Genomic DNA, 71,568 nt, shown 5'->3' with positions numbered 1-71,568 from the left:
TATCAATCCACATGGAACACGGCTATACATACGTGTGTCATGCAATTCTTGAATTGTTTGCGTTTCTAAGTTTCTAAAATTTTAATTAGTGAATATTGCTTATTATTTATGAGAAATTTTATTGAATATGCGAAATAACTAGTAATATTCTTAGTAACTACTTTTTAAATCAATTTAAAAAATATATATAAATTCAATCAGGAGAGAGAAATTTTAGTTAAAAATATTCTTATTAGGTTAGAGTATTTCATCATTTTTTATATTTATTTTTTTAAGGTGAGCATAAAAAATAATTAATAGGATAACACTAGTTATTTCTTAGACACATAAAATTTTCTCGATCCATTAGTTATTATCTGGGCCTATTTCAAAGAAAATAAATAGATGTAAGTAGGAGAGATAAATCATAAATAAAAATACTCTTATCATACTTTTTTAGTCATGAGTTTCATTTTTTTTTTTGTGTATGTTTTTTTTCTTCTAAGTGACTAATAAGATGTTATTAGATAATTTTTTAGAACTGTAAAATTTTTGTTTTTATTTTTTTAATTTTATTTTGAAATATAATTCTATTTTGTAATATGCTTTTTTAATTTAATGCTGAAAAATATTAAGACGCTTAGCATACACAAGAGTATGGGGAAAAAAACACAAATCTCATCATCGTATAAATCGATGTTAACATAACTTGCTATGATAAAATAACAAAAGAAAATAAAGTTTAATAACTAAAAAAAATGAAACAATGCCGTCCGGCTCGGAAGGGAGGGTACACCAATGAACAATGAAAATGAGTTCTGTTTTAGTTTATAGTTGGAATTGGATTTGGAATTATAAACGACACTAAAATATTTATTTAATTCAAAATGAAAAATACAATTAATTTTTTTTCATATGAAAACAATCATTTCAGTAAACATTTTCTTTCCTGTTCCTATATATAAACAAAAAAAATATGTTTAGTCAAACAGGCTTTTGCTTACCTTATAAGACTAAAATATCTCATAAGAGTATTTGAAAATATGTAATCTGGTCGACCATCTCAAGAAGCAATAAATAATGAAAGCTTTTATCGAGGTGTGTAGCCCAGCAGTACTGATAGGGTTTCTCATCTATGCATCTTGGATTCAATTCTTAATATATATGTGTTATTTTTCATGAATTCGCGGATTAGTCGTGCATGTAAGCTATCCAAATATCCCGGGTTATAAAAAAAATAACAAAATAAATAAATAATGGAAGCCACTTCAGGAGGACAGCGTGAACGTCGCCAAGCGAAGTTGAAGAAATTACTGAACAGGCTGCATCAGGCTCCGAATCAATCAATGGGAGGACTGTGAACAAGAAAGAGTCCTTTTTCCACAAGGAAAAGGGAGGTCAGTTTTAGTTCACCAAGAACAATCCGCCTCTATCCATAGACTTCCATGAATATCATGGCAGCCTCCCGAGGGACCAAGAGTGTGATTGTTTTTACCGTTAAATGATAATTTTTATTTTTTCTTCAATTTATTTTTTTGAAATAAATAATAATAATATTATTAATACTAACCCAGAAATAATGTATAACTTTAGTTCAAGATAATAATATAAAATACTTGAACATGATTCTGCACTAGTGATCGAAATAGTTGAGTGAGAAAGAAGCATCTTGTTGTCTTATTAATCTAATATCCAAGGGTTTTGCTAACAAGTTGCGTTGAAAATCACTAGCTTAATTCCACTTTCACACTCACACCTACAGTTAGTTTCTTTAATGATTGCATTTCTTGATTAACTAAATAAGTGCAACTATTTAATAAAAAAATCAAACTCAATCATAAAATATAAGTTAAATGATGTCTGGACTAACATTGCCTGGTTTTTTACTAACATGATAGTTGGAAAATTAAGATAAATATTTTTTCGATTCAAAAATTAAATTCTCATCTTATTTTACACTCAAAACACCTAAAAAAATTCTATGCAACTTGATAAACCCATTCTTTAAAAAACATGAAAAACCATCTCCAAATCTAGAATCAATCCAAAATAAAAAATCTTATCAAACTTATATATGTTTCTTTATGCAATTTCAAGAAAAAAAAACATCTAATTTGAAATCCCCTCGTCTTAACCCTAATATTAATTGTTTTTGTGATCAAGATCAATGCAAAGAAAATTTCTCTCTCTAGCATTGGATTGCAACATTTTTTCTCACCTTTCTCATATCACAAATTAAAAAAAATAAAATAAAATAAAATTTGGGACCATAATTGATTCTATACTTAAATTTCAAAAACTAAAGGAATCTAATATCTATACTTTGTAAAGTACAGGGACTATAATAAATATTTTACCTAAAATTTGTTAAAGCCAGTCATTCCTTCCATGTTTTTCACTTTGATCTTCTAGCTTTCAATTCCATCATCCCCCAACAAACTAATATATAATTTGGTCCAATAAAAGCTAAAAAAAAAAGATAAGAAAAGACATTGTAGCACTCTATCTATAATACCATGTAAAGGAATTTAAAGTGTATTTTGCATAGTGAATTCTCTAAGTATTTTACATTAAATTCTAGGGTATTAAGCATAGATGCCAAATGGTTGCTGCCCTAATGCCCAACCAAATTTTTTCTAGTACAAAAAAAATACCCAAACAATGGTAAAGTTATACCATGCCATTAAATTAAATTAACATACATGTTGCTAATACATTTAAAATGATACTTAAAACAAGTTCCATGTAATCAATTACTTATAAAGTAAGTGTTTCTTTACTTGATGAAGCAAATGGATGGATAAAACTATAAAAAGAAAAAAACTAATATAGTTGTCAATGACTAATTCTTAACAGAAAAAACAATATAATCTCCTTAAATTATTATGTGAACCTTGAGGTATTAAGGAGACTATGTGATAAAAAACCAATTTGAAACTTGGGATTTGTTGCTTTATCTATGCTAAATTCAGCTTTAAGTTTCTAGTGATTTACTTTAATGAGTTTAATAAACTTAATTAATTTAATAATATAATTAGAGAAGAAGAAATCAACAACAAACAAATAATAAAATATAAAAAATGATTGAATGTAAAAAATGAATGTTTTCCAGTGTTATAAAAACATACTATTACAATATTTTTAAAATTTCTAAATGATCTTATTTGATAACTATGTAAAAAAATAAGAACAAAATAATTGCATAGAAAGAAAAATAAATAAATAAAATCTAAATAACTAGTAAATAACATGTCGAACGAGAAAATAAAAAATAACATAATTTTTAAAAATAAAAAACAAAATTAACCCGAGTTTGTCTGAGCTAACATACCAAATATATAACCTAGTTATGGAAGTAAGATAACCATGTGGAAAACAGATGAAATAAAATTATGTAGCTAAATTATTAAATAAATCTAATATTAAAGAGAGAAATTAAAAGAAAATATAAAAAAAGGCTTAATTCAACTTTGTTGAATTTGCTGAATCTATGACCCAAAACATGATATTGGGATAAATCCATACTTTTTTTTAAAAAAAATAACGAATATCAATTTTGAACAAATTTAATGTTGATAGATGAAACTAAAAAAATACATATTTAAAATGACCTAAAAAAGAATGAAGTCAACTTGATTTAATCTTCAATACCTGTGGTATAAATCATGAGACTAGATTACAGTATAAACTGCAAATTTGAAAAAAAATAATGTTAAATTCCCAATCAACCAAAATAATTAGGGATAAGATTGAAAAAACAAATTCAATAAAAAATAGATTTGAAAGGAATGAGAACTAAATTTGACACAAAAATAAAATAAAATCAAACAACAAGGAATAAGATTGAAAAACAATTCCACTCAAGAAAATGATAACAAAAAAATAAAAAAAATAATAAAAAGAACAAGAACTAAACTTGATATAAAAGCCAAAAGTCAATGGATGAAACTGAAACAAAAAATAATTAAATAAAAAATTCAAAACTGAATATATTGAAAAAAAATAAGAACCCAATTTGATTAAATAAACTAATAACAAGATTTTTTTGTATTTTTTCAATGTCCACCATGTTTTGTGAGGAGGGAAAAGAGACAACAGGGTGGAAAAACACAATGTTGTAAGCGCTTAACTACCACTTGTTTGGTGACAGTGCTTGACCATTATGATAGAGGTGGCGAGACGCATCAAGCATTACCTTATAAGATGACGTTTGAAGTTTTCTTAACATTGTATTCTAAATTTTTATTTTAACTATATATTTTTTTTATATATACAAAGATTCAATTACCCTTAAACCCACTTATAAAAACAATAAAATCAATGATGAAAGTACCCTTAAATCTAAAGCCAGGAGAGTTTTATTCTAAGGGGCACTCAAGTAACTGCATAATACATAAAACCTGAAAAGTAAAAAAGGTCCCTTAGCCTATCTTAAATGTTTTTTTTTTAAAGGTAATTTAGTAACTATACTATACAATAAAAATTTTAAAATACCGATTAATCCCAATCAAATTTTATAATGGCAAATGGGTTCCATGAAAAAAACCTTTTTACCCCAAGATGAAGCTAAATGAGTTTGCACCGAGTGAAACAATAATTTCAATGTAGAAAACTACAGTGAAATGAAAGTGTGGAAACAGTAAATGAGCTGTTTTACCTTTTGTTACAGTGAGCTCCTCTTTTAGCTTTTGTCATGAAGGTTTAAAAATGAGACCGGGTTGGGCCTTGGGCCGGCCGAGCCGGTGGATATATCTCCTTGTTGGATATCTGCCATGGCTCTGACTGTCCAAGAAAAATACAAAATTTTCTTATACGCGTGGACCCAGCAACATATAGGTAGTGATGTACCTTCTAGTTTTTACCTTGTACTCTCTCTCCTTCTTTCAAACACTGAAAATACCTCCTTCATTTTTATTGAAATAACATATATTTATTTTATTTATAATTTATACCATTATAAATTTAAAATATCCTGAAACATGGTGATTACAGTATTAGCCAGCACAAGCTGCCATATATATCACCACTCTGTTAAATCTCCGCCCTTCCTTCCTTATCATACCATCTCTCCCCTCTATCTCTTCCTCTTCTCACCATTTCTTTCTAAGAGCTTCATTTCAAAACCTCTTCAATGGTTAAGTCCTCCTCAGCATCCAACCTCTGAAAGCCGCCCTTCGTTGCTCGCAGCTCTTTAGCCTTCTTAGAATTGTCTCCCTCGAATACATATGCTTTCCTCTGCTGCAAGTCTTATTGGTTCGAAACATCAATACAGTGCATTAAAAACCACTTTCTCTGTCTTCTTCAATACCTGAAGTTGCAGAACTCAAAAGAGTTCTGCTATTTGGTAATTATTTCTTGAATTCCATATATATATATGTAACAATCCTTGAGCTGGTCCATGCCATTAATGTATACATGTCCTTGTCCAGAAAGCTGCCTTTTTTTTTATCTTTCCCAGTTCTGAAATGCCCTGCTGTTTCAATCTTATGCTGTTCTTGTTCGTTCTTTCGTTTTCAAATTTAAACAGTAATTCCCTTGGTTGGTATCGAATTCTTTCATTCTTTATCTATTTTAGATGCAAGAGGGTGCTGGGATCTTATCCTCTTATCTGGACTTTCTCAACAAGACTTTCTTTCGTCCACGCAGTTATTGCAGTGAAGAATTATTTTATTGCTGTAAAAAGGAACGGACTCATTAATTCATTGAGATTTGTTGAAATACAGGTACACTTGGGAGATTTGTGCTCATTGAAACAAACAAGAGCTGAAAATGGCACCAAGGAACAGTCGTGGCAAGGCTAAAGGAGAGAGGAAGAAGAAGGACGAGAAGGGTATCGATTTATTTTCTAACATAACATTGTTTAATTTAATATAATAAATCGATCATGAAGAACCTCTTGAGTCCATTCTATCAGTCACGAGCTAATGTATTAAATGTTCTAATTGACTTCTTGTGCAGTTCTCCCTGCTGTTGCTGATATCACAATAAACCTTCCCGACGAGACTCATGTTGTTCTGAAGGTTTGGTGCTCCGGAGTCACGGTTCTTAATTATATTAGCAAATTCTTTCCAAGGAATTATCATTTTTGCTGCACTTACATAGCTAGCATCTTCTACTTGTAGCCGTCTCTACATTCCCTATAATTTGGCAGGCATCTTTTGCTTGGTTAGGTTCCGCAGGCTTGATTTTTTGGAAGGTAGCTTGAGTACTTTAGTGCTCCAGCCATGGTTGGGTGCCCGCCATGAGCTCATTGGCTGAATTGGAATCTAATTTAGGCAATAATTCCCTTTTCTGGCCATTATTTTACTCCTCAGAGTTTTTTTAATATTTTTTATTTATATTGACATATCAAAATAATTTCAAAAAACGGATTAGCCCGGGGACATTAATCACTGGTTTTTGAAAGGCATGGAAACAATGGAAAACGTTTTAGATACGCTAGCAAAACTTTCAGAAGGGTATCACTCTTTTCAACAAATGGGTTTGACAATATCTTTATTTCCTCTATAATACGTGATTAGTAAAAAGATGCATAATATGACTTGATTGCAAGCAAAGCCCGTCCTCTTCTTGCTCGTTTTACTTTTCCTAGCATGTGCTCCAGGGAAAATACAGTGACATTTGTTGCTCTTTTGGTATGTATTGACCTGCCCTCCTACTACTAAGCCACGTATCAATCTTGAGCAGGGAATATCAACAGACAGGATCATAGATGTTCGGCGGCTTCTATCGGTGAATACTGGAACGTGCTACATCACAAACTTTTCATTATCACATGAGGTGAAGACAGAGTAAAAATTATTGTATATTGTTTTTTTCCCCCCTTCATATACGGTGTCGTGTGGGTGTTTTAGTGTCGGTCAAGTCCTAATGATCAATTAAGTGTGACAAGATTAATCAATGCGCTTCCCTGTTGATGTCACGTGAGCGGAAAATCTAACGCACAAAATTTGCACTGATTGTCAAGGGCGATCAAAACGTGGGGCTTCCATTTTTCAACGTTTTTTGGGTGTCCACCTCCGAAAAAGAAAGGGGCATTAAAGTACTTTGACCTTTCCATGTCTTATTGACAGGTCAGAGGATCGCGGTTAAAAGACACGGTCGACGTGTCAGCTCTCAAGCCGTGTGTGCTCACTCTGAGCGAAGGTAAGAAGCAACAAACGGCGCCGTTTCATTCTTTAAGCGACAGCGTCTACTTTTGCGTGCTTCATTCTCCATTTATTTTTCTCGTTGCAACAGAGGACTACGATGAGGAGCTTGCAGTGGCGCACGTTAGACGACTCCTCGACATCGTGGCATGCACAACGTGCTTCGGTCCATCGGCGACTGCGCAGGATAAGCTCAAGTCCGATACCGGAAAGAATGCGCCGGCTGCGCAGGATAATAAGACTTCTAAGAAAACCACCACCAAATCTCCATCCACCGCCGCTATCTCCACTAAGAAATCATCGTCACCAAAATCAGCATCGAAAGATGTTCCAGTGGACGCAGAGGGAGAAATGAGCCACTCGTGCCCTAAGCTTGGGAGCTTTTACGAGTTCTTTTCTCTCTCGCATCTCACCCCTCCTCTTCAATGTACTCTCTCTCGCTGATTAAAAATAAAAGAGCGTAATTTTGAGATAATTGAGGGTATAATTGGAAATGATAGAAAATGTGATTGGTGTTGTTGCAGTTATAAGGAAGGCAACGAAAAGAGAGATTGATGAGATTTCCGTGGATGATCATCTTTTCTCGCTTGATGTAAGATTGTTTTATTTATGAATTTGCTTTTATCTTTTGACAAGGCTTTGTTCTTAATTGTTGTTGAAATGATCAGGTGAAGCTATGCAACGGGAAGCTGGTTCAGGTTGAAGCTCGCAGAAAAGGGTTTTATAGCGTTGGAAAGCAGAGGATTTTATGTCACAATCTTGTTGATTTGCTAAGGCAGCTTAGTCGAGCTTTTGATAATGTTAGTTTCACCACCTTGCTCAATTTGTTTGGGCTGATTTTTTTTTTTTTTTTGTATTGGATAATATTCGAATTGGTGCAACCTGTATCATTTTTCGGTTGGAATCCATGAACTTTCTTAAAAGATCATTTATTGTTTGGACAAACAGTTAGTGTCCGTGCACACGACATATGCTTTTCCAATATTTTTCTGAGTATGAAGTTTGGTCTGTAAATGAACTTAGATTCATCTTTTCTTGAGATACTACGTTGCTTTCAGTTTAGACTTTGTTGAAGTGATATGGATGTCATGTCTTATGTGCCAGGCTTACGATGAGCTCATGAAAGCATTTGCTGAGCGTAACAAGGTATCTAACCTTTGTGTCGATTCTTCTCTCACAAAAAACAAGGGAAATAAACTGTTCACTTGTGATTTATGATTTCTTGCTGATGTTGCAGTTGTTGTTTCCAATTTTTAACCTTTTTGTTGCTTCCTGGCCTTTTATAGTTTGGGAATCTTCCGTATGGTTTTAGAGCAAACACATGGCTTATCCCTCCTGTTGCAGCACAGTTGCCGTCAGTTTTCCCTCCTCTCCCAGTTGAGGATGAAACATGGGGAGGAAATGGGGGTGGTCTAGGAAGAGATGGGAAAAAATATTTAATACCTTGGGCTGATGAGTTTTTGTTTGTCGCATCCATGCCTTGCAAGACAGCTGAGGAGAGGCAGATTCGAGACAGGAAAGCCTTCCTTCTTCACAGCCTATTTGTCGATGTTGCTATTTTCAGAGCCATTAAGGCTGTGCAACATGTAAGACTAAAGCCAGATTTATTGGGTTCGGTTGCAAACAGTGATATTCCTTATACAGAGAGAATTGGGGATTTAAGCGTCACAGTTATGAAAGATGCTTCCAATGCAAGCTCTAAGGTAGACACTAAAATTGATGGGATTCAAGCAACTGGAACTGATAAGAAACATTTAGTAGAGAGGAACCTTTTGAAAGGGATCACTGCTGACGAGAATACGGCTGCTCATGTAAGTTCCAGAAAACATGATTGATCAATGATGCTTTTCCAAGGGTTTGGGATTTTAATTTTAGTTTAATTGGTAAACTGGTGAATACTTTTGCATTTTGACTGCAGGACATTGCCACCCTTGGTTTTCTTAATGTAAGATACTGTGGTTTCATCGCCATTGTAAAAGTTGAGGTGAGGGATGAAAAGAAAGCCAGTCCTCCATCCCAAAGTATTGAACTTGAACAGCCTGAAGGTGGTGCAAATGCCCTTAACATCAACAGGTCCTTACCATCTTTTCCTATTGATGAACTAGTATTAAAATGAGCCACTTACCATTGAAGTTGATAGTTATATATGCAATAGAGATCTTAGATGTCATCTGTCAGTGGAGTTGTATACCTGCCAGTGGTCGTGCTAAGAATCATATACGATTGCTGTATTCTAGCTTTGAACAAGCAGTGAAAACTGTGATGGATCATTCGTTAGTTGGGAGCCAATAGTTTTGATGTTTTCTATTTTGATTTGTCCAAAGATATGTATGAGTCCAATATAAGAAATTTAGTCAGCTTTGATTTATTACATTTTTTCAATTTCAGAAGTGGATCTTTTTCTTGAACAATTTTAGAATGCAATGGCGATCCAATTCGATAATGTGATATTGTTTCCATTTCAAATAAATTATGCTGAAGTTAAATTTTAACCCTGCTTTTTCCTTGAATCTCAATGTGGGTGACTGACATAGAATCTTAATTTCTCCTATCTTGGAAAATACCAATCACGTCTTGTGATTTTCAACTCCAAAATTTTCAAAGATAGAAATCTTTGAATGGTGATTTGATTGATTCTCTATCTATATGGCATGTCGGTTCTTACCTGTGAATCTATTTTTTGTTACTAGCATTTAAATCAACGAGGGTTTCATGACATGCATTCCCATGCTACCGTTGTATTATTGTACCAATCTTGATGATTGCAACATCATACCAGAATGGAAGATATTTATACCCAAAAGCTGATACTTCAGATTTTAATATTATGACTTCATGGTGATAGTATATGCTCCATAATTTGGTTCTCTTCTAGTTTTTTGGCTTCATTCATTATACAGAGATCTAACTTTGCCTTCCTTACAGCTTGAGACTACTACTTTACAAAACGATACCTTCTGAGCACACGAAGCAGACACCAAATCTGCAAACTTTGGAATGCGAAGAGCTCTGTGCTTCCGAAGCAATTGTAGAGAGATTGCTGGAAGAAAGTGTTGCTAGGCTTGAAGAAGAGGCACCAGAGCAGGATCATTTGGTGAGATGGGAACTTGGAGCCTGCTGGATGCAACATTTGCAAGACCAGAAAAATACTGAAAAAGATAAGAAACCTTCTACAGAAACAGAAATGAAGGTTGAGGGGCTTGGGACACCTCTTAAGTCCCTTAAGAACAAGAAAAAATCAGATGAAAGCCATGTAAAAATGCAGTCGGAAAACTCAAGACCTGCCTTTGATGGTTTAAGTGGGGCAGTTGAAGATGCTACATTGCCTTACAAGGAGTCTCACCTTGAAATTGATGCCAAAGATAATGAGCTTGCACTGCAGCAGTTGTTGTCTGACGCAGCCTTTGTTCGACTAAAAGGATCAGATACTGGACTTCATCGCAAGGTACTATTTTCTTAACTGATCGTTGCCTTATTGTTTGTATTTTCCCCCCCTCTATTAAGGAGTGAACTAACCTATGAAGTGATTGACAGTCTCTGCGAGAGCTAATCGACTTGTCTCATAGATATTACACAGAAGTTGCTCTTCCTAAACTGGTACTTTACCTTTTTCATTAAATTGTCTCAACCAAACCTGCATTTCTAGAAGTTTACTATAGTTCCTAGATTGAGTACTGATAATGGAACACAGGTAGCAGATTTTGGTTCACTGGAGCTTTCACCCGTCGATGGCCGGACTCTAACTGATTTTATGCACACTAGAGGTCTTCAGATGCGCTCCCTGGGACATGTTGTAAGTTCTTTGTTATCGTGCACCCTTACTTTTTAATCTTCAATACACAGTTTAGTTACATTTATTTGTTCATGAAGAAAATTTTAATTCCATATCTACCTTCTCTTTGGACACAATTATGTTTAACTTTAATGAATGCATCTGTTTTACACTTTTTTAAAACCTTGTTTGTGCTATAACCATCCAGTTTTTCTGAGAATTTGCCAGTCAGATCCTCGTATATTCATGCTTGACAATGAGATCTGTTATCCTGCCATTGTTCTTATGTATAAACATGCATATGTATGTTGTCGTCTGAGCTCGTGCTCATGTTAACTGTATGTGATCCTTATAGTTTTATAAGGCCTTTTCTAGACACTTAAGCGTGCTTGAAACACAGCTGTGATAGATAGCCTTGAGGCATTAATTTTTGAGTGGTAATATTGTGCGGCCTAAGCTTCACAAGATACCGAGCAAACGTCACAAGATAAGGTGCACTCCTTTAAGATCGTCATTTCCAGCTTTTGCTCTTGAGGGCACAGTCAGTTGCTCCTAAATGATTGACTGAAGGCAGGGCCAGCTCTCTTAGTTCCCCGGTTGTAGCATAACTGATAGGGTTGATTACTACGTAGAAAAATTTTGTTTTTTTCATATATAATAAAAATTCTCACCTGTTTTATCTTCATGTGTTGGCATTTACTGCACCATTTAAACTTACTGTTTATTTCAAATTGCACTAAATGTTAAAGTTCTAGCCAATTTTATTATAAAACCAATATTCTTGAGGTTTATGACTCAACCTGTTTGGAGGCTTATGCTGCTCCTCAAAGGAGGTTATGTGCCTCCCCTTATGCTCTCTCGTTTTGAGACAAAAGTTGTCTTTGATCTAGGGTGTTTTTAGTTTACAGGAGTTTTGAATTAACTTCATAAATGGCTGCTATATTTTTGATGTGGCTACTTTCTTTAACTTAGAATTGTCCATGGTTTTTGATTCCAGCAAGTTAATGTGTTAACAACTCTTCTTATAATTGTCAATGTCTACCTTTTAATTTGATTTTTCATTTTAGAGAATTTCTGCTTTTTATATTATCAACCAGGTAAAGCTTTCCGAAAAGCTGTCACATGTGCAGTCACTCTGCATTCATGAGATGATAGTACGAGCCTTTAAGCACATACTTCAGGCTGTGATTGCTGCTGTTATGGACCATGAGAAAATTGCTGTATCAATAGCCGCTGCATTAAATTTGATGCTTGGGGTTCCTGAAAGTAGAGATTCAATCAAGTCTCTGCGTGTCCATCCTCTTGTATGGAGATGGCTGGAGTTATTTTTGAAGAAGCGGTATGAATGGGATCTTAGCAGTTCAAACTTCAAAGATGTGAGGAAATTTGCAATCCTGCGTGGGCTTTGCCACAAGGTATATTTCTGCATGTGCTCTAGAATGCATAACAAGTGGGATATAGGGACTCAAAATTGTTTAATCTACAAAAACCTTGCTTCTTTCCCATTTTTGGTATTCTAACGAGTTGTAGGATGCATCATTTGCAATTAATTCACTGGATCAGTTTGGTAAATATGTCCAAACTTGATTATTTTTGGTGAGGCCCAATTGTAAACCTGTAAAGCATTGGCTTTAAAGCACACGAGTGTATTTCCTCCCTGATTGTGGCATTCCTCCAAATGAAACAATACCTTAAAGGAATTGATTGCATATTCTTGCATACACATTAATCTTTTACTTGATTTGGGAAAATCAAAACAGGTACATGTATAAACTGACACTCTTGTCTTCTCCCATCCTCTCAGGTGGGCATTGAGTTGGTTCCAAGGGATTTTGATATGGATTCTCCACATCCATTCAGAAAATCAGATGTTGTCAGTCTGGTCCCTGTGCATAAGGTGAGTACTAGAGATTAAAGTGGATATGCTTTTCTCCTTATAATCCATATTGACTTGTACCTTTTTATTTTCAGCAAGCAGCATGCTCCTCTGCAGATGGAAGGCAACTCCTGGAATCATCAAAAACAGCTCTAGACAAGGGAAAACTTGAAGATGCAGTCACTTATGGGACAAAGGTTGGTGGGTTCTGAAATTGCACTTCTGATATTCTCTTTGTAAAGGACATAGTTGTCATGGCTTCTGTTTTAATAATCCTTTACCTGTTTTTCCCATGTCAACAAGGTGCTTCACCAACCGTTTAATCAACTTTTTCTATTGGTACTATTGTATTTTAGCTGATTCATATCTGTGGTGTTCCAGGCTCTTGCAAAGCTAGTGGCTGTTTGTGGTCCCTACCATCGAATGACTGCAGGAGCATACAGCCTTCTTGCTGTGGTATTGTATCACACTGGGGACTTCAATCAGGTCTATTTATTGTAGATATTTTTTTTCTTCTCTTTTCCCCCCCTTGATGTAGCTGGAAATTTTCTCCAGTAACACCCAGATTATTTTCACCTTGCTAAATTGCTTATTAGTAGCAGAATGACATGAGTTACAGAGTCGACCCAGAAACTTTGCATTCCGTTATTTTAAGGACTTACGTTTTGTGCTGATTCAATATTCTGTTTGCTTTACAGGCAACTATATATCAGCAAAAAGCTTTGGATATTAATGAGAGAGAATTGGGACTTGATCATCCAGACACAATGAAAAGCTATGGGGATCTTGCTGTGTTCTATTACAGACTTCAACATACAGAGCTGGCTCTCAAGTATGTTTTATTCTTTTTACATTAGAAGTTTTAGTCTTGCACGATACTATGTAATTTCACGTTTTGCATTCATTACATTTTAATCTGATTCTGGCTTGATGTCAAATGATTTTCTCCTGGACTGCCTGATTGTATTCAATTATCCATGTTTATAGTAATCAGAATGATGATTGCTCTTATAGTGATTCTGCACCATAGATGTTAGATATCAATTGCTTGTTTGTGCTCGTTTTGATTATCATATCTAGGGGACATTTTTTTTTTTTAATTGACAGACAAGGTTCTTATTTATATTGCTTAAATCAAGATCCCTTCCTTTTGTCATTTTGGATTTCTTTTGAGCAATAAAATCTTACCTGGCTTTTCCTAAGGCTTGTTTTTTTACTTCTTTTTGGAGTTCTGGGAGATACCTGTAGTTAGATTCATATGTACATTTGTTATAAATTGCTCGTGTTTTGTGTTTTACCTTTACCCTAGTGTGAGAATCCACTACTGTTGTTGATTAGGTATGTAAAGCGTGCTTTGTATCTTTTACATCTCACATGTGGTTCATTACACCCGAACACTGCTGCAACATACATCAATGTGGCTATGATGGAGGAAGGCCTGGGGAATGTGCATGTTGCGCTCAGATATCTTCATAAAGCTCTGAAATGCAACCAAAGTTTACTTGGCCCAGATCATATTCAGGTTTTATTTTGTTCTGAAGTTTGTTTATGTTTTATTGTTCATAATATGCTCACTATTTTCTAGTTGATGACCAAAGTAAAATGGTTGGGTAAGCATATTATATATTAACTTGAAGTTATACATGAAGTGCAATATACATTACCATCTTGTCAAGCATTATAACTAAGCAGTGTGCTAAATGATCTTATAAATTCTGTTCCCATCTACATCAAGAAACTTTTCATATTGTAATTAATTAGCCTTAAGAATGGCCATATTGATTTCCCTCTTCCTCCTTAAATGTAAAAATCCTTAGAAGGGGAAAAAAAGAAGAAAAAGAATGTTCATAAGCATTGAACTATTCAGATGGTCAGCAGTCAGTACCACATCTATAAGCACTTTGCGGATATATTGTAACAATATATGGCCAATGAAACTCCATTTTTTCACTTGTTATGAGCTTATAAATGAGCTAATTACTGCATTTTTTTTTGTGGTTAATAATGCCAGACAGCTGCAAGTTACCATGCAATAGCAATTGCACTCTCATTGATGGAAGCATATCCTTTGAGTGTTCAACATGAACAAACAACCTTGCAAATTCTCCGAGCGAAGCTGGGTCCAGATGATTTGCGTACTCAGGTGTCATGCTAAATTCATCAATTAATCTACACCCCCCACCATTTCTCTCCTCCTAGGCATTCGTGTAGCTATCAGCTACCTTGAGCTAGAAACAAATACTTGTTAGTATGATAGTACTGGACATGCTAAATGAATTTGAACATCTCAAAAGTATTATATTCATTACTGACAACATGTATGTGTAATCCTCTGAAGTCTGACCTGCCCTTCTGGCTTGGCAATCTGAAGTTTGAAATGAAGATAAGATTGCAATTAAATAGGTCCTTGGGTTTCCTTTAAACATGACATGGAGCCATAAGATGAATGACTCTAAATTGATGACTTTAAGGGCTACATAGATTGTTTTATTTTGTTGTTTTTTGACATAGAGATTCATTACCACTAAAAGGGCATGTTTGTATATATGAGTGTGACCAATATCCATTCGTAATTTTAAAATCTTAATGGAATGCTGCAGGATGCTGCTGCTTGGCTTGAGTATTTTGAATCTAAGGCTTTTGAACAGCAAGAAGCTGCACGTAATGGTACTAAGAAACCTGATGCATCAATTGCTAGCAAAGGCCACCTAAGGTAAATTAGACCAACACCGGCCTATTGCCCCTTTTAATTATTTAATGTAGTTTAACCTTCCTCTACTTCTTTGACTAATCACAACATTTGTCCATTTGGATGCTCTGCTATTGGTGTGGTTACTTGTGTTTTTGGGATTTGCATGAGCAGCAATTTATGCTCTTTTAATTTTGTTGGAAATACATCCTTGAAATTGTAACAAGTTAACTTTAACACACACACATACAAAGAGAGAAAAGATGCAAGCTCGAGGTTTCTTCATGATCTTTGCTACACGCACAAACATCAATCAGCAAGGACTTTCATCTCACATTCAGTAGCTTCCCCAAAGGTCATCTTTTTTGTTTTTGGGGTCGAAATATTTGCACAGATCATCATATCTATCCTGTTAATTTTTAGTAATCGGCTTCTTTTCTAATGGATGTGCAGAATAATGTGATCCGGCTGGATGCTACTTTTGCTTTCTGTTTGATTATATGCACCATGAACATGCTGTCACATGAATGCAATCCACATATCTAGCTTATGATGCAAACTCTTGTCCAAACGGACACATATCTTGAAACTAATTTCTGTTTTTAAAATTTGGCAGTGTATCAGATTTGCTGGACTACATTAATCCAAGTCGTGATGCCAAGGGGAGAGATGTGGCTGGGAAGAGACAGAGCTATATCACTAAGGTATCTGGATATTCGTGTTTGATTAAAACAACTCAACTCATCATCCATGCCAATAATGTTGGGGACAAATGACAAGTTTCTGTTCATTACATGATACTTTTTTTTTCCCTGTTAGACTATAGCAATTCAGAATGGGATTTTTCCTGCCACTTTCCTTCTCCTTCTGGGACTTGGGAGTTTCTAAGATTTGGCTTCATGTTTTTTCAAGTTACCATCACATTTGGGGTTTGTCTGGAACTTCAAGCCAAATATGTGCAACCTTGTACTGGACTGAAAAGGAATACATGATAGTACTCTCACTTGTTAAGTCAACATCTGAGGGGACCCCTACTGGAGCATTTGGAATACTTAGAAACTGTCCTTTCTTAGGCTCAGGAAACCAGTTGTCTTTGTTATAGAAGTACAAGGACAAGAAAACAGGGCAAAATCGAGAATAATTATGATTTTCCTTCGACCTTTTGCTTCTTAAATATTTGTTAACATTGAGGATCTCTCACTTGTCTTGTTGTAAATGAAGTAATGAAAAAAGATGAAATGAAGTTCCACTGGGCTGAGATCAACCATTTCACCAAGATATATTATCAGAAAATACAATTGTTTTATATGTAGTAACTTCTAATTTTTTCCTTAATACAACATGCTTTTGCAACTTTGCTTTTCAGGTAAAGGAAAAAACCCAACCAAATTTTGGTATCTCAAGTTCTAATGAATCTCCAAAAAATACTCCTAAAGAGGCTTTGGATGTGGAGATACATGTGCCTGAAGATGATGCTTCCCAGGAGACCAGCTCTGTCCATGTTGAATTCCAGACGCCCATTGTGGAAGAGACTGTAGAAAAAAAATCAAGCATTGTGACTGAAGCCTTTTCTGAAACTCATGCTTTAGGAGATGATGGATGGCAACCAGTTCAAAGGCCAAGATCAGCTGGCTTGTATGGGCGACGACTAAAGCAGCGGCGTGGGATTGTTGGCAAAGTTTATAGTTATCACAAAAAGATTGTGGATCCTGACATGGATTACACTCCTGTCAAGAATGCTAATCAGAATAATAGGTATTACCTTTTAAAGAAACGGACACCATCTCATGGAAGTTATGGAGACCACCAAACTACCAATCTCCCTCAGGGTACCAGATTTGGGAGAAGAATAGTTAAAGCTGTAACCTACAGGGTCAAGTCTGTTCCTTCATCTAATAAAACTGCTACAACAGAGAATCCCAGAATTCACAGCACTGCTCTTACTTCATCAGAATCTGCTCCAATTTCTCCCCCTAATGACATCGGTCAATTCAAGAATTCAATAGTGAGTCTTGGAAAATCCCCTTCATACAAGGAAGTAGCATTGGCCCCACCAGGGACCATTGCTAAGCTGCAGGTCTGGTTTCCTAAAAGCGATACTTCAGATAACCAGGAAATTGGTGATGGAAAACTCAAGGAGACCAATGAAGTTAAAGAAGTTGCTGGTCCAGTAGTGATGAGTGTGGAAGATAGCAGCGGAGAGAATGGTGAGAATTCTGAATCAGATCATACAGATGATTTGAAGAAGGAAACAGGTGTTGCTCTGAAAATGGAAGAACACCACTCGACTCATGTATTGGAAGAAAATTCCTCCCCGAGTATGCAAGGACCTGAATCTGGTGATATTGAGGTTCATGGAATTTTACAGAATGGAATGTTGATTGACCAGATGCAAAATTTAAACAATTCTCTTCCAAAGGAACCACACGAGAAGGATTCATCTATTGAATTGGAACCACTAGTTGGTCCCAACTCCACCCTGCCAGGAGTAGAGGATTTGAAGGACAAACCATTGATTTTGAATTCAGGTGATTCTCAGGGATTGCCAAATAAGAAATTGTCTGCTTCTGCGGCTCCATTCAACCCATCAACATCCATTGGATGCTCTTCACCAGGTGCCATCAACATCCCTCTTCCTTCTGCTCCTGGTGGTGTTCCAGCTGTAGCACCCTGGCCTGTAAACATGACTATTCACCCTGGACCTGCAACTGTCATAACCCCCCTCAATCCAATGTCCTCTCCACACCATCCATACCCATCACCACCTCCAACCCCAAACATGATACACCCATTGTCCTATATGTATCCTCCTTACAGTCAAGCAGTGCCAACCAGTACATTTCCTGTTACTAGCAGCACCTTCCACCCTAATTATTTCTCCTGGCAATGCAATGTGCGCCCCAATGTGTCAGAGTTTATTCCGAGCACAGTATGGTCTGGCTGTCATGCAGTGGAGTTCTCTGTCCCACCACCTGTTGTTGGGCCAATTGCTGATCCTGTATTGGAGCCTAAAGTACAATTTGAAAATTCTGGAAGCCCAAGTCCACCTCCAACTCAGCCAGTGGACATTGACAATGTAGGATTAGCTAATGAAGAAATGAACCTTCAAGCATCAGACAGAAAGGACAACATGAAGGAATTGACTGGAGTTGGCTTGGAAAATATCAAGGAAAATGGTCACTCAAATCTGTCTGAAGTTGAAGTTCGTAGGAACGATTCAAGTCAGAAAAAAAGCCCAAAAGAAAATGTCACTAGCAGTGTTGACCAGCAGATCCATGGGGAGAAAACCTTCAGCATTTTGTTAAGAGGAAGGAGAAACCGGAAGCAGAATCTGAGAATGCCAGTAAGTTTGCTTAGTCGACCATATGGCTCCCAGTCTTTCAAATTTATATGTAATAGAGTGGTAAGAGGCAGCGAATCTCCAAAATCTACAAGCTTCGCTCCTGGTGAAGGCTGCACAGCTAGTGCTACATGATCCTAGGTTCTGCTGTTCTCTCCAGTCAAGTGATTCTGATCGTTTGGAGATAGCTGGAGGATAGTATTTTTATTTGATTATATGCACAAGGGACACACTTATCTTGAGTATTTTCTGGCTTTCATGGTCTTAGCACCTTCTGGAAAATTTACAGGTTTGTTCTCTATAATCAAAGCGAATAGCACTTCTTTTCTTGATTAACAAAAGCAGATAACTTTCTGTTGAACCCACGTATATTTGCTTGCCATGAATTGCTTCTTTGAATCTTCTATTTTCTTGTATAAGTAAATATATGTAAAAGTTGTTCTCCACAATCTCTTTCTGGACTTCCAGATCACAACTGATTGCAGTACGCAGGTTGACCAATCTCCTAGTCTATGGATAAAATTTGGTGTAAATGTATGCAAGATTTATTTGTGAATATTATATTTTTATTTTCTGATAAATTTTCAGTTCTCCATTTGACTTGGTTTGTTCCTGTGCTACAGGAACAGATGCTTCCATTTTGTTCAGGTATTTCTGTGACCCTATCCATCTCTTCTTTTCGTCAATTCCAGAAGACTATCCATTTTAGCATGATAAACAGGCCTGGTTAAAGGGGAGAAAATGTCCTTTTCAGTTAGTTGGTGTCTTGTTAAATTGTACCGCAATTGATTCCTTTGAGAAACTATCCAGAGATGTTTTGGTAGTGGGTACATAGCACATAACTTGACCACTGAGTTCATTCTTGGTATCCGTAATAAGGATGCGTCTGCCATGACTTTGGTAAAAATTAATCCATTTCTTGTACAAAAGTGCTTTACTTTTATGTGACAAAAAAGTGAAGTCAAAGATGACTTGAAGTTATGGTATGGTAACAATCACCGATGCCCAAGTGTCATCAAGCTGGAGATTAGGAGGCTAAAGTGGTTGAAAGGTTCCGGTCTATTATATTGAGTCGCATTTTTTTTTTTTTTTTGGTTCTGCTTGATGTGCAGGTTTACAGTAAGAAGTCTGCCATTGGGACCTTCAACATATGTTTCGTCAAGTAGACAATTTTGGCTTAAAATGTAGCTAGAAAATTTTGATATCTTGGATCACAGCATCTAAATACATCCAGTACTTTCGGTTTCCCGTAGCTTTGACTTTTGAAATATTAATTTGATTGAATTGTAAACAAGGGGAGCTAATCCATTGAATCCAGCTTTGACGTTTTGTTTAAGGGCCCGTGCATGTTTTCCTGTTCTCTGAAAAATGCATTACTGTCATGAAAACCAAAATATCTTTAACTTGTGATGAAATTCTTTTGGAAGATGAATTGTTTTTTATGTTAATTGCGCGAAAGAAATTGTTGGTAAATGGTAATGGTGACACAACATTTATTTTTAAGCCTTATTTGTTTGGTGGAAAATAATTTTTTTTTAAAGTGAATTCACTCTTGAAATAAAAATTCAAAAAAAAAACTTCGATTCTTGAACTCTTCTTTTTGTTAATCCTTCGCATGTCCATTTTTTTTAAAAAAAAAACGAAAAATCTTGCCATTTTCTTTGCAAATTTTAAATTGCCGAACACAATAGAAGACAGGGCAACCCACATATTCCAAATATCTAAAAACCATGCCAAATCTCGCCATTCCTCACAACAAGGTAATCCTTCAGCTACTTCGATTTGTACAGTAACTGGGTTTTTGGCCCAGAAAACCTGCCGGTTGCTCCAACTTTACGAACAATCATAATCAACAGCTTTGTAAGGTAGATTTAATAATCTGGTCCTGGTTAGGTCCAAGATTGAACCAGAACGTAGCTGGACATGGCTTTCTAGCCCTCTAAAAAGTAATTGAATTGGATTCATTTGGAAGTATTTAGAGGAACACCAGTGTTTTTTGTTTTTTTAATCCCTGCTATATATTTCAAATTTATTTCCTTTTTCTTGGAGACGAATCTGTACTTGCAATCTGAAAACAATATTGATGGTGTCTGTTCACAAACTGTCATGAATCATATTTGCAAATAAGTTTCTGGTGCCATGACCTATATTTGGGCAAACTTTGTTTGTTATATATCCAGAAAAATAAATGTATGAATAAGAAAACTCTGATTCCATCTGGGATTTTTTTTTTCTTCTCGAATATGGTTAGTCATCTGCTTACCTCATAAATGCTACCTAAAGTGTACTTTTAGACAACATGAAATATGGATAGCAAATCTGCAGAAAAAAGTATCTGATTATATTCTGTTTATCTGTGATACATGACCAACGAGGCAATGAAGCTAGTAAGCAAGCTGTCTTGGCAGAGGTGATTGAAAGAGACGATGACGACCTTCAATTTTGCATTATAAGATAAAAAGCAGGTTAAGTTTTAACAAACTAACAGAAACAAAAGGGGTTATAAAGTAATGAAAGAAGTGCCATTGTTGCTAGTGCAGGGACATTGAGCTGTCGTTGTCTTGCTCGGTGATGTGCTTAGCAGATTTCCCAAGTTTATCATTGTCTAGTACATACATAAAGCTGTTGCTCATTGTGATCTAACCATTGATAATTGGATTTTTCTAAAATATTCCCTTTGGCCACATGTTAAAATGGTGTTGGAGGTTTTAAGATAAGAAGTTTTCTTTGTTCGAACACTTTTAAAATGTGTTTAAGATTGTTGTTCATTTTTACCTCTTTGATTTGGTTTTACCAAACATAAAACGTACTTGTAAATCAATAAATGAAAGAAAATATCAATGTAGAATTGAAAACTAGGCCGAGACAAGATCAATACTTTGGCCTTAAAACAATTTATTGTCTCTTCTATTGTGCTACTAGGGTGATGCAACATGGTTTCTTCGACTTACCGAATCTCTTATTCATCGTAGTAACACTTGTTACACACAACAATTGTCTCCCAGAAAACTACATATAACATCCGTTTGTTCTCACTAAGTGCTAGAAGAGTGATATATAGCTGATGACCTGACTTCTAGTGAAGTTAGTCTGCTATAAAGTGGTTACTTGAAACCAGAAAGAGGCAACAAATGTAACAACTCCTGCTCAGATTGGGATTCATCTTGAGCTCAAGAAAAATATTGGGATATGTTTGATTTTAGTCCAAAAAAGAATTGAGTTTAATCTTGAGTCTAAAAAAAATTATATAATTGGTTTGGTCTCACCCATGAACACTTAAATAGAAATTTAAAAAGTGAAATAAATAATTGTTTGAATCACTATAAAAATTAATGTATTTTTCTTTATATTTATTTTTTTAAATTTATGCTTGTTGATATTACTTATATGTTTTCACTATCTTAACTTCTTAAGATATTATTTGTACATGTTAGTATTAATGATTGATTTCGGTATTGTTAAATAATTACAGTTATTTTAATTTAATTGAAGCACTTTAATTTTTAAAGCGATACAAAATTAGATAAAACTTAAATTAAAACAACCCTCTCTCATGCTTTTTAAATCTTTCATCCAAGACCCAAACAAAACATATACCTATTTGATTTTTTATTTGGGCCCACACGTATCCTATAGCCCAATCATCTCTTGAAACAAAGGTCATTAATTTGGGCCTCTAAAAGCTCCAATGGCCTAAAAAGTCTAAAACACCCACCATCCTTAAAGAACCTATGGCCAAAATAACCTTGGACAAGACTCATTCATTTAAGACAAACTATTACACCTGAATGCTCCACCTCCCCGTCAATCTTGTTAAACAAGGACGCATTCCTTGACCATGTGTCCCTGGAGATTTATAGTTTTAAAATCTGATCCGGTAATTAATCTGATTTAATGATTACAGGTTAGATGGACAGGTCAATTAAAAAAAAAATAATAAATAAAGAAAAGACTAAAAAGAGATGGCATCTTTCCATTTATGAGACTAATTAACATTTTTTTCTCTTGATATGTTAGGTAGCCATCGAGCTGCGTAAATTTTCAAGGCCTCCTCTATGAGACTAGATGGCATCTTACCACCGGATTTGACTGCTATCATGGTTCTCCAATACAGGTCTATACCTAAATCTTCAACCCACCACCCTTTGCTTGGCCGTTTATGTCTCTGGCTCTCCGCATAAGCAAACCTTTCCTGATCCATGTCAACCCAACAATGGAACTAATTTTAAGCAAACACTGTTTGCAGTACCAAGGCATAATAAGTTACCTGTCTCACTCCAATAGCCAATACCAGATCTCCCAGCAGGAACATGGTCAGAAGAACTTAAATTTTTACCAAAGATTATATCCATTGCTTCTTCAAAGGTACAACCATCTGAATACTCTGTTCCACTAATCTTTAGATCCATTTTGTTAACTAGAGAACCTAATGCCTGAGCGGCCGTAACATAGCCCTTAAGGATCACAATCATGAGAAAATGCAGTGCTGTTCTTATATTCGGAATGCGTGTTTGAGGATGAAGTGCTATAATTACTAATGTAAATAAAAAATGAATCCACTCATCTCTACTGGAAAATTTATCCGTTTCTTGAGTGTCTTCTAACTCTTCTAGTTGAGCTTGAAGAGAGGACAAGGAATCCTTCGTTGATAAGAAAGTGCTGAATGAGAGTACAGTATAAGCTTTATCAATTATTATGTTCTGGCTTTCCACTGAACAGGAAGCAACAGCAAGCAACGTAGTATCACGTTTATGTATATAAAAAGGAAAAAGGGCCGGGTCTCAACGGGGTTTACTCAGGTTGTCTAGGTTTCGGGTCGCCAGCCGTGTAAATCAGGTTTTGCCGGGCTAATTCCTCAACAGATTTTTACTTAGATCTGGACTGATTTCAAACCTGGATCGGATGGGTTCTGAATCGACCCGTCGAGCTGGTCCGAATTTCAAAACTATGGTTATTATCATCCACAGTACATAACTTACAAAACATTGAGCCAAGGAAGCTTATGAAGTAACTTGTTGTCATTCAAGACCTTTTGTTCCTGCGAATCCAAAACCATAAATGGCAAGCAGAATTGATGATCCTACCATTGCATGTACACATTCATGTGAATTTAAAAAAACCCTAATGTAAGTCAGATTTTTTTAAAAAAAATAAACAATTTTTTTCTTGCTTAACCTGCATATCCTCTATAACTAAATATACACATGCACGGCTCACAAAACTCTCTTAACTAAACTCGCTTAATACCTAATTGAAATTGTGGTTGTGGCTGCATTTTACAATAAAAGCAGGATTTTGATATTTAATAATCTTAAACAATACTTTTATTTGATATGGGTCCCATGTAAAAACTGAGGTTGGACCTCAGCTTGTGAAAAGCAACTTACACCTGCTTTTCACTCAATGCTCTCCTCTCACCAATATTTTTTTTTATCATAACAAAACTTTTCTGCAATTGAGCTAATAGCTCTGTTCCCTTCTTTTCTGTTAAACTTGATCTGGATAAAGATTGACGAACAGACACTTTCAAGTATTAAGGTTTTTGTGTAAGTATAGAGACAGTAATTCTTGAAGGAGTCGTCCTTTCTTTTTCTGATAGTTGACTAAAAATTGTATACACTATCAAAGTATTATATTCTATTTTTGTTCACCTAATTTTCTTTTTTGAATTCACGTATAATTGTATTTAAAATTTAAATTTGTAAAAACTAGAACATGTTTATAGATTTTTTTATTTACTTTCTACATAAAAATTTATTGTATAATATTTTTAATCACATACATTTTTTTTTAAATTTATTTTTTAAAAAATCACAATTAAATTGTAGTTGCATCAATGATAACTATATAAGAAGACGATCATAGTATGATGAGGTTTTTTTTTAGTATAATCATAATTCTAATTTCATTTCAGGTTACTTTTTATCTGATATTATTTCTCGTTCAGCTATTCAATAATTACAGTGGCCTTTATATATAGATTTTGTACGAGATGGAATTGCAAATAGTTTGATGGAATAATGAATTTTTTTTATTAATGTACAAAGATTATTCATTTTGTTATGTAAGCTTACTTCTAAAGCAACAATATTTTGCATATATATAATATTTTTTGTAGTAGTTTTACAATCAAATCTCATACAAAAAGTATACTAACCAAACACAATAAACTATTTTTTAACTATAATTTCAACTGCAATTTTAACCAAATACTTCAAAATTAATAATAAACCTCACAAAAAACACTTTTTATTAAACTGTTTTTTTTAAAACCACAATCACAATAACAACCACAATACCAAACAAGCTTTTAGAGCGTATTTGATATTGCAGTAGCTGTTGTGGTTGTGATTTGAAAAAAATTATTTTATAAAAAGTATTTTTAGTTGAGATTGATTTGAAAAAATAGATGTTTGGTTAAGAATGCTTTTGAAATTGAAGTTTAAGAAAAGATAGTTTTAATGTGTTTGGTTAAAAATGCTTTTGAAATTGAGGTTATAAAATAATTTTAAAAAATATATATTAATATTGATGGTTTTTAATTTAAATATTATGAATTTAACTATTGCTATTATATCATGAAATAAATCATACTTTATATAAAAAAAATTACTTTAACAAAAAACTATCTACAATTCCATTACACACAAAATTCATCCAACAAGAACTACAAAATTAGATAAAATATTATCAAGAATAAAATTAATATTATAGTATGAGTAAATTTAATTTACTTTAAATTAATTTAAAAAAAAAAATTATTGTTCATGTTCACGTGAACAGTGCGAGTAAAATTAATTAACTGTACTGGTTTTTCAAAAAAAAAAACTATTTATCAAATAGTGAAGGACTGTTCCGCTGTTCATTGAACAGTAAATGCATGCCTCTATTATTTTATTTTTTAAAATTATTCAATAAACAGTAGAAACATGTATCATTATTCATTAAATAGTAACATGAATTAGATTTTAGTGGCGCAGGCAGCAGCTCATACCTGCTTTTCCTTTTCTTGCATTTCAAATGCAGTAGCATGTGAAATCCAGCAAAGAGTAAAACGCATTTATTATTAACCAAACAGCTTGTTTCTTGAAATCGCACGAAACATGGATGCAACCACGATGCCAAACGGTTTCTTTGACAATGAAGGGTCCCCAAACCTCACAGGAGTCTTGCTTTGCAAATATCCCAGTTACCAAACCTGAACCCTCATTTCCCAACCCATAATTTCCTTGGAGAGACCACAATCTTTAAAAGTCTTTTGGTAACTCATCATCACCATTGGAAAAAGAAAAAGAAAAACTATCATCTAAGAAGTAAAAAAGTAGCTATAATCTAAGAAAAAGAAAAATGGATATCGGTCATTGAAAAGTGTAACTGCTAAGAAAGCCGTGGCATGAAGCTATCTGCTCCTCCCTATCAACGTACTAGGAATTAGTATTCATGAATCAAAGAATCGGAAATCCAACTATTAAATCCCATGTTTTAAGAAAGGAAACAAGCCATTATCCTCTACTTGCCCCATGTAACTGCATCTATGTCTGCTTGGGCACTTCTGTACAGCTCCAACCTCTTTCCAAGTAAGGTACGGCGCTGCATCACCGCTGGATCCTCATCCAACAAGGAAGACAACTGTCTTGTCTGAATGAATAAAAGAAGGTTAATTAGCACCGCTCAGCAATCTTCTATCTCTCTGACATTGATGAACTAGGAAAAGGAAAAGGGATTGGAATCCTTACCTCCTTCTTGCCCAATTCCGCAAAGAAATAATCAAGCAAACTGCGCTTGGCCTCACGTACTTGACAATAGACAACAGACTTTGGAATGGAGTTCCTCAAACTTGCACAAACCATATTGACATAGGCCAAGACATTGCTCCCTGAGTTTTGAAAAGAAAATAAATAAAGAACAAATTTTTAATTATAATCATTATGAAAAGAGGCGTGTCTGATTTTTCAACCTAGAACTTTGAAGATATTTTGTTTTATTTCCAAGTAAAAAGATGAACCACAGTGTCATTTCTTTTCTTTTTCTTTCTTTAACAAACAGAGAGGGCCCTGACAAAAAAAGATTCACACACGACGCCCTCAAGGCACTGAAATAGAAGAAGAAATCATTTAAAGTAATCTAGTGTGAGGTAATCTCTCGAGTGCAGGTCTTACCTACAAAATATGTCTCTCCAAAACTTTAAACAGGTTAAATACTGCGAAAGACTGCATAAGGTACCTCTAGCTACTTACCAATTCGCCTGAGATATGAATCATTATATCTGTCAAATATCGAATGTGTAGGATTTCCACCCTTCTCAGCATCTTGAGGAAGCTTCCGGAAAAATTCAACAGTCAAGTAACTGGACTCCATATCAACTAGCTGTAACGTTGCTTTCTTGCTTTCTTCCCTCATTCTATCCAGTGAGTCAACAGCAGCAGCGCTAACTTCCACTCTCAAAGTGGGATATTGCTTGAGTTCCTACACGCAATAGAGAGAGCAATCACTTAAAACTAAAAGGCAGGACAGAAGAAAAACAGACAATATTGGTTTTTTTAGGAACAGGGTGAAACTAATATATGGAGCAAAGAAAGAGATATTTCTTCATTTCCAAAGCAAGGTTCAAGAAATCTGACATAATTTTGAGCATAAAGGACAAAATCTATCTGCTAGTATCTTAAAAGCAAATGCATCATTTCATTGAAAAAGCATATACTCAATTAAGTAAATCAGTGTGTGAGTGGCATGAAAATATATGAATGAACTTCAATGGATTCATTAAAGTAAGAATCAGAGAGACTTACCATTGTCTCACTGATAGACTTATGAACCAGATCCTTCAGTATAGCATGAACCTGAAATCATGGCAAAAATAAGAAATCGGACTAATTGATCCTCATTTTATGGAAACTGCAGAGGGTCTGTTTTTCCCTTTCCTTATTTTGCTTCTGGCATGGAAAACAGCAGTCTTGAGATGAAAACATCAATAACAACGCATGCCAAATACAAACCGAAATCCTATACCAATGCTATAGAAAAATGTATGATTATTAACAGCATGTTTGACAGAATTTATATTCTGAAGATAGATAAACTTTAGTCTTCGGAAAAGATGGAGAAAAATAGAACTAGAAAGAAGTCTCCTAGATCAAAGCAATAAGAACATATAGTAATTTCAATCTAGAATCTAAAGGTGGAACCAAAAGGACTGAGGAAAGAAGTGGCAGTGCAAGCTCAAGTACACATGCCACTTGTGCATAATTCAGTTAGCCCAAAATAAGGATTGATATTGTGACCAAATCACATAGCAGTATTAATAGCTACACTCCCCTTAACCAAAACATTTCCTATGGTCACCAACAATTTCGTTTCCTCACACACAATTACAATGAATACATATGCATACCGCATCAACAGCTGCCTCTGCAGGACCTCTGATAGTCACCAAAGTAGATTCAATAAGACGGCGATAACCTTGTTCTGGAGCTATTAAATGTGGCTGATATCCATCAGCTTCAGTTATCAGCTTTCGTACATTGTCCATTGAAAGGTGTTTGTCAAATTGCAACCTTTTCAGAGCAGCAGGTAACTGGTTATCAAACACATTGTAGATTTTATCACCACCAGAACGTCTGTAGAAAACAAGTCCCATCAATCCCATGGTTGAAATGCAAACCATAATGTTAACACAATTGCATTCCAATTAATTCAAAAAATGCAAATACATACGTGCCATCAAGATGTTCTTTAAAAATTTGATCAAAAGAACGACATATTTCCATTATCATATACAGCTTTCCCTGCATTGAAAATAAATAATGGCAAATCAGTGATATTTGACAAGGAAAGAACAATGCATACTGTAATTGTAAATAAACTTCACAGAAAGCAAAAGAAGACCAAAAGTAACATTGCTAAATGATTGGATCACCCTACTCCAGTCAGAAGGCTGTAATAAAAATAGAATGAAAAAGGAACTGTAAGATTAATCGAACCAAAGATAAAATGGAATGCTTACTCCAGCATCAGTAGCAACTGGCCTCCCAAGACGACTTAATTCTGTCTCTAGTTCATTTATGGTTTTGCTAATAAGAGACTGAAGGCCAGGGATTCGAGACTTGATTACTTGTTCCAAATGCTGAAATTTTTTACCACATCCATTATCAGAACGAAATTAACAGAATAACATAAATGGTTTATAAATGGGCAACAGGGAAACAAGAAATCAAGTAAACGAAGAGACAGGTGATTTCATTTTTTTTCAACAAAAACTTGCTACCATGTGAAGGTTATACAATATAGGACATTCCATCTATACAAATTAACTGCTGCAAATGAGAATTTCTATACAAATCTTGGATGTGTGTATGTGTGCATGCACCAGAAGACATCTTTGAGCATCTGTGAATCTATGCACACATGTAAGTTCCCACTAACATCTCAGAATACCTTAGAAAGCATCTTTCCTAAATGTTCAGAACCCATCCTGCTAGCAAGATGCCCGTATTCAGGGCTATTTTGAAAATACTCCCGCTCTCTGCGCCGAGCAGCAATCATGTCCACACTTTTGTTAATATCAGCTTGAGAGCGATTCACAACACCAATCCAAGGAAACTGTAGCTTGTATGATTTTCCTTCCAGGATCTGATAAGCCAAAAATAATAGTAGAAATTCATTGCAGGGAAACTTCGACACTTCCATGTTAGTAATAACATTACAACAAAGGCAGGAAGAAGTAACATTAAGCTTTTAGAACATCTTCAACCACTCTTCCAAACAATACTCCATCTACTTAACAAAAATCAACATTGCCACATCCAATAACAAACATCGCTTTAGCTTCACAATGACGGAAGACAAACGAGAATGTTTACTGATTTGATACCACATACAAATGATAAATGCCAAAGATGGTTTAAATTATAAAAACACCCCATGTATCACTAAATTCCACTGTATCAAACCTCAATGCATTTTGGTGAAGAAAAGGCCCCTATGAAAGAGCAGGGCTACATGAATCCAACAGAAAACTGAAACTCTACTGTCTAATAAAGTATGAGACTTGATTGCGAACTTAAAGTATGAAACTTACATCAACTGCATCAGTACCCTTGTCCATGAGATCAATCTTTGTTAAAACTCCAAATGTCCTCTCCCCTGAAATCCGATCATCAAATAAAAGGGTAAAATATCTTGTCTACAGTAATCATCATGTTAAATAAAAAAGAAAGTGATAGAAAATTCTAAAATTTCAAAACTTAACATTTGACTTGTGAATACACTCAATGTTGTTCAGTGAACACACCGCTCTCCCAGATGAAGACAAATGAGTTTCAAATTGAAAGTTGGTCCCATAAGATAAAAGGCAAAAATGAAAAAGGAACAGAGAGAGAGATGAAAATAGGTTGTTAAACTCATTAATCTACCCTGGATCCACTGAATTACTATCTAAGTCATCTTTATAACTTGTCCCCTTGTACGTTTTGAGGTATACATGTTCCTCCACACTGCTGGAAAATGGAAATTTTCCTGTTTTAGCTTTTTTCTACATATCAAGTTTGCACTAATTTTCAAATATTGGTCTGATTATTCTTTTGTATTGAGTAATGTTGTAGCAAAGCTGACTTGCTCTATCCAAACAATGAAGGTAAATGAATCCATTAAGTTCATTTTTGCACCAGGTGAATATGTACAGTTGTCTGAAATTTTACCTCTAGGGTCAACTTCACGGGAGATCTTAATTGCATCGCTTGTCGCGAGATCTTGATTTGCAGGAGAAATTGCCAGAATAATACAGTTTGGCTGAAAGATCAGAGTTGATTTAATATTGCACCACAAAAAATTCGCAAAAATTGGACTAAAAGGGACAATTTATGCATGTGGTAGATCATGTTGAAAATGATTTATACCATTAAGCATTATGAACATTCACAATGAACATATATATGATATAATAAATACAATCAAAATGCTCTCAGAAGCTCTAATTGGAATCATTTTGCATTAAGTTCGACTTTTGGTACCATGTAGTATGAAACATTTGAGGAAAATTACCTTCTCAATGTATGACCGGACCATGTTCTCGATGTCATGCACGATACTTTCAGGTTGACCCTCTATGGTGACCCAATTAACAGATTGGCCATTAGTCACTCTTGTGGCAAACAGGTAAAACATGTAAGAACATTAACAGAAAAGACTTGTCACAGTAACTCACCAACAGCTACTTTAGTAAGTCCAGGAAGATCAACCAATGTCAAATTCACAACTGAAAAGTACAAAAATCACAGGAGACATTCAGAGTGTTTTGTGTAAGATAGTGCCGAATAGAAGGCAATTACTAACAAGAGAAATTCAGAGCGTTCTAAATAAAATTCAAGCCATACACCTGACAGAAAACTGGAGACAGGTTATTTGAAAAGCATAAAGATGAAACGACATTTTGAAACTTAGTTGAATACAAGTCCATTCTCAAGCAAAGAATGATAAAATGATCAGCACATTATAACACGCCAGATTAATAGGACTGGCTGATTGTGGTCCCTCTGATTCTCTGCTCATCACATCAAATAATAAAAATGACGGTCCATATATTGTTGGTTTATCACTCACTCAGAATGAACTAAAGCTAAAACCATACGCATCTAAGTAAAAAGAGCATCGCAGTCTCACCATTAGGAGAAAAAATGCTTAGATGGATTGGAACGCTAGAAATTTGTTTGCTGCGACCTGTCTCTCGATCAGTCTCATCGGCGATCTCTTTCCTCACGGCAGCTATACATAATAGAAATATGGTTAGCAACTGAGATAGAAAATAAAGCATATATGCATACAAACAATTGCCAAAACTAACCAAACGATGATAAAACAGAAACCAGATGTCATCAACATATGTATCACTAGGCATATATGGCAACTACTATTTAACGGTCATCAAAAAGTAGCAAAAAGAGGAAAAACACAAGGCCATAGATCATACCGAAATCAGTAAATTTCTTTCTCGGGAGGTGCATAAACTCTGCGTATTCTCTTCCTTCATCAATCTTATGAAGCTGCAGGACAAGAGGACGCCGTGTAACAATCCCTGAAAAATACTCGCATCACTAAAGGCCATTGAAAAAAAAATTCACCAACAAATACCTAATCTCCGCGTGCAAATATTGCGAGCATGGAAGGTATCAACAGCTTAAATACCTGCCCCACGAGGTAAGAAGTCCTTTCCAACAATGCTCTCCAGCACGGACGATTTCCCGGAACTCTATGATACATTAACACGTTTAGATGAATAAATAACAAATAGTTCAAAAGGGTAGAAATTCCAAATAAATAGTTGAAAAGATTTTGTTGAAGTGGTGCGCATTTAAGTGATCAAATTAAAAAAAAAACATTACTTTATTAAACAAATGAACATTTAAAAATAATAATAAACCCAAACATCTTAAAATTGATAGTAATTATAGGTTTCGTGTGATTTGCATTCAATTATGAAAAAAAAATATGTGTGTGTAAAACTAATGTTTCAAAATAACTAAAAAGAAGAAAAATAAAGAAAATGATCACGGTAGAATTAAAAACAATTATTTTGATGGTTATATTACTTGAATAACAAACTAAAACGCAATGCAATCAAACCAAATCAGAGAAACAAACAATAACGTGATTCAAGAAATTAAAAAAAATAATAATCAAACAACGGCCAATATGACCACATGAAAAAAAGAAGAAGATGAATGATCCGGTTTAGAGTATAAACAAGAAAGCGTGGGTGGATTCATTGAAATGAAGAGCTGAAATTATGATTAGTAGTTAGAATAGATTGGATTAGAGATGGTACCTGGCCACCAACGACGGCAATGGAAGGCAAGGCTTCCCAGAGAGTAGGCAAGGTGTTGTCTTCACCATGATCTCCGAGTGCCGTACACGCTCTCTGTATCTTGTTCACCAATGAAATCAAAGTCTCCATTGCGAGGCGAAATGCTGAGTTGATGAGTCGGTTTTGATCGGCAGGCGAGGAATTTCCGAGTCGGTGAGCTGATGAGTCGTTCGGTGCGCGAAAGAGATATTAGTTTCCGTGGTCTATTTAATGTATTATTTTTTCCTCTCTTTTTACTTTTCTTGTTGTTGAATAACGAGGAAGGAGAAGGAGGAGGTTGGCGAAGGAACCGGGAAAAGGGAATGTCTGAAGGAAGAGAGCGGGGAGACCGTTGAAACGTTCTTTATGGCCTTCATTTTTTTTTCTAGTTTATATTACCATATTACCCCTGATTGTTTGAATGGGGGAATAATTACGTACGGCAATGCAACTTTGGGAAAGTAAACACAATAGTTCCATTTCCTGCTCCAATAAGTTATTGCTTGCTTGTTTGCTAGAAAATGTTATTTTGAAAAATATATTTTTTATTTTTTTTATGTTTGATTGCATTGTAAAAAATGTTAATGGAATTCAATTTTTAATCAAATAGAAATATAAGTTTTAGATGGAGTAACACATTTTCTGGTTTAATAAAATTAGAAAACAATTTTTATGAAAACCATAAAACTAAAGTAGTATAATATTTCATAATTCTTATATATATATATAATAAGATAATTTAAAATATAATATTACTAGAAAATAATATATTAGGATATATTAATAAATAATATAAAAGTATATCAGTGCATGTAATACTTTAATTTATATAATATTTCTAGAAAACACATTTGAATACAATAACCTTACATTTTGAATCATATAAATTTTATTATAAAATTAAGATACCATAGAAAAAAAATATTTTCAATGTTCTCTAAACACCAAAAAATAGTTATATGTTTATAATATTATATTTAAAATATTTATATTATATGTATAGTTACATTTTATAAAATAAACTATATATAAATATATGATATAATAAATTATTTATTTTTACCATTACACTTTTTGTATCTTTTGTTATATGTGATCAAATAATTACATTTAATGTTCTATATATGTTAGAAAAACTTGAGAAGAAAAAAAATTACAAAAACCTCCTATATTTTAGTTTATTTTTCATTTTCAATCTAAGGTTTTAGAAATTATATATTCTTTTTTGAACTTTATACACGTGTTAACACTTAGCATCCTAAAAAGAATCAATAAAAATATCTTTTTATTTACAACTTTGCAATTATATTCAATTTAATAACTAAAAAATTCTTAGAGCATCAAAATAACAAAATTGCCACCATAATTTATAATTACAATAATGTTGAAATCAAACTCCACAATTTGGTTCTTATTAATGCAAATCAATTATCAATAAATCTATTTTTATTTTTTTTTCTTCTTAAAAAATTGTTCTTTTTTTAGGGTTATCAGTTCTAAATTTGAGCCAGTAAAACCCTTGATAAGGATATGAATATGAACATTCTAGAAATTGTTGGGTGGTTATTTATAATTCTAGATTTTAAATAGTTATTGGTGTTTTATAGAATTATTAGGTGATTGATTTAGTTTATGGAACTATTGGATGTTGATAGTGGTTTCTAAAATTATTGTGTGGTTGATGGTTGTAAGATATTATGGCATTGACAAAGCCGGATGACTAATTTTTATGTGGTAAAGTTTTCTCTCCTTGCTTTGGTAATTGAATATATTTATACATTTAGTTTTTAACTTGTTTTATGAAAAGGAAAATGCTTTTTTAGAAAGGAGTTATTAGTAATTGTGTCATACTTTTATTAGTAGAAATGTTAATGGTTGTTATTGGCTATAATGTTTTATAATATTTTGCTATTATATACTTGTCATAAAAAAGATGTTATGCATAAAAAAAATTATATATGCATGAAAGGAATTGGAAACTTAAAGAAACATAGAGATATTTTTTGGGGTAAGATTAGGTAAGTCAAGATTGAGAAAATGTAGGTTTCTAGCCTTCTAAGAAATATATTTACAATCAAGGAGTTTATTAAACTTTCATCCATCTATTTATATTAATCTCATATTCTTGGTGTATTTGTGCTAAAAACATGCATAATTATCAAGTATATAAGAAAAAAAAATTACTAGCTTTTCTCTGACAAACGTTGTGTTATTGTCAAATCTTTTTTATAAAATATGATTACATTTTACTTACACGAGAAGGCATACTCGTGCGTTGCTACAAACTTATAAAACAAATGTACTTGATAGTATTATATTTGTGAACCAATATTCGATAAGTAATAGAAACTAAATGTATGATGGAGTTAATATTTCATGACAGGAAAAAAAGTTGTGTTGGTGATAAACAAAATGATTTGTACCAATCCACAATATTTTATGAGGAAAAATATAATGTTTTCACTACATGATGTAGCTTTTCTATTAATAAAAAGTAAAAAAAATTACAAAACTAAATTTCTACCAACTTAATATTAAAAAAAATCGATAAAAATAATTTTATAAGGAAAAAAACCGTTGAGGAAAAACTTTATAGTAATTAATAATGTTTTGTGAGGAAAATTACGATGCTTTCTCAAATAAAATCAACAAAGATAATTTTAGAAAAAATTATAAAAAAACCATTTAGAGAAATATTATAGCAATCCATAGTATTTTGTGAGAAAAACAACAATGTTTTCTCTGTATGATTTAGTTTAATTGTAATTATAATTCTTAACCAATTCAATATTAAAAAAAAAATTTGACAAAGATAATTTTAGAAAAAATCATTAAAAAAATATGTGGGAAAAAATATAGGAATTCACAGTCTTTTAAAAAAATTATAAAGTTAAATTCTCAATCAACCGATAAATATAATTTTAAAAAAAATTTATAAAAGAAACCATTTAGAGAAATACCGTAGCAATCCACAATGTTTTGTGAGGAAAATAATAACGCTTTTCTCATAAGATTTAATTTTATTATAATTATAATTCTCAACCAACTCAATATTAAAAAAATCAGCAAAAATAATTTTAAAAAAATCATAAAAAATCATATGGGAAAACACTACAGGAATTCACAGTGTTTTAAAGAAAAAAAATCACAATACTAAATTCTCAATCAATTCAACGTTAAAAAAATAAATCAACAGAGATAATTTTAGAAAACAATATAATAAAAAAAACAGAAAAAAATCATATTGAAAACATTGTAGCAATTCATAGTGTTTTGTGATAAAAGTTATAATATTTCCCTACATGATTTAGCCTTATTTGTAATGACTTATAATTACAATTCTTAATTAGTTAATTATTAAAAAAAATAAAATTAAAAAAGATAATTTTAAAAAAATCATAAGAGAAAAAAATATGTTCAGAGACACTATAATAATCTACAATGTTTTGTGAGGAAACTTACAATGTTTTCCCCACATGATTAAGTTTTATTACAAAGTTAAATTACAACTAGCTCAATATTAAAAAAATAAAATCAATATAGATAATTTTGAAAAAAAATATTACAAAAAAAAAAGAAATTGAAAAAAAAAATCATGTGAGGAAAAACTGTATCAATTCATAGTGTTTTATAAGAAAAGTTAGATTATTTTCTCCACATGATTTAGCCTTACTTGTACTTACTTGTAATTGTAATTCTTAATCAGCTTCATATTTAAAAAATAAAATTAACAAAGATAATTTTAGAAAAAACATAAAAAACCATGTGAAAAAAATACTACAGCAATCCATAATAATTTGTGAGGAAAACTAAGGTGCTTTTCTCACATATTATAACTGTAATTCTTAATCAGCTTAATATTAAAAAATAAAATAAAAAAGATAATTTTAGAAAAAATCATAAAAAAATAATAAAAAACCCATGTGGAAAAACATTGTAGCAATCAACAATGTTTTAAAGAAAAAAATTACAAAACTAAATTCTCAATCAGCTTAATATTAAAAAAATAAAATTGATAAATAAAATTTTTAAAAATAAAAAAATCAAATAGAAAAACCATATAAAAAAACATTGTAGCAATCCACAATATTTTAAAGAGAAAAAATTACAACACAAAATTTTTAAGCAACTTAATATTAAAAAAGTACAATTAACAAAGATAATTATAGGAAAAAAAGGAAAGTACAATAAGAAAAAAAGAAGAAGAAGAAAAGCAGGACACTGGTAGTGGTAAAAAAACAAAAGTGAAAAAAAAAGTGCAAACAAAATAATAAAAAAAAAGTAATGCATTTTGGATTATTATTGTAATTTACAGTTTAATGAGTATGGATGAATAATGATTTCCTCACGTCTTTTAGTTTTATATATAATATTAATTTCTTCATGGTCGTAATAAATTTTTATTTTAAAAATAATTATGAAAAAATAAAATAAAAATTTAAAAAATTTATATTTATATTTATATTTTAAATTATTAAAAATTAAAAATTAAAAAAATTATATTTATATTTTAAATTATTAAAAATATTTACAATTTAGAGCTTGGAAAACAATACATTATAAGGGTGTTTATGAATATAGTTGGGTTGAGTTTGAGTCTATAATTATATTCAACTCAATTTATAATATTTTATATATTATAAATTTGATGTATTTAATTTTTTTAGATCTAAGTGGGTTAAATATGTCGGGTTGAATCAATTTTTGTATGGATATTATAAATATTCATTAGTTAAGCTTATATTGCTAATTTTAATGAATCTAAAATTAAAAATAAATCTATAATATGAATTATAGATGCATCATACTTAAGTGTAATTTCTATACATTGCATTACTATTAAATTATAGTTACCCACCCTTTTTCTCCAGCAAAGATATAAACTTTTTTTGTTACGTTAAAAAAAATCTACTAGGAAATTGAATAACATAATTTTAGAGCCGAAACATTTCTAGATAAAATAATAATCCACAAACTATTAAATGTATATATAAAAAAAGTGTATGGTATACAAGAGAAATCATGTTGAGTGAGTTTTAAAAATCTTTACTCGGAATCCAATCCATAATATTTTTTTAATTTATTAGCGTTTATAATATTTATATTATTTAATTTTATTCATAAATAGGTTAGATCATGTTAAATAATATAAATATTACATATGAGCCGGTTCTTTTTAACACCCGTAGTGCTTCTTGTTCCTTCTCTCTGTTTGATTAGCAATGGACATTCCAGTCCTGGAGCTTCCCACCTTGAAATTTGTTCCCCTCCAATGGCGACTGGAGTGGTCCAATTGTCAAGAGTCCGCATTTCCTTCCCTCCAATGGCGACTGGTGTGGTCCAATTGTCAAGAGTCCGCATTTCTTTACGCACAAACCAATGGCATATTCGATGTCAGTCAAGCGATGCAATTGCATCTTTGTTATAATAAGATAAACCAAAGACTCTCTCTCCACCATCTGTATAAATTAGAGGAATACCTTCAAATAGGTCATCCAACTATTATGAAAATTCCAATTACATCCCCTGATTAGAGATTCAAGCAATATTATCCTAAAAAGAATCACAAATTTATCAATATTGCCTCCAAAACAAGTTTTAGCTTGACCATAACCTTAGAAATTATGTATTTATCAAGTTTCGTGTTAACAACGGATCATGATCTTGAGAAAGAAATCCATAACCGTAATTTTATCTTCTTTTTAGGCTATAGCATAATTTACAAGCGTTAATGGCCTTTAAATAATATTAATGACTTCTATATCATGACCACTAAGAATGTAAATATGATTACAGTTTAAAAAATTTATATTTTTTAATATTTTTGATTAAATTTTATTATTTTTTCACAGTTAATAGTTTTATATTACTTTATTTATATAACTATTATTCTTTTTGTTTAGATTAAATTTTGTTCTTAATATATTAGGTATGTTATTTTATTAATAAATATTTGTGGGTATTAAGTTTTAATATATTTTGTATGTGATATAATCATATTGTTTAAATTGAAAGTAGAGGATGCAATTGAAGGGTTTAATTAGTTGGGGACTATTTGGAGGTTATCGGCAACTAGATGACCTTTTGTCACTATCCAATCACACAGCCGAGCTATTTGCGAGAAAACTCTCGAGTCTCAACTCAGCCTCACATTCCCTCTCTATAGTCTAGACCCTTCTGTACTAAAATGCAGACTGAACTCAACAACTCAGTCATAGAATAGAATGATAGAATACTTCCTCTCATGGATTCTCTAACACTCACCAAACCCATCTTTAACTCTTTCTGCTTCACTCCCACAAACCCAAGAACCAAACTTTGGTGTTCTGGCCACTTTTCATTTTTCAAGTCCACTCATCTTACCAAATTCAAAAACTCTCCAATTTGTTTTTCGTATAAAAACCCTTCAAATCATCAAAACCCAAAACCAAGAAACAAAAATAACAGAACTTTTTTATCAAACCCTTTGCGGGCTTTGGTCCCGATAATTGAACACATCAAAGCCTTAGCTTCTTCACGAACAAAAAAATGGGCTTCACAGCTACAAGCATACAGTGATGACTCGGAGAAGGTGGTGAGTGAACACAACGGGGATTTTATGCTAAATGGAGCGTTTGGATTGGCTTTATTGAGTATAACATCGCATGCGAAAGTAAAGATCAGTCCTTTTGTGGCAACATTAGCTGCAAACCCAACTTTTATATCGGGTTTGTTTGCTTGGTTTATTGCACAGTCAATGAAAGTGTTTTTGAATTTTTTTGTGGAGAGGAAATGGGATTTGAGAATATTCTTTGCCTCCGGAGGGATGCCGTCTTCCCACTCTGCTTTGTGTACTGCTTTGACAACATCAGTTGCGTTTTGTCATGGAGTGGCTGATTCGTTATTTCCTGTTTGTTTGGGGTTTAGTCTTATTGTTATGTATGATGCAATTGGTGTCAGGCGTCATGCTGGGATGCAAGCTGAGGTAAGGAGTGAATTAGTTTGGTTTATTCATTATGTTTGCTTTGGTGAACATAGAGTATTTGTTTTGTTGGTGAAATTTAGTATTTTTATGCGTGATATTCTACTGCTGCGTTGCTTTTGTTGCTGCTGCTTTGTTGACAAAGTAATTGTTTTGTTGGTGAAATTTCACATTTTTATGCGTAGTCTTCTTATGTTGCATTGCTATGGTTGTCATAATTGTGGTTGTTGTTCCCCAAACGTTGGTCGGGTAACTCTGTTGTGCTTCTTGAAAGAACATTTAATGTTTTTTTTTTTTTTTTGGAGGTGTTCCTAGATTGGATCGTTGATTTGACCTAAAGCTTTGTACAAGCTTAATGAGATTGATTTTCCGTGTTGCTTCCCCTCGTGGTCAATTTGTATCAGGAATGGCATGATTCGCTTGGGAAAAATGAGTAAATTTCAGAATACAATAAGACTAGCTGGTCCCCTGCCAGTGGAGCTTCTTTATATGGCTATGATTTGAAATAGGATGAGTGGGTAGGTTATGAGATTTAAAGGAAAAAAGATTGATGATCATCTGTGTTCAAAGGCTTGAATCCACTATACTGTGCAATCCATTGCCTAACATCGCCATTATTTTGTTTGGATATGGTATTAAGTTTTTAGGGAATCCAATTCTGGCTTATACTCAAACTTCGTTCTCAAAGGGGGGATTGAATTTGGAGGGAGGTCTTCCTCTTCTTCCAGACTTCATGATGCAGTGGGGCAATTTGCTTTGAATGTGTATATTAATTAGGCATAAGCCATGACAAGCAGATGCCATGCCAAATGCTTTTCCTGAGAGTGTTTCACTTGAATTGAGTACAGTGCAAATGTCAGTAAGGATTGTAGTATAGTATGAGGTTGGGTAGAATAATCAGTCTTATGTTTCTTAATTGGATGCTTGATCAGACTTATAATGCTGGTAAATTAACGTCCTCTGTGTTTGAGAAGGATTTTCAACAGATGGTCTGAAGCTCTTAAAAACTGAACTAATCTAAGTTAGAGACAAGTATTAATTTATTTAAAGCTAGTCTGAGATAAGTTTTGAAAGGTAAAGTTCACAGACTTAATTTTTGTCTCCACTAGCTGGATAATTTCCTGAGTTTGTATGTGCTTGTTGCTAGATCAAAAGCTACGCTGTTGTTGGATTGGAAGTCGTTGGTGCTTAAGCAGAAGAGATACTACAATAAATGTCACATCAGCTGTGTTGATCTGATTTCTATGCATTATGTTTGTAATTCTGCTATTTATGCTCACTGGCTCGGCTTATGTCATGATTATAGGTATTAATTTTGTGTCTGTCAATTTGGTAGTTTTTGTGGTTGTGATTTAAAAAAAAATAAGTTTAAGAAAAATACTTTTAATTGCAGTTTTAAAAAATTAAAATTTAAAAAGTATTTGTTTAATTAAAACTGCTCAGAGATGGATTTTTGTATGCAAAATAAATAAAAAGCAAGTCTTTATGAATGAAAAACATATTATTATAGCTTCAACAAAAACAAGATTTGAAACGCAACTATGTATGGGGGGGGGGGGGGCTTTGACTACAAAGCAGAAGCTATTTGTCTAATCTAACAATTTTTTCTTTGTCGTTAGCAAAAAATAGAAGCTATCTTAATACCAACAGTCTTGTGAATCTAGGACCTGGTTGTTATTGCGGCCATGCCATGCTTTTCAAAACTTGAATTTTTTTTTTAAAATTATTTTGATGTACTGGTATTAAAAATAAATTTTAAAAAATAAAAAATATTATTTTAATAGATTTTTAAGGGAAAAAAACTTTAAAAAATAATAGCTATCTCACCGTAAACGGTACCTTATTTTACGGTACCTTATAAATGAGTACAGTTGAGTTGACTTTGAGAGAAATTTTATTAAAGTGATAGCTAGTTTTCGTAGTAATGAATGCGAAACTATCAGTGTTACATGCCTGGCACTCGGATGACTCATTAATGCAAAACTGGAAGAATGCATGGTTGCATGCTTTACGTTGAGTAGTATCTTTCTCTGTACTAGATCTTACAATTTTTTGGTATCATACTGAACAGCATTTCTGGTGGATAATTAATTCAGCACTTGAAGCTTGTGCCTTTTGTGGGGTAAGGAAGCTTTGTATCCATTCTTGAGGCTAATGGATGCGCATTTTGAAGTTCCAAGCACAATGTGCTATAACTCTCTGCCTTCTAAACCCTCCTTTTCCTTCTCATTCATTGCATAGGACGTTTTATATGTGGATTAGCATGACAGTTTCTACTTCAGTCCTCCTGTTAGAGATACACAATTAACCATTTTCTTTTCTCAAGCTTAGTATAGCTTGTCTACATTTGATAGTCTCTCTCTCTCTCTCTCGCTTTTTGTGAAGAATGATTTAGTCTTTCATCGTTATGGAACTAACACGTACATTTCCTGCCTAACATAGGTTCTTAATATGATCGTTGAGGACCTGTTTCAAGGGCATCCTATCAGTCAAAGAAAGCTCAAGGAACTTCTGGGACATAACCCATCACAAGTTCTAGCTGGAGCTTTGCTTGGCATCTTGGTAGCCTGTGTATGTTGCCAAGGTTGCTTAGTGGTAAACTAGAATCCGTTTCTGCAGGCAATTTTGGACACGGCAACTCTCATGTTTAACTTCCTTGATTCATTCGTAGATGGCCTGCTGAATTCAATGTATCTTTACATTTTTTTTTCCAGGAACTGAAGGACACTAGGACTTGAGAACTGGATGGATTGTTTGAGATGCTTTTATTCTTTAATCACAAAATTAATTATCAATTAAAATCATCATTTTGATTATAATTCTTCTCTCAATGTCTATTTATTTGTTGAAGAAACTCTTTATAAATGAAAACAAATAAATAGTTGGTTTAGAGGTGTGGAATTATTATTTTTAAGTTATTTATTTGTTCTATATAAAAACAATCCTTCCATGATATAATTAAGTTCTTTAAACTTCTAGAGAAAAAAAATAAAGAGAAGGCATTTGTTTTTTTTTTTTGTTGTGTATGTTTTGTGTAATAACATGTTTATTAGATTTGAAATATTATAATAAAACATTATATCATTTAATGAAACTATATAGCTATTAATAAAATAATTATATTTTAAATTAAACTTAACACTTAATGCAGTTTAATTTCAACAATTATAAATATAAAAATAAATTAAACTTAGCACTTATGCAGTTTAATTTCAATAATTATAAATATAAAAATTAAAGAAATAAATTGAAAAAACAAGCTCATTGACACATTAAGTTCCAAGTGCTCAATTACTAAGTATCACCTTTTTGATATGATAAATATTCATATAATAGTATTAGGAAACTTATTCAATTTAATTTCAACAATTATAAATATAAAAATTAATTATAAAAATTAAAGAAATAAATTCAAAAAACAAGCTAATCTCATTGACACATTAAGTTCCAAGTGCTCAATTACTAAGTATCATCTTTTTGATATGATAAATATTTATATAATAGTATTAGGAAACTTATTCAGTTTAATTTCAACAATTATAAATATGAAAATTAATTATAAAAATTAAAGAAATAAATTCAAAAAACAAGCTAATCTCATTGACACATTAAGTTCCAAGTGATCAATTACTAAGTATCACCTTTTTGATATTATAAATATTCATATAATAGTATTAGAAAACTTATTAGGAGAATTCATTCAACATGATTTTCACTTAATTTACTATACAATAAAAACTTATACTTACAAACACTTTAAAAATAAGTTTTTTTTTAATATGAGATAAATATTTTTTTTCTTCTTTATTTATTTACAAATTACATCAATAATCTCTCACTAGTTTGTAATAAATGTTTTTTCACTTGATAGAATTATACTTGCAAGAAGGTAATTTGTAATTTAAACCTTCAATTAGTGTTAAAACTAAGAAGATATTTTGTAATTTAAATCTTCAATTAGTGTTAAAACTTGAATCCTACTAAAATTATTGGTGTCCAAATATTAAACCAAAACTTCTGTTAGAAAATCAAAGATATTACATAAACAATATTATCCAAACTCTTAAAAATATTTACAATCTATAAAAGAGTAGAATTTATTATCACTCAAAATAATTATCTATAATAGTAAATCTTAACATCTTTAGCAACCGTGATGCTTGAATTCATATTTCTCTTCTTCAAATGAATTCCTTAAAATTGTTGAAGAAATTATTGATAAATGGAAACAAATAAAAAGTTAGTTTAGAGATATAAAAACATTGTTTTTAAAATGTATATTTGTCTCACATATAGATAATATTTTCAAGATACAATTAAATTCTCTAAACCTCTAAAAATATATAAAAAAAAAGAAAAAGAAAAGAACATCTAAAAATATATAAAAAAAAGAGAAAGAAAAGAAAGCGTGTTTATTTTTTTTGTATATATTTTCTTTATATAGTAACATGCTTGTTAGACTTTAAATATTATAAGGAAATGTTAAATTTGTTAATATTATAACTATTAATAAAACTATATAATTGTTAATGAAACAATTATATTTTAAATTAAACTGAATAGTTATTATTTAATTTTATTTTAACAATCATAAATATTAAAATTAATTATAAAAAAATTCCAACAGTCATAAATATTAAAATTAATTATAAAAAATAAATTTAAAAAATAAATTAACTTCACTGAGATATTAAATTTTAAACACTCAAGCATCAATTTTTATATTCTAATATTATAAATATTCTTAGAATAATATCAGAAGCTCCAACCTATTCACCATGACTTTTATTTAATAAAAACTCATAGTGAATTTTTTTTTCTTCTTTCAAGATAGATATCTTTTCCTTATTATATTGCCTTTCTGAAGTTTCATGGATGGGACATGCCAGTAGAATGTGCGCGCACTCTCCGTATCTCCACCATGCTCCTGAAGAATGGAGTGGAGAGGGGTCTCACCCCTTTCACCATTGGTAGTATGATGTGTAGAGAGACCTTGAAGAAGGGATCTGTTTTTAAAGAGATTGTCGAAGAAGCAGAGGATTCCGTACTTGCTGTATCAAGTGAAGCTGCTTTCCTCGAAACAGTCGCATAAATCATGGATCACCGCCTTGATAAGACTGCTGGATCCGCCTAGTTAAATTGTTGAATTATGTGGATATAATGGGTATATATTCGTGAATTTGTACTTGCAATATCGTACATGTGCATGGCATTGGGAGTTACGAGCAGCATCGTTTTTGTATTATGCTTCTGGGAATCTGCTGGTTTTTCTTAAATAAGCATGTTAAGAAGATGACATCTTTTTTTTCCTGGAAAATTGTATTCCTCGGAATCATCACATAGAGGGCACTACCAGTGCTGTTAGGAAGTGGAGGATCTCGAAGCTCCATTAGTGAAGAAAAATATTAAAGAGGGTGAAAGATCGATAGATTTCAAATGGACGAGAGATGTAGAGGTTTTGAATTTTTTTATTTTAAATTAATTTTTATGTTTTTAAATCATTTTAATATAGTAATATTAAAAAAGTAAATTTTAACAAAATATTATTTTAATATATTTTTAATAAAAAATAATTTTTACCCAAAATAAAAATTAAAATAAAAAGTGTTGCGGTTTGCTAAGTTTAAATATCTTTATCTTTTAGTCAAAATTCTACTGTTTTTTATTTAATTTTTTTTTATAAAAAGATTGATCACTTATATTTGTGTGTGTCTATATATATATATATATATATATATATATAACCAAAACTTCCATTATTGTAATTGTAATATGTTTTAAATTTACTTGGAATAATAATATAAGAAAAGTTATTTAAATTATGAACTATCCTTATAAATGAAAGAAATTCAAAATTATTATGGTATGTCTCTCAAGCAAACAAATGAAAGGAAATCAAAAGGAAGACACTTTAATGGTTATCTTTTTTAGTATATGAAAAAATAGTATAGAAAAAGAGTACAATAACGCTTTTGTGGAATAAAGATTAGAATAGTAAACTTATCATTCTTTAAAAAAGAAAAAGAAAAAGGATTTCTGGTATTTTATTTTGTCTAATGAACTTAATTATGATTAATTTTTTTAAAAGAAAAACTTTCCGCTGGTTAACGTGTTTTTTATTAAAATATTATTTTTTATTTTTTAAAAATATTTTTAAAATACAAAAACAAGCATATAAAATTACCTTCTCATCCCTCGGTATAGCAACTTAAGCCAGCATCCAAATCGAGGAAGCACGCTGAAAAAGCACACAGTGAAATAGGGAGGCTAATGGTGGAAACTGGCGTAGCTGGTAAATCAAGACCCCATGTCACACGTTTTGACCGGACCAGTAGAAAAGGTCAACCACCAGTTTTTTATTTACAAAACAAAACATCATCTTTGTTGAAAAAATAATCAATGAGCTACACCCAGTTAACCAAAATACAAGTAAATCCAAGTTTCTTTCTACGAGATTGCTCGAATTTTTACCTTTCTCTGTTTTTCTTATTAATTCCAACTCTAAATTAGCCTGTCAGAATTTAAAATTATGAATTAGCGACATTGCCAGGGCAATTTCTTTAGGAAGTTTATTAACAATTTATAAAGCTTAGGCCCCAGTTTTATACATAAGGATTCTTAAAATGATCCGCGTTTTAGTAACAGTATTACAGGAAATAGAGCACACAGTAGAAAGCAAGAAAGTGAAAATCAGCCTAACTACAAAGGTTGGGAATGCATGCCCCACCTTCGGGGTTCTGCTGTTCTTTCCATATCCGTCCTGTAACTCGCAGCTTTAACTCCTTCCTATCTCCTCCAGAGAAGAAAAGTGCCATGTTACGTTGTATAATAAGTCCATCATGGCTGTCCCTAACCTTCCTGTGACTATCTCTTATACTCCGTGGTGTGCCTTCCCAAATTAGTTTCCGACCATTTCCCCCAACCTCCAGGCTGTAGCTGTAATTCCGAGCTTCTGTCTCATCACCCATGAATCTGAGGAATGCCATATAAACAGGAGCCATCCCAAGTTGGAAAGCTTCAAAATGGAGGCAGAAATACTGGCCAAAACAGTGGAAAACCTAAAGCAAAGCAAGTTCAGTGGTTGCCAAAATAAGAAAATGCATTGTGCATGTAAGGAATGCTATGTCATGCCACTCCATCAAGCATAAATAAAACATATTAATGGTTCCTGAACTCCATTTATCTCTAACAGGACTCGATAGGATCTTGTCTGCATTGGGACTAGTGAAGGCATCACAACCAATAGAATGCAGGCAAAACACAAGCTCGAGATGAAACAGCTGAATTCATATATCATCCACATTTCATTTTAGTCTGTACTAACATTTGTAATATTTCATCCACGTCATGGAATTCATATTTACTTGGAAGTATGAGAGTTGATATTTTCAAAACAGTAAAAAAAAACATTGCTCAGAGCACACATAATAAAGGGAAACTGCTTGATATAATAATTGGATAACAAAGTAGCCTGAAATCGTTGACCACCAGACTAGTTTCTCACTATGGACAATCTCTTACCCTGAAACAAACCATAGAATTACCAGACAAATACTTAGGAATGGCTGAAAAAAGTTTTGGGTGGAGATCGAACTCGGGTAAAGACTTCATGAGGCCAGAATCCATGATGTCTTACCACTCAACTAATCCCTTGGGCTTAAAGTATTTATTTTACTGCAAGGTTATCACAGCTATTACAATCTGTTGCACACATACAAAGCGGGATAGACATAATTTGTGATCTCTTTAATGAGAAGATCATGGAGTGAAGAAGTTCCTTGTATAAATAGCACAAGTGCTTCACTGTTGGCAAGAAATGACCATATCACATTCCACACTTCGCCATAATCCAAGTTTCGTTACCATGCCTTAACATGATCAAAGAACAAAAAGAAGCATGTCATGTTCCAGTGCTGTATTGGAATTCCTATTCCACCCATCCACCCCCGAACCCAACCAAAAAAAAAAAAAAGTGAGAGAGAAGCATGTAATGTGCGTCCAGGAATATCTGCAAGTGATTACGGATCAATTAAATAAGATAGAAACATTCTTACAGTTAACATCCATGTTGCATTTTCTACTTCACGAGGATTAGACTTGACATAGCGATGGTTGAAAGTACACCCGGAATGCATGTCCACCTTGTGATCATCTCTTAGATGAGCGACAAGGAATGGGATATCCCCGACAATAGCACACTCTGATCCAGCATATGGACAGCTGTATGGCCTAAAATTGCACAGGGTCTCATGTTTCAGTTTACTGTAGTATGGAAAAATTTCTGGGCATCCAAGCGACATGTATTTGCAAGGCAGCTCAAGGGATTCCGCTACTTTTTCCAATGCTAGACATCTAATGTCACCGAGCTCCTGTCTACAAGTGGGGCACCGATTTTGTACTCGTGTTTTACAGGTTGAACAGAGTGTGTGGCCATTGTGGCACTGCAGAAACAACAAGTTGTTAACATCATCCAGGAAGCATAAGAAATTAGGAGCTCTAGCACAAAGCAACAGAGTTTATAAGCACAATTTTCCCTCCATTGCATGGAAACAGTGAGATACGTCTACTGTCTACAGGTAAACCCTCACATCCAACTATAAAGAAGTCACTGGACAGTTATAAATGGCCCAATATCTAACTTAAATCCACACAACCCTTTAGATTTCAAAATTTAATGTTTTTAACCAAAGAGTTCCCTCCATATTTCTAGCAACTGCTGCAACCTACAAATAAAATTGAGGACACCACACACATATGAATGGTCATAGTTTCTTAGAATCATGTGATGTAGCCATCTTTATTTAGTTGTTCAAGTTTTGCAAAGTGAAATTGCAATTACATTTCAAAATCTCCCACTACTAGCACACAAATATCAACATAATGCCCCAGCAAATGCTCTAGCACTCTATGTAATTCTCACCACAGCAAGCCCTTGCATTTGTATGGACGGTGCCGAGCACAGGACCCAAAAGATTGGGCCCCAATGACTCTCCGCGGTCACTGCAGAGGGTACATGTATTTGTGAAGTCCTACGGACTAGTTTCACATACCAAAACCAGCAAAACACCTAAATTCTATCAAATTCGAAAAACCAAAAATCTTCCTAGCCCATAAATTCCTAAATTCACCTAGCTGTGACAGATGGCAGTTACCTGAATCTCCACAATCCAACCAATTAAACCAACAGGCACAAATCCTAACAAAATCAAGCCTGTAAATTCCGCAGTTCAACGGCCCTAGCTATATTTTTATCAGCAACAACATATCAAAAAGCACACCAAACCCGCATCAATAATTCAACAATTAAAAACCCGAAAAAGAAAAGGCAAAACCATATGCATAATCATGTTAAACAAGAAAAAGGAAAGAAGAAAAAGGGGCCAGACCTGATGAATAGGAGGGTACATAGAATTGGTACAAACAGGGCATTCAAGGAGCTCATGAACACTGGTAGTGTGCATAGCTGAAGCCACGGTATTACTATTGCTGTTGCTGTTGTTGTTGTTGGTGGTGGTGGTGGTGTGTGGCTTTGAAACAGAAGGAAAATGATGAAGGTGGTGGTGGTGGTGGATCTCATCCTCATCTGTTAAATCTAAGGATGGCACACATTCAATGCTATCCAATTCCATTCCTACACCACAAAAACAACAGTCTTCCAATCAAATATAATTATATATAGCAGCTGCTTCAACTCTCTTCTGGGTATTTCTATGCCGTCTCCCCTTATTTCCTACGAAGCTGATTTATCAGATTAGAAAAGGGGGGACAGATTGAATCGAAGCGGTAGCAAGATCTGCTCGTGTTATGTAAAAAAGGGGCACTCTTCTCTATCGGTGAAAGTCACCGTCGAAATTGTGAGAGGCATTGGATCAACATCGAAGGGTTTCTTTCAGGCAAGAGAGAGAGCGAGAGGAAATGTAAAAAAAGGTTTTTCAGGAGGAGATTAGATTAGGTGGAATAATGGAAGGGGGGTTAAACTAAACTGTGATTATAAGATTAGATTAGATTCATTCGGTTTAACGGCAAGATAGCAGCGTTGTAAAGGTTATATTTTAAATTATTTTTTATTTTAAAATATATTAAAACATATTTTTTAATTTTTTCAGATTTTGTATATAATATGGTAGGGGACAATAGCTTTAGCACATGACGTTGTTTTTAAAATAATTTTTTATTTAAAAATATATAAAAATATATTTTTATTTAAAAAAATTATTTTTGATATTAATACAATATAAAATTATTAAAAATATATAATTTTAAATATAAAAATAAAATATATTTTTTAAATATAAAAATAAACAGATTTATAATCTATATATCCATTCATTAATCATTACCAGCTGTGTCAAGCTGGCTTGTAGTTGTGTAAAGAGCTTGCTCATGAGCAGCAGAAACATGGTTGCTTATATTTATGGGATATTGATTTCAACCATTCTCAGTGCTCTCTTATGATGCCCTCAAGTTTATAATATTAAAATATGATATGATCATTGAAAATGATTAGTATTATGTTTAACACGATTTATAAAAACAAACATTTATTTTTCTAAACTAAATTGGAAAAAAATCACACCCAAAAACATGTTTTTCTAAACTAAATTAAAAAATATTAATAACTAAAAAAATAATTTATCTTAAAAATCATCCAGCATCGTAGAAGTTAGGGTTGGGCCGCTGTCCATTCAAATTCAACTGGAGCTTGCACACTTGCATTGACCAGGACCAATTCGAATTATTAGACTAATTGTCAATAGCGTTTGACCACTTGTATCGTGGGTATTTAATTCGTGTATTAACAGAACCTTGTCACCTTTGAAAAAACATTTTAGACACATATTTATTTATATTATTTGTTGGTACAATATAATGGTGTTTTGTTATTCAAACCAAAAAATATTAAACTATTTATTTGAGTAATTAAAACTTTTCACACTGCGCATTAGTTATTTCCAAATTAAATAAAAATAAATAAATATTTTCTTATACTCTTCAAGGTGAGAATTTTAAATGTGATACCAAGCATGTTTTTGTATTTTAATGATTTTTTTTTATTATTATCGGGTGAGGTAATTTAATATTTAACTAAATATATAAAAAAATCATAACAACACAACTAAAATATCACTAAAAGCCAAAAAACTAAAACTTGTCTTAAGGGTTTTTATTTATTTTTATAATAGTTTTTTTTTTATTATCATGATTATTAACATACAATTTGTTATTTTTATAAACTTGTCTTTTGAAAAGTGTGTGTGGTCAATGGTAACATAGTTTATTGTCAATAATACTTTTCCCTTTTTTTAAAAAAAAAAAAATTTATGCTGGTCATGCAAAATTTTAGCGGTCAATGATAACATAGTTTATTGTCAATAATACTTTTTTTTTTTTCTTTTTTTTCCTTTTAAAATTTATGCTGGTCATGCAAAATTTTAGAGCTATCATTTGATTTATTTAATTTATAAGAATTTCATTTTGATCATTATTTTTTTAATTTTTAATTTTGTTCTTGGCTGTTATGTAAAACTTTGATTTTTTTTAATTTTATTTTTAAATCTTAATTTGTAATATGTTTAGTTTTTTTCAATTTAGTCTTTATTCTTTGGATTTTTTTTATTTTTTGTTAAAATTATTTTTCTTTTTAATTTCACCATTTAATCAAAAATTTATTTGTATTTCTTATTTTAATTTTGAACCTTATTTTTTTATTTTTTTGTTAAATTATTTTTTCTTTTCAATTTCTTCCTTCAATCAAATATAAAATTTATTTTGTTTTTCAATTTTGATTTTTATTTTTTTAATTTTTATTTTTTTAACATTTGATTAATTAGAAATTAAGTTTCATAGTTTTTTTTTTTAACTCAAGTCACAAGTTTAAATTTAAAATTTGATTAATTAAAAATTAAGTTTCATAGCTTTTTTTTAACTCAAGTCACAAGTTTAAAAAATTAACATATGTTAACATTAGTTTTTTTTAAAATGAACTTTGTAATTTTTTTATCTTTTTTTTAACAAATTATTTATTTTGTATCATCTTTTTTTTTTTAATTTGAACCTTATGCTATTTTTTTTTATCATTCAGTTAAAATAAAATCAATTTATTTGATCGTATCTCTAACCCGGATGGTGGGAGGAAAAAAAATCAGACCCGTGGCATAGTTGGGATCCACAGCTGGTTGTAGCAAGTTGTGTTCCTTTTTTTTTTTTTTTTCCTAGTAATACAAAGGAATGTTTAGGATACATACAAAAGTGTTAGAACCTGGAACTCCACGACCAAAATCTCATTTCCTCGTATGTCTGTTGGCAGTCTCTGGTGCATGTTCCAAATTTTCTACGCAAATAAGAACCTTATGGGTGCAAAGGAAAAGGAATCGAAATAGGAAAAAGCACTGCCACCTTGATGACAAATCAGTCAAGATTATTAGATTTCATGATTAATACAGATCCTTCAAGACATCACCATCATTATTCATTGGCAGCAAGAAAGTAGAAGTAGTAGTATTATATATGTGGTCTCTGAAACATGGACAGATTGTCATCTATCCTCGGTCATCAAGGCTCAAAAGACGATTTAGAATGATAATGGGCATAAAAAGATAGCTTGGTTTCAACGTTACTCCAAGATGGAAGAGCCATCAAGTGCAAAAAGATCCCAATTTGTCTATCTCAGTAAAGCATGTAGCCAGCTAAATTGATTCTCCATTTTTTTCACAAGAAACCATCTAAGCACTGGTCAGTAGTTGCCTGAAAATGTGTTTGATATCAAATTCAAGAGCCGTTTGATTGATTTCTGAGGTGAAGCTCCTTGCTTCAAGTGTTAAACCTGATCATGTTCACTCTATCCTCCAGTTAACCAAGCTACGGGTCATTGCATGGCAAGACAGAACGGACAACTAATTCCTGCTGAAACCCTTGGAATCTGCAGGAACAGATCATAAGATTTCCCACTGGCTACTGCAAGGGTTCATATTCTGAGAACTTGTAGATATATTCTAGTTAGACCTAGTTAGACCCACACTGCGCTACGAGTTAATTTTTTATTTTTAAAAAATATATTAAAAATTTAAGATTCAAAAATATTAGATTTGGCTATAATATTTAGATATAAGAGCATCAAGTTTATTACAATACCAGACCTAATAATAATATTTATAATAATATTTAACTTCTCTATTTAAATTCTTATATATTTTAATTTTAAAAAAAAATAATGGTTTTTCTTCAATAGTAATAATAATATTTTAATAATAATAATTTTTTTCAAATTTATTAATTATTTTATTAATAATATTATTTATAATACAAATAAATATATTTTTAATATTAATAATATTAATTATAATAAAAATAATAATATTTATACTATTTTTTATATTAATACTTTTAATTATAATATAAATAATAAAAAAATTATATTAATACTTTTAATTATAATACAAAATAACAATATTTGTAATACAAATAATAATATTTAGAAATCTATAACCCAAGAATCTTGAATCCTGAAACCAGACGCAAAAGAATTGAATTCTGACAAAAGAACCTTTAGTCTTGAGTCTTAATGTTAGACTAAAGAGAATCGGATCTTGACGCAAACTCAAAAAAATTGAATTTGGATGCACAACTCATTATCCTTGAGTTTTGACATCGGACTCAATAGTCAAGAGTCTTGACACAAAATCTATTAGTCTTGGATCCAGACGTCAAACCCAAAAGAATTGGTTCTAAACGCACGACCTATTACCTCTTGGTCCTGATACCAAACCCAAAAGAATTGAGTCATAAAGTAGGATCTATTAGCCTTAAATTCTGACACAGAATATATTAGCTTTAGGTCCTAACACTGAATCCGAGAGAATTGGATTTTGACGTCGAACCAAAGAGAATTGAGTCCTAATGTTAGATTCATTACCAATGGGTCCGACATAGGATCCAAAAAAAATAGATATGGATGCAAAACCCAAGAGAATTGAGTGTCACACAGGACCCATTAGCCTTGGATTCTGACACTAGATCCAAGAGAATTAAATCTTAACACGAATCCATTAGTCTTGGTCTAAACACGGATGCATTACTTATGGATCTGAACTTCAGACCTTAGAGCCTTAGGTCAAGTAGGGTTGCATGACCCAAGTGATTTAGGTTTGTGTTTCCATACCCAAGTAACTTGGATTAGACGTCCCTTTCCTGCCCCACTTTTCTTGGGTATGGAAGAGGGTGTCAAGCTCAAGTTAATAATTTTAAACACGGATGCATTACTTATGGATATGAACTTCAGACCTTAGAGCCTTAGGTTAAGTAGGGTTGCATGATCCAAGTGATTTAGGTTTGTGATAACTTGGATTAGACGTCCCTTTCCTGCCCCACTTGAAGAGGGTGTCAAGCTCAAGTTAATAATAACAATAATAATAATAATTGATTTTACTTTTAAAATCAAATTTATATTTTTTATAGTAATAATATTTATTTTAATTTTAATAATATTAATGAATTTAATAATATTTAAATTGTTTATCAAAGTTAATAATAATAATAATAATTCTTAATTTAACCCTTCAAATTAATTTTTTTTTAATATTAATAATATTTTTTAAAAATATATTAATTATTATATTTACAGTATTAATTATAATAAAATCATAATATTAATAACACAAATAATAATAATTTTAATATTAATAATATTTTTTAAAAATATATTAATTATTATATTTACAGTATTAATTATAATAAAAATAATAGTATTTTTAATATTAATTATAATAAAATCATAATATTAATAACACAAATAATAATAATTTTAATATTAATAATTTTAATTATAATAATAATATTAAATTTATCTGACTCAATTTTTTATTTTAATAATTATTTTTAAAAAAAATTAATAATAATAATAATAATAATTGTTATGATTTTTTTCTCTGTAGATCCAACCACATTAGTTTGCAAACGCTCAGGGGTCTGCTTCCAGCAAGCGGGCTGCAAACCCTAGGCACGTAAGCCTGTAGACCCACTTGCTTGGGTGGATTTGCTCACCTGGATTTGCAATCAGGTACGTGAATTTGATTCTAGCATTCAGAGGGCATGACAATCCCAACACAAGTATTTACAGCCTGTGACCTGCAATTCCACCATAGTTTATCAAAATTTTCACTAATTGTTTTTTCTCATATCATCATTTCAATATCAAATGCATTCTTATAAGAAGATAACCCATCATTTCCCTGTTGTTTTTGTAATTTTTTATGATCATGACAGCTGTATCATTATATTTATTTAAATTTATAGTGATTTGTGATTAGATAAATAGTACCAGGAATATTATTCCCTTTTAATATATTGTATAATAATCTCCAATGTTCCAATTCTTCTGCGCTGTCCTGTGATTAAAATATGACACCACAATGTTTGTGGGAAGAAATAAAAAACATATCATTACAAAATCTTCCAATCAAAGCTTGTAATTACAAAAGTACTCGTCTTTCTCCAAAATCACTCAATGTGTACAGCAAAATTCTTATGCTTCAACATGCAGCTGAAAGTCTGAAACTGCTTGTCCGTCAATATGGATGGCACTATTGGGGCCCCCGTTACCAGCATAAGTATCTTCAGATGCTCGGTACTTTAAGAAAGCGCGACGTTCCAACAATGGAATATCCATATTCTAACATTGATTTGGAAAGGCTTCTCTATAATTAGCATCTTCTCCCAGTGTAAGCTGCCTTGTCATTGCATCACTTGCCCTGGTATTCAAGAATCTCCGACACAACCTATCTTTGGTGGTTACTTTCTTGTGCAACATTGATGCGAGAGTTTCCATTTTGTTTCTAGCCAACAAACTGTCCCTCCTCGATGCCTCGAAATCGTCCCCATTAGCTGAAGATCCGGAAGTTGAAGCCACTGCAGCATCCCTCAGAACAGCTTCATTATGCTCTCGTATCTTTGCAAGCTTAGCTCGTTGCTGCGACTGTTTGTCCATTTTTCTTTTCCTTGCTTCCTCATTATCTCTGTCCCAAACATTCTTCACAGCTTCTTTGGCTATTTGGTTTACTAAATCAGTCCCTAAATCAAGATTCACGTCACTACTTGAAGTGTCCTGATTGATAGGATTTCCTTCATCATCACGGGGAATGATGGATCCGTGAAAGGGGCAAACTCTCAAATCTCTTCTCTGACAGAGTCCACCCTTCCGTAATGGAGCTCGACATGGCTGGATTTCAACTCGGTCTTCTTTGTAAAGAGTAGCCTGAAGGTTCAATTCCGCAATTTTCTTTGCTAGAATAACTGCATCATGGTCCACCCTACCCCAGTGAGTTTCAAGCTCCAAGCCCCTGTGGTTGGCTAAAACATCCCTGTTTGAACCCCAAGTGTCCAAAAAAGAGCCCCACTCTATCACTGGAGCTTCAGCCATGAGCTTACTTCGAAGAGAGCTGGAATCAGTTCCACCACCTTCACAACCCAGAGACTCGTCATGTTTCAACTTCTTGGTGCTGCATTCAGAAGGTTCACTTTTCACCTCTCCAGAAGTCGATGGTGCAGAAGAGTTTTCAGATCGTTTGTTGGGTTCACTAAAACTCCCAAGGCCAGTTGATTCAACCTTACCCTCCTCCCAAAAATCTTCTTCCTCTTCTTTCTCATGCTTTGTAATGTCTGGAAGAACGCAACCTGATTCAACACATATCTTCTTCAATGATTGAAGGTGATTTCGGATGTCAATGAACTCCTTGAGCATAGAATCTCTTAATCTCAAATCTTCCACTTCAACCCTGATTAGAATAGAGATTCCTTCTTGGACCGAAACCAAATGCTTTGTCACTAAGAGCTTGTACAGCTCCCTCAATGCATCGAAAACCACTTTATTCTCACTACTCTCGCAGACATTCTCCCCCTCTTTCAACAAATCAAGCCGGAGCTGACGCAACTCCAAAGGATGAAACTCTTCAAAATCACCATCGTCATCTAAAGCACCAATCACCACATTCTCCTCTTTATTTTTCACAATCTCTAAACACCCCCCAATCTCATCAACAGTTTCCCGAATTTCCTCCTTCAACGAGGATAAATTCTCCTTCAAAGCCTCAAACTTGTTAAGTAAGATCTCTTTCGTCCTCATCTCCCTTTCCCTCCTCTCCTGCTGAACTCGTGCTGCATTGGCCTGAACATTTGGAAACTGAAACCGGAGCGTGTTTTTAAGGTAATCAAAACCTAATCTAATCTGTCTGTAATGAATTCCAAAAGAAGAATTTCATTTCTCCAAGAATTCAATCGCTTTTAAACGCAAAACGGACGCAAATGCCAGTGGAGCAGGAAGTGGATGGTTTCTTCTAAATCCCACGCTTAAACTTAATAGCTTATCTAAATTCTCAACAACTAGAGCTCTAAATAGCTTTGATCGCATAAATAGTTCATCAATTATTAGAAGCGTCAAATACCTAACCTGCAAAATCACAACACATATATATACATAAATTTTACCCTAAATTACACCTTAAAAAAAAACCCAAACAAACTGGAATAATTGAATGATGATAAAATAGGATTATAATGCGAGAAGGAGACCTGGGAGTGGTCGCTTTTCATGCTATCCATTAGGATTTGGGCGGCGAGTAGGAGCTCCGAGTCAGAGTATCGGACAACCGTTTTGATGCCTTTGAGGAGGCGGGGGTCGACATGGGCCGCCGTGGAATTGGTGGCCTTCTCTATCAACGCCCTCACTTTTCCCGCATCCTCTTCCATCTCCAGTAATCCCCGCAGCGAAGTAATCAGGCAAACAGAATTTTGAAAAATTTCACACTTTATATAATCATTAACTACCTCATTTGGTACCTTTGCTTGTTTGGATCAAAATTCGCTCCGAGTCTATATGAGTCGGTCAGTAGTTGATTACGAACTGTGTCGTCTTATCAGTTAATTTACATTATTTCCCCCTTGTTCTGCCAGAGCTTCCAGCTGAGTTCTCACATTGAAGATTTATGAAGACCATTATGGTAAATTCAACGAGATAAAATTATTTTAATTGATGAAGATTATTATGGTAACCTTTCCTCTGTTTTATGAAAAAAATATTAAGTAAACCTAGTTCACCTCATGCATCAAACTTCTTAATTTATTACAAATCAAACTTCTTAATTCTTTGGTGGAAAAAATTTATATTTCTTCCCAATAAACAAATATATTTTTCAATTTTTCATTGAAAAAAAGACTGGATAAGGAAAAAAAAAACTAAAATGGAAAAAAAAAAAATATTAGTAAAGAAATCATTAGCTTTAAGAAAAAATAAATATTAGTAAAGAAATCATTAGCTTTAATGGATTGATCTTATATGTTTTTGTTAGGTTTTAGAAGTTTTTGTTCTATGAATTTTTATTCATGTAAAAGAAAAAAGAAATATTTCCATTGTTTTTACTGGATTAAAATAATGCATGAAGTAACAAATAGATTTAAGAGTATGTTTGGAAGTATAATTGTGGTTATTTTTAAAATATTTTTTAATTAAAAAATTATACCTGTAATTTTTTTATTTTTTAAAAATTATTTTTCAGATTATCACATTAAAATAATTTAAAAATATCAAAAACATATTAATTTAAAAAAATAATAAATATTTTTTAAATTTTTTTTTGAAACATAGTATCAAACAGAGCATTTATTCTTAAATATAGAAAATAGTTAATCATAAAAAATAAAAAAAATAAAGAGATAAATTCAATAAGTGGATTTATGCCATAAAAATAGGAAAAACAAAAACTTCAATTAATTAAGTTAGATTGACTCTCACTAATTTAACATGATAAAATAGTATGTGATGATAAACTTAAGAAATGGGCGCTACAATTGTTCCGGGAGTTTAGGCATGATTATATTCTAATTAAAAATAAAATTCTTGTTTATTATAAAAATATTAACAATAATGACATAAAATTATGGTTTTGCTAATATAATTGCAGGAGAATTTACAAATATTTTCCGCTAAGGTTCCGATATTCACTTTGCATGTTGCAGCAATGTTACCTTGCCTTGCAAGTATTCAATTCTGCACCTCCATTTCTACATCATTTACCTAGTTAATATTTTTTATTAATTTATTTTCTATCCTATTAGTTATTTTTGAAGTATTTTTAAAAAACTGTATCATAAAATATTTTTTAAAAAATTATTTTTAACATTAACACATCAAAACAATTTAAAAATATATAAAAAATTAATTAATTTTTAAAAAATTTCAATTCAAACACGAAAAGCCAAATCTCAAAACTTTGTTTTCTCTTAGTTGATGCTCTAATACCCATCAAACTTTATGGACCAAGCCTTTGCTATGCTTCCATCAGTTTAAAATGTCCATTTTGCTATGTAAATTTCAATTTTTTAATTTTTTTTTTTTAAATGTATAGATTATCAAAATCAACTCCATAAAAAAATGTATAGATTATCAAAATCAACTCCAAATTAAAATTCTCATGTGATTAATTTTGAAGATATAGATGAAAGAATTAGATTGCAAGAGCAGATTGACTTTAATAAAAAGCATGAAAAAGATCAGCATGCATGAACTTAATTCAATAAAAAAATAAATTGAATTGATAAACTATTTATATCATTATTTTAGACGAACTAGAAGTTGACACGACAGAAGACATTGCTTTGTTAATGTTGATAGTGAAGATAAACGAACTGCTTGATGGATTAATGAAGCGTTGAGGGATGAATAATTTGGGAGCAGGGTTTTTGGGGGAAATAATTAAAAAAAGAATTGAGTAATAACGGATCTTACACTTTTCGGATCAAAAAAGAATTGTAAACTGATGGATATCTCTTGAAAATCTGTACGAGAATTGAGTGGGAGCCAATAAGGTTGTACAAACCTCTCGACATAGTCGCTCTTGAATTGGCTAAGATAAAGAAAATATAATTTGCGAAAAAGAAGAAGAAGAAAAAAACTATGCAAAGAAGAATCCTCTATGCTGTACAGTTGAATTAAATACAACAAGATTTATTGGTTTGTGTTTTTTATAACAACGTAATCATGGTGTTGGATGTTTTTATTTAAAAATATATTAAATGTGATATGAGTTTTAACTCTAGCATATTAAAAAATTATCAATTTAATATTTTTAAAATACATCTAAAATCAAAACTCATATCACATTCCCAAACACAATTACATTGTGAGAAACATCATAGTCTATAGGTTACATAATTCGCAACAACACAACTTGGATTTATTTATTTTCTAAGTATAAATGTCGTGCTTTTCATAATAGCATAATCACTTAAAAGTTTTGAGGTTGCTTTGTTCCCAAAAACACAACCTCAAGAATATATATATATACATCAGCATGCTGCGACTGTTGAAAACATCGTAGCTTGTTGATTATTCTTTAGGTTGGAATATTGAGAATAGCATAGCCTAATTTTTTTTTTAACTAGTTACGATATTCTGAATAACACAACTTCCATATTAAAAAAAAAAAAATCAGGATGCGTCATTGGTAACAACACAATCTAAAAATTATGATGTTCTCAATCATGTAACCCATGGAGTTATGCTTTTTCTCCAAATATTTTTGGAATTGTGCTCGTTTGCCAAAATGTTTTCTGGACATTGCTATTAAAAAAAAAAAAAAAACCCTACAAGAACTAACGATCTATCCATGGGTGTAAAGTTGCAAGCCCGGGAGAGTTTCCGGGAAGTAATGTGAATATTATTGAAGGGACAGAGCCCATGGTCCAGGGTTAGGCCTAGACCCATTAAGGAACAGCCCACTCTAGAGATTCGCGTCCAAGCACACGATAATGGAAGGGGCCTGACGTGGACCCAAGAAAGATAATGGAATGTGTGGGTCCTCGCAACATGTTCTCAATGATGTGTTACTTGCCAGGTGTAAAGAACACTCGGAGCCTCCACCGTGATCCACCTCATAACAGTCCAAGTGACTGTTGTGCCGCAGATGATGTCACCTCGTGACATCAACAAACAAATCTCAAGTTATCATGAATGAACCCTAAACCTTTGACAAACCAGGCATATAAAAGGCAAGCACATTCCTCCTGTATGGATATTAGACAAGGCAACAACTACCACGGCAAGGAATTGCCCTTTAATATATCAATTGGTTATTTTTTTCTGTTTATTTGCTAAAAAATAGTATTTTTTTAAAAAATAAATTTTAAAAAATAAATTATCTTTTAATATTTAATAATATAATAAAAATAAATTAAAAAATACTTTCTAATATTTAATTATATCATTTTTCATATCATAAAAAATAAGCTGGAAAGTAACTTATTAATATTTTATTTCAACATGCTGCGACTGTTGAAAACATCATAGCTTGTTGATTATTCTTTAGGTTGAAATATTGAGAATAGCATAACCTAATTTTTTTTAACTAGTTACGATATTCTGAATAACACAACTTCCATATAAAAAAAAATTCAGGATGCATCATTGGTAACAACACAATCTAAAAATTATGACGTTCTCAATCATGTAACCCATGGAGTTATGCTGTTTCTCTGTGGAATTGTGCTCGTTTGCCAAAATGTTTTTTGGACATTGCTACCAAAAAAAAAACCCTAGAAGAACTAACAATCTATCCATGTGTGTAAAGTTGCAAGCCCCGGAGAGTTTCCGGGAAGTAATGTGAATATTATTGAAGGGACAGAGCCCATGGTCCAGGGTTAGGCCTAGACCCATTAAGGAACAGCCCACTCTAGAGATTCGCGTCCAAGCACACGATAATGGAAGGGGCCTGACGTGGACCCAAGAAAGATAATGGAATGTGTGGGTCCTCGCAACATGTTCTCAATGATGTGTTACTTGCCAGGTGTAAAGAACACTCGGAGCCTCCACCGTGATCCACCTCATAACAGTCCAAGTGACTGTTGTGCCGCAGATGATGTCACCTCGTGACATCAACAAACAAATCTCAAGTTATCATGAATGAACCCTAAACCTTTGACAAACCAGGCATATAAAAGGCAAGCACATTCCTCCTGTATGGATATTAGACAAGGCAACAACTACCACGGCAAGGAATTACCCTTCAATATATCAATTGGTTACCTGTTAATTTGTTGGAAAATAATATTTTTTCAGAAAATAAATTTTAAAAAATTAAATTATTTTTTAATATTTGATAATATAATAAAAAATAAGTTAAAAAATATTTTCTAGTATTTCGTTATATTATAGAAAACGAGTTATAAAATAACTTATTAATATTTTATTTTTCTCAAGTTTATTAAAACAATAAAAAAGAAATCTTAGAAATTAAAAAGTTGAATGAAAATAAAATTGAAAAAAATATAATTTTATAAATTATCTCAAATAAAATAAATAATAATTAAAATAATAGAGATTAAATCTAAAAAATTAAAAAAAAATATATGAAGAAATTAAAATAGTAATAATTAACATTTTATAAATTATTTAAAATAAAATAAGTAACAATAAAAAAAATAAGGATAAAATTTGATAGATAAAAAAATTCAATAAAAAAATGACAGAAAAAAACAAATAACAATTATAAAAATAAAAATCAAAGTTAATATAAAAATTAAATTTTAAAATATGAAATTAAAAAATAAATATTCAAAATAAAATATATATAGCAATTAAAAATTTGACGATCAAGTTTGATATAATCAGCAAATAATATGATATTTTAAAATTTTTCATAATTTCTAGGAAATGTTTTCCACTTAATTTTTTTTTAAAAATACTTTCTGTTAATTAATTTTTAAAAAAAAAAAATTATAAAATAATTTTTTCAAAAAATAAATTTTAAAAAATAAACATAACAGTAAACTGGAATAAGTTTATCAACAATAAAAATGAGATTTGCTTCGTGGTTTTATTAGTTTTAAATAATAAAAACTACACTGAAATTAACGAACTAATTATAAGAGCAAAACATTGAATATTTTTTTTACTAGAAAATATTTTATGTTGATCAATTTTTTTAAAAGAAAATAAATATAAAAAAGTTTCAAAAATAATTTTTTTAAAAAATAAATTTTATAAAACAAACATAGCCATAAACTCAAAAAAAAAATTCATCAACAATTAAAAATGAGATTTGCTTCTTAGTTTTATTAGTTTTAAACAATAAAAACCAAATTGAAATTAACCGAACTAATTATAAGAGCAAAACATTGAAGGGATATACTTCAATCAACAAGATCTCTAGACAGACAAGATAAGAATATCGGTACTTCAAGTAGACTCAGGGGAAGGAAATTTCGGATTTCCCTTTTCTTTCTCTATTTCATATTTCCCTTTTCTCTAGATAAGGTATAAATAACGATCATTGGAGGTGGCAGGGTCATTCGTTTAGAAAACCAAGGAGCTTGGCTATCTCCAATTAGTTAAAAGATTTAGCTTGTTATTCTTGAATTTATTATTCAATTTCCAGCAGCAATTTCATTCAATTTCCAACAAATCCATTAAATTCTCCAGCTGTAATTTGTTCAATTTCCTGCGGCAAATTAATTTATCACCTTCCAGCACAGGTTCCTGCAACAAGAATCCATGAAATAATGTAATTCATGACTGCAGACGGACTTTTTTTTTTTTTTTTGAACTGACTCCTGCTAGAGCCCAAAGCCCAAAAACTTCAGTTTGTGACGCGGATTGGCAGAGAGCAGTAGTGAGAAAAAAATTGAAGAATCAATTAAATTAAAAAAATAATAATTGAAAAAAATAATTCATAAAAAAAACTGATTAAATTAATAGAATATTTTTTAAAATCTGATTCAATACCATTTTGATTTTATAAAACTAAAATTAAAAAAACCAAATTAAACTAGTTTAATTAAAAAATAAACAAAACAAACCTATAAAAATCCATTATTTTTTTTTTTTTTGAACTGAGTCCTGCTCGAGCCCAAAGCCCAAAAGCTTCAGCCTGTGACGCGGATTGGTAGAGAGCAGTAGTGAGTATGGGTGAGAAAAAAATTGAAGAATCAATTAAATTAAAAAAATAAAAAAATAATAATTGAAAAAATTAATTCATGAAAAAAACTGATTAAATTAATATAATATTTTTTAAAATTTTAAATTAAAAAACCAAATCAAACTAATTTGATTAAAAATTAAACAAAACAAACCTATAAAAATCCATTAAAAAATCTTTTAAAAAAATTAAAAAACAATATAATTTTTAATTTTTAATATGAAAACCTAACCAAAACATCAAGTCAAATAAAAAAACAATCACGATGCAGTGTCTTTTAGGAGTCTTTCAGGCAAGCACGCACCGAAAGGCTCGTGGAATCTTTTTAGATAGTTAGATGCGGTGAGGGGTCCACGCAACACGGAGTCATCCATTATTTATCGAAGCTTTTGCTTCATTCACGCCAAGATCCCCATGTGCATGTTTCATTGATCATTACCCCGTGATATTTTCAGGTCCAAATTTCCCACCCGACACCGTTTACCATATAAATCATGCGGCAGAACATCATAATCTGCATTATTTTACTTTCGACTCCTTTCGCACATGCACACGAAAGGAACTATTGCCATCAATCTCGCAAGATGGATCGCTAGTGCCCAGCCCCTACCGAGAATAATGTGAAAAAGCCAGCAATCCACACCGTGCTTTCTGTGGGCAAAAATGCTGATTTTCCCAGGCAAGTTGGCATTCTTCGGGAAAGGATTGATCCTTCCCAGTTAAGGACAAGATATAGCCACCTATATAATTGATTTTCGGGGCACTGTAGCTAGCGACCTGGCATTGAGTCCTTAAATGCAGCTGAAATTCGGCAGCATTTTGCAGTGGCATCCTTCAACTTGATCTACAAAATGCTGGATCAAACCTACTAATCTTAATGAGATCGACGACGCCATTCGTCCGTCGAGTGCCATAACACCAACAGGTAACATCTTCATGGCAAAAAATATTTACAAGAACTCGATAATTGATATGGTTTTTAAATAATATAAATATAGCTTTTTTTAATGTGCATTTCAGTATCATTTTGACAATTTATTTGTATTTTAATATATTTAATGTTTATATTTTTAGTTTTTTTAAGAAAAATTATTGAGAAAAGTTTAGTTGATAGAAGAATGAGCTTTTAAATAATTTATTTTAATCTTTTAGATCTCTTAATAGATATGCAAGATGACTTGATTGAGAAATCATTTAGACTTTCTTACAAGTTGCAAAATAAAAAAAATAAAAAAAACAAAAACTATTTTTTGAAAATCTTGTTTATTTTTATATTTTAAAAATATTTTAAAAAATTAAAATTTTTATTTATTTACTTTAAATTAATATATTTTTAGTATTTTTAAATTATTTTAATATACTAATATTAAAAATAATTTTATAAAAAACAATTGTTTTCACACAAAAATCATTTTAAAAATAATCTTAACCATTTTATATGGCTCGTGTATTTTTAATATTATTTAGTGACCTGTCAAAATCTTTTTAATGGTGTCGAGAAAGTCATCTTCAAAGTTAGTCTCTTTGTATCTTCAAAATCTCCTTTTCTTTTTTTCCTAGCTATTGTTTCTCTCTCTTCTCTTATTGTAGATTATATCAAACTATTTTAGCATCTGAAAGTCACGCGATGCAACTATCTATACTACGGTATTTCATTAAATATTGTGTTATTTTGCTAAGAAAAAATTTACTGCGAAACATCCTATAATGCGTGCCCAACACGCCCGCACTGCTGTACGATGTGATCCCACTTGTACAGAAGACTCCAAGGCTCCACAGTAAGAACGAGCTATACATAAATTAGAACAGTAAATTTACGGCCAAGTGGTGCCAATGAAGGAATTAAAAATTGAAGATGGCTTTCTTCTATCATTCATGATAATTTGTGACATCAAACAAGTTTGCATTAAGAGCAATTCTGCATTTGAATTCTAAACAAGTTGTTTTTCAACCGAATTCAAGCTAAGAGCTTGAGATTGGATGAAACATTCTGCTCTGCTGTTAGAGGAAGCATGGTTGAGTAACGATAAATAGCCAATCAACAACACACATCATCCCAAATTTATCTCCCCCCTTTCTCCTCAGATTAAAAATCCAAGAAAAAATGTTTTTTTTGGCCATGATTTAGAGAAAAAGAAAAAGAAAAGGAAATAAAAAAGGAAGAGAAAGACCTTCATCCCTTGCCAAAACGGAAAGTAATGATAGTAGTAGTAGCAACTACCCAAATGCACGCTACACAACTCAAGCACATCCACGGGGAGCAAATCCGACCCGTGAGGCCGCCAAGTCATATACAACCCGGAAACCTTGTTGTTGAATATTCCCGATTATCGACAATCCACTCATTGTACCCGCAAACGCAAAGCAGAAACTCCCACTGTTGTCCACTGGTATCAAGTAGTTCGACGCCGGTAATGATACGTCAGCACCTCTAAAATGTAAAACCACCGTTGGCACCTTCACCTCTGTCTTCCCAGATAGATCAAAACACGTGTCAAACAATGAGAATTCCGGTGCGCGTTTCAAATTGGATGCTCCGACCCGGAAAGCATCGCGCAGAGCCACATAAGCGGGCCGGGTCAACCTGGTTACTGACGTGCCCGAATCAATTATAACTCCACCATTCCCTGTCGAGTCAAGTTTGAATAAAGAAGCTGTGATCCCAGGGACACGCGTCCCACCAACACTAACCCCAAGAAGCTCAACATAGTAAAAGGTGTCTAATTTCGGGTTGGACACCAATGGAGTGAACCGAGCGGTTCTTGAAATAGCCGAGTCGCCAAAAACCATATAAGACGGTTTAGAAGAAGCAGACCGGTCCACCAAGCAATAAGAGAATTTCCGGCTGAACCGGCGACCAATTTGGGAAGGAAATGATAATCTGCCCCTTCCGAGCCCCAGCAACCCAGCAGCACCAATGAAAAGCCCTTCATTATCATGCCCACAACCAAGCGCCACGCGTCCAACTCTAGTGCCTCGAAACGTCAGCGTTTCAGTTGAGAACTCACCGTAAGTGAACGACCCGTCTCCGTATGAGACTTGATAGAGACAAATCTGTTTCTTCGTGCTGCAACCTGGAGAATCAAGTCTCCTACACAAGGGTGACCCGCAGGGGATGTTAGCGAAGGATCTGGATTTAGTCGGGTTAAAAACCGGGTCGGTTTGAGAGTAACATTTTTTGCACGGAGCACACTGGATCCAGACGATGTCGCTTCCAGTGTCGAGCACCATGAAGACATATCTTGCTGGTGTCCCTACACCGAGGCGCGTGAAGTACTCCCCACTCCCTTGAGCGAGTCCTGATATTACAGAACTACTGAACCCAGGGCCGCGCGCACGAGTCCTGTTTGTCCTGCCAGTGGCTGCAGCAAGGGAAGTTAAGGATTTGACACGTGAGGCATCACGTGCTAGCCTCGAGTTGAAAAGATCTTGTGGGGTTTTGTCCGAAGACAAGGCATCTAGGTGGTGTAGCTGTACGGAAAGGGAAGTGGTGGTGGAGGCTTCTGAAAATGTTGAGTCGGTGAGGGTTTGAGCCTCGGGTTCGGATTCGGTTTCGGTTTCGGTGTCGGCCCATGAGAGAGTGGGCTTGTTAGGAAGGGGGTTGACGGTTAGGGTTTGGAACTGCGGTGAAGTCGAGAGAGTGGTGGTGGAGAGGGAAAGGAAAACCAAGGTGAAGGAAAAGAAAAGGAGAGCAGGGGCATTTCTTGCTTTTCCTTCCATTGAAGACGAGAAAGTGAGGGTAGACACTGAAGTGTTTGCAGAAGTGAGAGAGTATAAATAATTGAAAAGGTGCCAGTGTGAAGGGACTTAGCATTTTCCTCTTTTGAATGACTTTTCTAATTTCTATTTTCTACACAAAAATTATAAACTGCGATTTCTAATATCAATTTTCGACGGGCATTCTTGATTTTTATGAAAATAAATTTTTAATCAATTAAATATTAAAAAAAATAAAAAAAGATAGATTAAAATTGAATTAAAAAAACAATGAAAAAAATAAAAATTAAATTTAGCATGCAAATAAAACTAAACAAAATTAAAATGAAACAAATTATTAAGGGTAAGATTAAAAAAAAAAATTCATTAAAAAAAATATTCAAAACAAAAAAAATTATAATAAATAAAAAAATAATAAGTATCAAATGTAGCATAAACATCAAAATACAGTGGATAAAATTGAAAAATAAAATCAATTTAAAAAAATATATAAAAAATAAAACTCAAATTTAATACCAAAAAAAATATTATATCTTTTAATTTTAGTTGATCACTATATTTTTTAAAAAAATAATAAAAGATTTTACTCCCAACATACCTTCACAATTAGAAAGATTTTATTGTGGCGAGCATTACATGTTCGTGGACAATGATAAAAAATCATTATAAAAGATAGCATACATCTTCAAAACATGATATCTTTTCTCACACATTAGCTCGTATAATTTAAAAACTAATCAAGTTATCATGTTTGTTTTTTTTATCTTTATTATTATTATTATTTTAAATTAAATTTTTTAAATTTTAATTATTTTACATCAATAAAATAATATTTAATCTTACAAAACCAAACATTATACATCAAAAGCGTGTCAAAATATTATTAGCACTATGCTAGACAAATTTGCCGTTATATATCATTTTAAAGTATTAACTTTTGTGACATTTGCTCACATGTATTTTTTAATTACAGTATCGTTCTGCTTTTATGGATATAAATATCTTGGATGAGCTTGCAAATCAATAGAAAATCAAACCCTTTAGGAGAATTGGAAGGGGTGGAAAATGAGATGACGAAATTGCCACTGGAGGGCATGATTTGAGGGCGAAAGAAATATCCTCGAGATCATTTGCTTTTGCTGGGTGAAAGTTGGTCTGGTAGCAGTAAATGCTAGACAGATGAGATAGCATCACCCAAGACTCGAGAATTGATATCGACCCTTGGGACGAGGCGGTCAACTGAATGTGTCCTTCCGCCGTCCCTCTCCCGTGACCTTTTTAAGCGAAGTTACGGCTGCAATTGTAGCAAGCTTGTCATTTTCATTTTGTTAGTGTTTTCTTTTTTTTTAATTATTGAAATGATGAATCTCAGTTACGAAATATTTTAATCATCTGTTGTGATTTAAAATATTAATTTCAAGCGAAGTTACCGCTGCAATTATACCAAGGTATTTTGTTGGTGTTTTTTTTATTATTGAAATGATATATCTTGTTTTCATTAAAAAAAAAATTTTTGTCACATGATATATCTTGTTTTCATTAAAAAAAAATTTTTTGTCACAGATATATTTTAAGTAAAAAAATATGAAACTTGGATTATAACCCTAACCAATAAAATAAGTTGATTTATTCTAATTAAATAATAAAAAATTGACAACAATAGTGAACCCACTAAATTATTTTAAAAAAATGATTATGATAACTTAAGGATTAAACTTTTTTTTTCAATATATAAAAAATATCATGATTTAATTTTTAGCTAATTAAATATGCAAGGAGAAAAAAGATTAAAAAAGTAAACACATATTAACATTATAGAGATGTAATTTGAGTAATAAAAAGTGAGTCAATCAGGTTTAACCTATCATAATCATTATTTAAGTTATGAAATTATGATAACTCAATGGAAAAGAAATTAAATAGAACAATAAAATTATTTAAATAATAAAATTACTCAATGAAAAAGAAATTAAATAGAACAATAAAATTATTTAAAAAATAAAATTAAATAATAAAATTTAAAAAACAAATAAGTAAAAAATAAAATGTTATTTTTTTTAATTTTTTAAACTTATGATCTAAGTAATTAGACTAAAAACATAATAAATAAAAAAAATTAGTGGGTTCATCATAAATCTAAATCGAAAGAAAAACTTGAAAATAAATAAAAATTTTACAAAAGGGTAAAGAAAAAAAATAAAAATAAAATTATAAAAATAATATATAATAAATTGAGCTTGAATGATAAAATTAAAAATAAATAAAATTTTTATAAAAAATAAAAATCATATATCAAAATAATAAAGATTTGAGTTGGAGTATCGATAACAAAATTAACTAATTTGAAGTTTTTAAGAGAAGAGAGGGAAAAGCAAAAAACCCCTACTAGAAAGAAACTACCTTATAATTATTGACACTCGGCATCTTAATAAATCTTAATAAGAATAGAATGTAATGATAAATTCAATAACATTGTGAAAAAATATTTTTTATTGTATGAAGACATTTAATAAGCAAACAACTTTTTAAATTTAAATAATATTTAATATATATTAAAAAATCAAATTGCTCTCAATTAATTTGACAGTAGAAAAAACTAAAATAAAAGGATAAAAATACCCATAAAAACAAGGTTCAATTCTTTTGCTTTAAAGAATAAAGTTGTAATTTTACTGTATTTTAAAAGATAAAACCCTGTCTTTTAGCTCTAAATTTTTGCATTGAAAAGTAATTTAATCATGATTAAAAAAAGTAAAACTAACAACCGTATCTCCTATTAATTCTTTAATATGACCAATGAACCATATAAAAATATCAATACTAATACCAAAATGCCCCAGACTACGAAGCAAGTGATTTTGCCTTCCCTTGTAGTTTTTTTTTTAATTTGTATTATTATTTAATTCCATGACTATGCAATTTTTTTCGTAATTAAATGTAGATGAATTGCTTTTTTTTTTTTTAATTAATGTAGCACACCTTAATTAATTTCATAAACTTTAAAATTAATAATAATATAAATTTTTAATAACTTTAAAAATTTTTAAATTCATAATTATCATAAAGTAATTTCAAAACCAGCCGGTTAAGATTCAATTGCCTTACTTTTTTTTTATGCCTTACTTTTTATATATGTATTAATATAGATATTCAGATTAATTTATATATACTCCAATTAATTTTACAAGTTTTAAAATTAATAGCTATATAAATACTATCAAATTAACAAACTCAAACTTAAAATCACAAATAAAATAAACCCCCTAATCCTCAGTGTTCTTATTAGTGAACTTATCACCAGGTTTAACGGCCCTACTCCTTAAGTCGCAAAGTGTTGTAATTAGCTTCAAATTTCATTCGTCCTTTTGCGTTTTATCAGATCGCCTAGGAAAAAATCGCTCTTACCCAAAAAAGCATGCCAATCGCCCTTTCCTTTGTCGGATGTCCATCTGCCCCTCTAGGATAAGAAAATAATAAAAAAATCACAGAGCATCTTTGTCCTCCAGTTATCACGCAATTCTCGACTTTGTCATCAAGCAAAAAGTTTCCAAGCGGATCCAATCTATCAATCATTTTCCTATTCACTCGCCCATTAAAAATTACAAACTAGAAACGACAACGTTTGAAGACAACGACCCAGTCCTCTTTTCGTGACTTTAAAGGCTGTTAATTTAAGTAAACGGGCGACAATGAACAGATGAATTAAGGAGTTAATTTCAGAACTTTTCGTTCGAACCCAATTTAGAATATGGGTGATAGCTGGGAGAGAAAGGCATCATTTCCCGTATGTAAATTCAGAGACAAGAAGTAATTAACATGGCAAACAGATTTAGAAACACAAAACATCATTTCCCGTATATAAATTCAGAGACAAGAAGTAATTAACATGGCAAACAGATTTAGAAACTCAAAACATGTCCACTTCACCCACTCAAACTCGAAGTTTTGTCTGAACTCATACGAGAGTGACATTCCCATGTTCTCATTGATTATAATGTAGAGGCACCCAAAAACTTATGAGACATTATTGGTGAGACTCTTGTGTTCATGTTTTTCATGCTTCTGAAGCTTCTCGTATCAGTGATCTTTCTTTGTCTACCTTTCCTTTTCCTTTATTCTTATCTTCAATTCTGCTTGTCTTCTTTCTTGGCCCTTTATCAGATATCTGGTGCGCTTCACCATTTTTTGCCAGGTGGACTTTTAAAAGTATCTGGCGTGGCAATACCTGGTCGTACACGGCAAGTTCCAGGGAGGCATGCGGTGCTGCTTTTCCCTTGATACATGGCTTA

At 32.3% G+C, this 71,568-nt stretch overlaps 6 protein-coding genes across 10 annotated transcripts; 2 read left to right on the top strand and 4 right to left on the bottom strand.

Annotated features, from left to right (window-relative positions):
* The first annotated feature begins 4,971 nt into the window (after positions 1 to 4,971).
* Positions 4,972 to 20,140, top strand: LOC105124763 (clustered mitochondria protein homolog). 5 transcript variants are annotated; one of them, XM_011024881.1, is made up of 27 exons: positions 4,972 to 5,323; positions 5,703 to 5,809; positions 5,938 to 5,999; positions 6,667 to 6,759; positions 7,053 to 7,125; positions 7,219 to 7,554; positions 7,652 to 7,719; positions 7,796 to 7,927; positions 8,232 to 8,273; positions 8,414 to 8,938; positions 9,046 to 9,200; positions 10,053 to 10,572; positions 10,662 to 10,724; positions 10,819 to 10,920; positions 11,997 to 12,314; positions 12,704 to 12,796; positions 12,871 to 12,972; positions 13,157 to 13,261; positions 13,474 to 13,607; positions 14,114 to 14,297; positions 14,787 to 14,918; positions 15,376 to 15,488; positions 16,081 to 16,168; positions 16,831 to 19,093; positions 19,273 to 19,338; positions 19,428 to 19,452; positions 19,917 to 20,140. In XM_011024881.1, the coding sequence occupies exons 2-24, from the start codon at positions 5,749 to 5,751 to the stop codon at positions 18,937 to 18,939; spliced, it is 5,610 nt and encodes a 1,869-aa protein (XP_011023183.1). In that variant the 5' UTR covers positions 4,972 to 5,323; positions 5,703 to 5,748; the 3' UTR covers positions 18,940 to 19,093; positions 19,273 to 19,338; positions 19,428 to 19,452; positions 19,917 to 20,140. The 5 variants fall into 5 exon arrangements, with proteins under 5 accessions (XP_011023183.1, XP_011023182.1, XP_011023179.1 ...); XM_011024880.1 differs by lacking the exon at positions 19,273 to 19,338; XM_011024877.1 differs by lacking the exon at positions 19,273 to 19,338 and having other exon boundaries at positions 19,393 to 19,452.
* Positions 20,141 to 26,137: 5,997 nt separating this feature from the next.
* On the bottom strand, positions 26,138 to 32,959 carry DL1B (DYNAMIN-like 1B). Its single transcript, XM_011024876.1, has 16 exons — positions 32,624 to 32,959; positions 31,984 to 32,047; positions 31,769 to 31,873; positions 31,462 to 31,563; positions 31,007 to 31,057; positions 30,844 to 30,905; positions 30,501 to 30,591; positions 29,882 to 29,946; positions 29,239 to 29,433; positions 28,808 to 28,927; positions 28,519 to 28,589; positions 28,196 to 28,421; positions 27,594 to 27,644; positions 27,042 to 27,270; positions 26,541 to 26,680; positions 26,138 to 26,442 (listed from the first exon to the last, which is right to left on the bottom strand). Exons 1-16 carry the CDS (start codon positions 32,750 to 32,752, stop codon positions 26,314 to 26,316), a joined length of 1,830 nt encoding a protein of 609 aa, XP_011023178.1. The 5' UTR covers positions 32,753 to 32,959; the 3' UTR covers positions 26,138 to 26,313.
* A 5,793-nt stretch (positions 32,960 to 38,752) lies between these two features.
* Positions 38,753 to 42,421, top strand: LOC105124761 (Acid phosphatase/vanadium-dependent haloperoxidase-related protein). Its single transcript, XM_011024875.1, has 2 exons — positions 38,753 to 39,605; positions 42,045 to 42,421. The coding sequence occupies exons 1-2, from the start codon at positions 38,886 to 38,888 to the stop codon at positions 42,204 to 42,206; spliced, it is 882 nt and encodes a 293-aa protein (XP_011023177.1). The 5' UTR covers positions 38,753 to 38,885; the 3' UTR covers positions 42,207 to 42,421.
* Positions 42,422 to 46,145: 3,724 nt separating this feature from the next.
* Positions 46,146 to 49,566, bottom strand: LOC105124760 (E3 ubiquitin-protein ligase SINAT3-like). Its single transcript, XM_011024874.1, has 3 exons — positions 48,989 to 49,566; positions 47,657 to 48,043; positions 46,146 to 46,660 (listed from the first exon to the last, which is right to left on the bottom strand). The coding sequence occupies exons 1-3, from the start codon at positions 49,229 to 49,231 to the stop codon at positions 46,298 to 46,300; spliced, it is 993 nt and encodes a 330-aa protein (XP_011023176.1). The 5' UTR covers positions 49,232 to 49,566; the 3' UTR covers positions 46,146 to 46,297.
* A 5,386-nt stretch (positions 49,567 to 54,952) lies between these two features.
* Positions 54,953 to 57,550, bottom strand: LOC105124759 (UV-stimulated scaffold protein A homolog). Its single transcript, XM_011024873.1, is given in 2 exon segments — positions 54,953 to 57,042; positions 57,165 to 57,550. Coding segments are annotated over 2 exon segments (1,950 nt in total). The 5' UTR covers positions 57,342 to 57,550; the 3' UTR covers positions 54,953 to 55,269.
* Positions 57,551 to 65,404: 7,854 nt separating this feature from the next.
* On the bottom strand, positions 65,405 to 67,354 carry LOC105124758 (protein ASPARTIC PROTEASE IN GUARD CELL 1). The gene has a single exon (XM_011024870.1). It carries the CDS (start codon positions 67,280 to 67,282, stop codon positions 65,804 to 65,806), a length of 1,479 nt encoding a protein of 492 aa, XP_011023172.1. The 5' UTR covers positions 67,283 to 67,354; the 3' UTR covers positions 65,405 to 65,803.
* Between the last annotated feature and the right edge of the window lie 4,214 nt (positions 67,355 to 71,568).

The sequence above is a fragment of the Populus euphratica genome, unplaced genomic scaffold (assembly GCF_000495115.2).
Source record: "Populus euphratica unplaced genomic scaffold, PopEup_1.0 scaffold32.1, whole genome shotgun sequence".
NCBI lineage: Eukaryota > Viridiplantae > Streptophyta > Magnoliopsida > Malpighiales > Salicaceae > Populus > Populus euphratica.
This window is presented reverse-complemented; position numbering and strand designations above follow the sequence as displayed.

What these genes read in the sequence shown, in the direction of transcription:
- LOC105124763 (XM_011024880.1), top strand. Translation starts at nt 5,749, where the DNA reads ATGGCACCAAGGAACAGTCGTGGCAAGGCTAAAGGAGAGAGGAAGAAG. An exon ending in TGTGCTCACTCTGAGCGAAG is followed by an intron (nt 7,126 to 7,218) that starts GTAAGAAGCAAC and finishes TCGTTGCAACAG; the next exon opens with AGGACTACGATGAGGAGCTT. An exon ending in ACGAGAATACGGCTGCTCAT is followed by an intron (nt 8,939 to 9,045) that starts GTAAGTTCCAGA and finishes TTTTGACTGCAG; the next exon opens with GACATTGCCACCCTTGGTTT.
- DL1B (XM_011024876.1), bottom strand. Translation starts at nt 32,752, where the DNA reads ATGGAGACTTTGATTTCATTGGTGAACAAGATACAGAGAGCGTGTACG. An exon ending in CTTCTTACCTCGTGGGGCAG is followed by an intron (nt 31,874 to 31,983) that starts GTATTTAAGCTG and finishes AGTATTTTTCAG; the next exon opens with GGATTGTTACACGGCGTCCT. An exon ending in TAGGAAAGATGCTTTCTAAG is followed by an intron (nt 28,928 to 29,238) that starts GTATTCTGAGAT and finishes AAAAAATTTCAG; the next exon opens with CATTTGGAACAAGTAATCAA.
- LOC105124761 (XM_011024875.1), top strand. Translation starts at nt 38,886, where the DNA reads ATGGATTCTCTAACACTCACCAAACCCATCTTTAACTCTTTCTGCTTC. An exon ending in ATGCTGGGATGCAAGCTGAG is followed by an intron (nt 39,606 to 42,044) that starts GTAAGGAGTGAA and finishes TGCCTAACATAG; the next exon opens with GTTCTTAATATGATCGTTGA.
- LOC105124760 (XM_011024874.1), bottom strand. Translation starts at nt 49,231, where the DNA reads ATGGAATTGGATAGCATTGAATGTGTGCCATCCTTAGATTTAACAGAT. An exon ending in TGTACCCTCCTATTCATCAG is followed by an intron (nt 48,044 to 48,988) that starts GTCTGGCCCCTT and finishes TTGTTTCTGCAG; the next exon opens with TGCCACAATGGCCACACACT. An exon ending in ATGCAACATGGATGTTAACT is followed by an intron (nt 46,661 to 47,656) that starts GTAAGAATGTTT and finishes GCTTTGCTTTAG; the next exon opens with GTTTTCCACTGTTTTGGCCA.
- LOC105124758 (XM_011024870.1), bottom strand. Translation starts at nt 67,282, where the DNA reads ATGGAAGGAAAAGCAAGAAATGCCCCTGCTCTCCTTTTCTTTTCCTTC.